Source organism: Prinia subflava (assembly GCF_021018805.1).
Source record: "Prinia subflava isolate CZ2003 ecotype Zambia chromosome W unlocalized genomic scaffold, Cam_Psub_1.2 scaffold_22_NEW, whole genome shotgun sequence".
Lineage (NCBI taxonomy): Eukaryota > Metazoa > Chordata > Aves > Passeriformes > Cisticolidae > Prinia > Prinia subflava.
The window spans coordinates 29106-96240 of NW_026960606.1; the positions used below are offsets into that span (position 1 = coordinate 29106).

Genomic DNA, 67135 nt, shown 5'->3' on the forward strand with positions numbered 1-67135 from the left:
TATCCGCTGTCTAGAGGAACGGCAAGTTCCTCGTGCCCTATTCGCAGCCAGCCGCTCGGCCCGCAGGGAAGGAGTGGGGGAGCGAACCCCGCCGCTCATGGCGGGGGGAAGGGGGAAAAGGAGCGAGGAGACCGCTCCTCGGTTCCTATGACGACTTGCTGTGCAAATTCACGCGGGAAGGAAATGGAGGGGAAACGGAGAGGGGACAACGGAGCGGTGCTCGGCGGAGCTCAGCCTGCCGCCGCCCTGCCGCCGCCTGTCTCAAGCGGAGAGCCGGTGGCCCCCCTCACCGCCCTGGGGGGAAGGGGGGGGGGATGAAGAGGCAAAGCTGCTCCAAGCCGCCCGTCTCAGCGGCACCGCGCGGGGAGGGGACCTGCGCGCCCCCCCCGACCCGCGCGCCTGTGGGGAGGGGGGAAAACCGAGTACGGAAAAACGAGAGAGAGAGAGATTTTGCAGCCGCTGCAGCGCCCTGGAGCAGGGCGGGAGAAAAACCGAGCGAGAGAGAGAGAAGGCAGGGAGATCGCATCCCTGCTGCCATGCCTCTGTCTCACCGCACCCCCACCCCCGCGGAAGGAAAAAAACAAAGTAAAAACACAGAGACACAAAGAAAGACAAGCCCTAAACTCACACAGGCAATCATAAAAACAAGCACAGGTAACGTTAAAAGCATAAAACACTCATAAAGTGAACTTTTCGCCCTGAACACACAGAAGGATACAGAGGGATCAAAGGTTTTCGATCCCGGTCCCGTCAGCAGGCCAGATGCTGGGCCACGCCGAGGAGGAAAGGATCGTTGTGTCACACTCAGGGTCGGAATCTGACCAGATGTATCTTGGACGGGCTAGCATCTTTTAAAGTCACGGTACAGACTAGTCGCAGTGGATGATAGCGCAGGAACCACTGCCAGCCATCCGTGGTATGAAGAAAGGAGAAGGAAAAGCCAAGGAAGCGCCGTCTCTGCCGGCCGGGAGAGGCTTACAGACGCTCGCTTTGATCTCGGCCAGACAGAACCGAAAGAGGTCGGGGGAGCGCTGGGCAAGCTGTCGGCAGTGAAGAATTCCAGCTGCTCTTGTCAGGAAAGGCACAAGCTGTCCTCTCTCAGGAGAGGGGTTCCCCAGGTTTTTCTGGAACCTCTGCCCGGCTGTCTTTTCTAGAAATTAAAGTCCAGCTGTGCTGGGTGCCGTCCGACCTGCTGTCTTTTGGCAGGATTGATCTTTTTCCATGGTCAGCAGGACCAGCATTCTTTAGAAAAAACGTGGAGATATTTCGCTTACCTCTCTGAGGAGGCAGGTAGAATTTTCAAGCTTTGCTGCATGAATCAGTCCTGGCTGTGCTGAACTTCTTCGAAACGTCAGGTCACCAGATGTTGCTATGGTTTTCGGACGGCACAGAAATAACAACATGACTCTCCATGATGGTAAAGATGAGAGCAAACTTTATTCTTCTAAATTCTACTTTTATAGAGTAGTTCGGTACAAAGAACATGATTGGTTATTCAGCGTCTACACCCTTTTGTAAACATTACTTTCCAGTAAACATGTTGGAAAAACACCACCTGCAGATAGTTTCTCACTTCCCAAGGTTTGTTTGAATTCCTCTTTAAGATTTCTCAGGCTAACATGAGAAAGTTGTTCACTTGCCTTTCACACAGACACTAGCAGAGCCTGAAGCCTAAGTTCAGACCAATGTCAGGCCCACAGCGATAACCTTCTCCGGACCTTTTGGGGATCACAAACACGGGGGTGTTCCATGGGCTGGTGGAGGGTTCTATGTGACCCTTTTGCAGCTCACGGTCAACCAGTTCCAGCAAGGCTGTCATTCGAGGCTTTGGCAGGGGCCACTGCTCTACCCATACAGGGTCTGACGATTTCCATGTCAGTTTGATTGGCAGCGCTGGGTGCACGGCAGTGGCCCTCAGGATAAATTTGTAATCCTCACTCCTAACATGGCAAGGACATCCCTTCCTATCAAGGGTGGCGAATTTTGCAAAATGTAGGGGTAGATTGCCACAGTTTGTTCTGGTCCTTCTTCTGTGTGGAGTGTTATAGCTACCAACTGGGTGCTTCTCCACGCCCGGGTCTGCCCTCCCACTCCGTTCAATGGGGGTACTTCTTTAAATTGCCAGTGCCAGGGCCAGTATGCCTGCGGGATTATAGAACAGTCCGACCCCGTGTCCCCCCAAAACTGAAGCCCTATGACATGGGGGTCCCGGCTGCCATAAAGGCGGCACGTTCCCCATATCACCAGGGGCTCCTTCCTGATTTTCATGGCCAGGGCCACCCAGGGGTCCCCCTCTGGGGTGACCCCTGCTGGCCCTGTGCCACAGGTGCGGCTTGCGGCAGTGGTGGACATGAGGGCGCCGCTGGCGGTGTTGTAAAACCTTGCCATTGTGTCGCTGTGGGGGGTGCAAAACCGGCTGTCCCCTGTGGGGGCATGGGGTATGAGGGTTCCCCGCCCCACTGGGGGTTGGCATAGATGGGCCGCCTCGCATTCGCAGCGGGAGGAGGCTGGGTGCGGCCCGCACGCCCCCTCCCTTTCCCGTTTCCCTGAGGCCGGGACCTGCAGTCTTTGGCAAGGTGCCCCTTCTTCCCACAGCTCCAGCAGGGCCCTCTCGCACACACTTGGAGCGGGGGCATCGCGGGGGATGGCTGTGTCAGCTGGGGACAGCTCACTGCAATGTGGCCTGCCTGGCCACATTTGAAACATGCCATCGCACTGGTTAAGGTGCGGACGGCTGCCTGAATGGGTGTCAGTTGCTCCTCTTTTACTACATGTTTAATCATGTCGGCCAGGCTGGCTCCAGCCGGCAAGGAGAGCAGAATGTCTTTGGTAATTGAGTTACATTGCTGCCGCAGGCAATCAGCTACTACGGGGCCTTTCGCCTCTGGGGGCAAGGTAGACGAATCCACAGCTGCCTGAAGGCGATCCACAAACTGAGTGAAGCTTTCGCTTTCACCCTGTTTTATGGTGGACCATGGAGAGGGCCTGGCCACCACTTGGGATGCAGCTCGAATGGCCTCCCGGGCAGCCTGGGTGGTGGTTCTGACCTCCTCAGCCTGCATGTTCGCAGCTTGTTGCTGAGGGGTTATCATATCACCGTGGAGGCCTAGCCAGAAAACAGACTGGGGACACAGATCTGGGTGCATCAGAGCTTGCAGGGCAGGAGACCCGGTTTATTTACAAAAAACCACTTTTATACTTTTACTATGAGGCCTGTGGATTGGAGGAAGGAATTCCCACCTCCACACCACATTGGTCCAGGAGGCTGTCATTCAACCTCCCCTTCTCTTGGAGAAAGAGTTCATAACATTGCCAATATTTACAAAACATGGTCCTGTGTTTACAATTCACCAGCGTGAGAAACTGCACATTTCTCCTTTAATATGAACGCTCAACAAACCAGGAAAATTCATGGCAACATCTCACCCTTTTAAGTATATTAAAAAAGAAAACAAAAAAAGAAAAATGAACAATTCTATGACAGGAAAAAAGAAAGAAAATAAAAAACCCTGTATAAAGTTCACCGATCTTCATTTAGGTAACGGTGTGAGGGCTACATGTTGGTCTGATTCTGCCTTTGCTACCCAGGGTTTCACCCTGAACCCCTTGCAATAACCTGCTCAAAATATCTCGAGCATAGTCTAACATAATTCAACCAACACCCTCATATATTTAAATTTTTATAAGATACAAGGGAATATACGGTGCAAAAGGCAGGAGCATTCCAAGAAAAATTAATCACTCAATTCAAAATTCTGAACCCCAAAAGTTCTGTCCCAAAACCACAACCCCCAAACAACGTGCACTTTCCCCACAGAGGTCACAATGGCTACCGTACATAAAACTGAACCATAGCAAACAATTCCTCTGAGTCCATGACTAACAGTCCGCTGGCTCTCAGCATCACACTGCTTCAATCAGTCCTTGTCCAGCAGCTCCACAGGATCCAAAGTCTCTATGGAGGCCATATAGGAAAAGAGAGGATGCCAGTCCGTGTCCATGTAATCAGATCTCGAAGAGGCTTCTGTGATGGGTGGCACTAGGGTGGCACAGGGTGCACAAGGTTTCAGGATCAAACAGGATCAGTCCAATGCACCTGAGGCAGCTCAGCAGACTTTCCGCAGCCACCTCCATGGCAAAGATCCCAGAACCTGAGGATAGAGAACTTAAAAAACACAAATTGAGCAATTGACTTTTTCTCAAAGAATGCATGCAACATAGGATGTGGACGTAGAAACCCACTGCAAGGTCCAAGGAAAACTGACCATAGCTATGTGGCAACATCAACACTTCCTACACTTGAGATGATGGCTGTACACCAGCCAGAGAATTTTGCTCTTGTTCTAGAGCTTGGGAAACTGTTTCGTCCCCCTGACGTCTTTGTCTTTTTCTTCTCCTCTGACTTTTCGGGCTTGGCAAGGGCTCGGCATGACCCACTGTTTTGCAAGTTTCTGCAGTATGGTCTGGACCCCCACATTGTGTGCAGAAAAACAAGGGAGTCACTTTCTGTGCCTCCTTTTCCTGTTCTCCACTAGGCTGAATATCTGCCTGTGTCTCATGTCCATCATTCCGCCTCTTTTCAGCCGGCTGTGAAGCAGCCGTTGGGGTCATCACCATAGAATCACAGGTGTTTAGAACTGCACAGGTCTGCATCATTTTCAGGACATTAGAAATCTCTGGAATGGTTTCCAGGAGCCTCTGGCAAGCAGAATTAGCATGGCTCCGTGCTAATTGCTCCAGCAGTATCAATCTTAAGGTACTATCTTTGACTCTCATCTCTAAAAATTTCACCAGACGCACTATAAATTTATGAAAAGCTTCCTCTGGCTTCTGTGCTATGTCTAAGAAGTCTTGCTTTGGGGAGAAGGATAACTTGGTTTTTATCAATGCAGATATCCCTATGTATCTGCACGAATCTAAGACAGTGCGAGAAAGGCCAGCTTGCACATCAGGGCAAGCATATTGACTCCTCCCCATAAGTAGGTCAGCTCCGACCCCAAACAAGGGATCGTCTCGAGGCATGTGGCTATTTCTGACAGCCATTTGTCCAGCTAGGGATTTCCAACTTCTCTCAAAGGTAACAACCTGTTGAGGTTCAAGCATCACTGTTGCAAAACCTCTTATCACATAAGGAAAGATCAAATTCTCAAATTCTGCACTGATCCATTGAATCGCCTCAGTGAAGCTTGTATTATTTTTTGCCACATCCCTTAATAAGGGAAACGGGACTGCCCATGATGGGTCATCATGGCTATGATGTTGTGGAACCAAACCCACAGGTCCCTGAACTGGCTCGGGCAAAGCTGCATCTGCAGGCAGCAGCTCCGTTATCTCAGCAGCCTGATTTAGCTGGGATGCAGGACTAAAAACCTCATCCGATTTCATGACAGGAAAAGCGTGCACATCAGACAACGCTTTTGCCCCGTTATCATCTCCCACAGCTGACCCGGCCCCGTAGGGGGGGTGGGCGGGGGACAGTGACTCGCTCAGACTCCTCTCTGAGCGGGGGGGTGATTGTCGCGCTGGGCAGGGGGGCGTGGTAGAGGGGCCACAGCTTTCAGCTCCTGTTCCATCAGCCGATGGGTCAGTGGGCGGGGCCAGAGCAGGCAGCAGCTCTGCGGTGTCAGCGCTCCGCCCCGCCCCCTCTGAGCGGAGGGGGCGAGCGGTGGGTCGGCGCAGCGGTGCAGGGGGGTCCCACGGCAGGGGGGGCCCCGCAGCGGCTGGCAGCGTTGCGCCCAGCCCTCCCCCCGCGGCGCCGGACCGGCACCAGACGCGTGGTGGCCACTGCCGGCGGTGACCCCGCGCACAGCATTTGGCACGGTGGCGGGACGGGGCAGGGAGGGGCCGTCCCCGCCGGGCTCGCCTGCCGAATCCTGCGGGATGGGCCGGAGACGCGGCGGCAGGGGGCGGTGCCGGCAGCGCCGGGGGGGGCACGCAAGGAGGCCCCCCCGGCTCCCCGCAGGGGGCCCGAGGCGGCACGGCTCCGCGCGGCAGCTGCAGGGCGGACCCCGCAGCGGCGACAGGCAGCGGGGGGGTCGCCGCGGCATGCCGGGCCCGTGAGGGGCGGGGAGCAGGGCCGGCGGAGCGGCGGGAGCGGCGTTGAACCTCTCTGGCTCGGCGCGACATGGGCGAACACGGGGCGCACGCGCCAGCAGCACCGCCCGGGCACAGTGGACCAGCAAAAAGGCTCACAAAAGTCCCGCAGCCCTTCCAAGACCCGCGCTGGCCAAGCCCAACCCCCGACATGGGGGTGGGGGTCTCCTGCATCGGCTCTAACCCTGCATCAGAGCAATCCTCGTCATAAGAGACGGAGCTCGCAGGGGAACCATTCCTGGTTCCTGTCAAAAGCCCAGAATCAATTTCAAAGTCCTCCCCAGCCTCTTTTAAAAGCAGGAAAACTGTGGTCCATGCCTGTAAAAGAGTGCCTGCCTTAGAGTTTCCGTCAAGGATGGAAGAGAAAAGGCTTTTTCCCAGGGTTCTCCATGGGGCAATATAAAGTGCCTTTTCAGCAGTATGAAAAATTCCAAGCTTTTTTCCCCAGCTAAACAGTTTCCTGGTCAAGTCAGCGTCACGGGACAACAAAAAGGAGGGGAGCAGTTCCATCATCAATGGTTCCTCTGAGAACCTCCTGGGTTTCTTCTTTTTGCAGCTGTAGAAGGCAGATTTTTTTCTTCTTTTTTCTTTTTCCTTTTTTTTTCTTCTTTTTTCTTTCCTCACTAGCTTGCAACTTGACCACGTGGGAGCCAGTTATCACCGTGGAGGCCTAGCCAGAAAACAGACTGGGGACACAGATCTGGGTGCATCAGAGCTTGCAGGGCAGGAGACCCGGTTTATTTACAAAAAACTACTTTTATACTTTTACTATGAGGCCTGTGGATTGCAGGAAGGAATTCCCACCTCCACACCACATTGGTCCAGGAGGCTGTCATTCAACCTCCCCTCCTCCTGGAGAAAGAGTTCATAACATTGCCAATATTTACAAAACATGGTCCTGTGTTTACAATTCACCAGCATGAGAAACTGCACATTTCTCCTTTAATATGAACGCTCAGCAAACCAGGAAAATTCATGGCAACATTATCATGTCGTCATGTTTTCCCATCAGCCTGGATAGGCTGGAGTTGTGCAGTGGCTGCCCTGCTCCAGAAGACTGAGCCAGTAAATTTGTACAATTGTCCTTCCACTCTTGTTTGAACACAATCATTCCCACCCCATCAAATATCATACGTCCTATCTGTTTAATGTCAAAAGGGAGCAGATCAGAGTTGCCAAAAAGGCCATCCACCAGAGTGGAGACCATGGCTGAATTCAACCCTTTTTCTGAAATTGCTTTTACGATTGTTTGGATATCTTTGGGGTTTACCGGTGTATATGTTTTTTGCTGGTTACCCTCTGGCCCGGTAACCCTTACTGGGAAGGCTTTCACTGCGGCCGCCGGTGCCCATTCGGCACAAGCTATTTTTATTTTCCCCCAGTCAGTGAACTGGGCCAGCTCGTATTTTGAACCCCTTCTGGAGTGGCTTAAGTTTTCATTAGGTTTTGCTCTAGCCCTTGCTAGCCTCTCTGTCTCTAAATCCCAGTCAGTGTCTGACAGTTCTCCCGAACTGCTGCCGCTGGTGGTGTCCGACTGAGAGTCGGAAGCGGATTGCCAACACACTTCCGGGCTCCCGTGCCATTTTGTGAGGCTCCGGCCCCGCCCCTCCCCTGGGGGGTGGTGCCGCTCCCGCCCCCTGGGCTCGTCCTGCCTCCCGCGGGGGGAGGTCTCTCCCTTAAATGGTGGCAGTGTTGAACGCAGCTCCCGACGGGGCGTGATCTCCCTGCCACTGTTCCGCGCATGCGCGTTTGCAAAAGCCCGCGGTTCCGAGCCGAGCGCCTGCTCCCCGCCACTCCCCCGCGGCACACGCGTCTGCGAGAGCCCACAGCTCCCGGCTGAACGCTCGCTCTCCGCCGCTGTCCCGTGCATAGGGCTCTGCGGAAAGCTGCCTCTCTGAACCGCGCATGAGCTCTCCGCCACTGTCCCGCGCGCAGGTGGCCGCGGAAATCCGCGGCGCCACTCCAAACATGCACTCTCTCCCTTCCTGCCGCTCGTACGCGCCAGCAAAAGCCCGCGGCTTCTGTCTGAGCACGTGCTCCTCTCTCTCTTCCCCGTCTTTCCCCCGCGCATGCTCGTCGGCAAACATCCGCTGCTCCAGGCTTTCCCCACCAAGAACATCCAGACCCCGCCCTTCCCCGTGGCTGCCGGCGCGATTTTCAAACACGTATGGCGGCGGTGCAGCCCGCGTGTTCTCCCGTGCCACGTGCTCGGTGTCTCTGGCCTCGCTCGCCAATCCCTCCCAGAAAATCTGCGTGTGTTGCCACGCCTCGGGCACCGAAATGCCGGCTGAAGGCGAAGAGACGCATGGGGGACCCGTGGATTTTCGGGAAGGTTCCGTGGGCGAGGGGGAGGCCGGCGGGTTCGGCGGGGGGGCCGGGGGGTTCCCTGAGGGTACCGGGGGGTTTGGACTCGGGCTCCGGGAGGGGGGAAGCATGCCTGGTTCCCGCGGTTCCCCACTCTCAGACAAATCATTTTCGGATGCCGTTTGCGTTGCAGCTCCCACCCCCAGCTTGGGGGTAACTAGCAAGCACACGCGCGCGGCGCTCCAGGTCTCCTGTTCCTCCATTGCCTTGCATAGAGCCTGCTAGACCCTTCCCCATGCCTTGAGGCTTTTGGCGCTGCCCGTGGATTTAGTATCCTCGGCTAGGGCAACGGTGCACCTCCCCCAAACCTCCGAATGTAATACATCTACCGGTCGTTCGACGACCCCAAGCTCTAATAACCTTGCCATAGCAAGTTCAAAATCCTTGAGCTTGCACTCAATTCCCCACTGTTTATGAATCGAACTTACGACCTTCGCCATGGCTTCCATTGGCTGGTCCGACGGCGTCCCATCCGCCTAGGGTCAGATCCTTTGTCCTGCCCTGGCCGCTGCTCCTGTCCAGGTGAAAATCCCGATTCCCGAGCGTTTTTTTCTCCCAGGTTTTCGGCACCACAATGTTGCCTTTCGATGGAAAGGCAGGCGACCTGGTTTCACAAAGCCAGCACGGCGGCTCGACCTTCTCCCGAGCCACTCAGGCCACTGACACGCTGACACCAATGTGGTGGACGGCAAATGGCGTTTATTGGGTCAGCACATGGGGTTAAATAGTCTAAGGGGTCTTTACTATGTCAGAGGGGGGGCGGAGGGTTCAAGGTGAGAGGCCAATGGGGTTAGGAGGGGTCACCACCGGAGAGACGGGGGGAAGGTCCTTTTCTTTCCGTGACATCGTGAGATCTTCCGTTCGCCTTTCCTTATCTAACACACACAATCCGCATTCATTTGAACAACATTTAACTTTCTCCCCACATCATCCCAAAAAGAATTCAAAAGAACAGAATCACAATTTACATTTGGGAATTGCTTAAAAATCCAGTGAATAAATCTTTTGAGCTCTCCCTTTAAAAACCTAACTTTTCCGGAAGCAAGGTGTCTTGGTTTGGAAAGACAGGTATCTGTCAGGGGAAACTGGAGTTTCTCTTGGAATGGAGAATGTAAAAACCCTCTCCCTCCAAATTAGTACAATTTTGTAATTAGGAGCTTTCAGGCAAAAACATGGGAATAGGAATAACAGTTATTTACTAGGAATATAAAAAAACCCAAACAAATGCAGTCGTACAAAAAACAAACAAGCAAACAAACAAAAGTCCTAGAAAACCCTGACAACAGAGTCAGAGATACGACCGGACATCCTGTTGTCAAGGTGTTGGAAGCAGTCCAAAGAAGTCTTCTCAGAGTAACAGATGTTGTTCTCTGAAGTAGAGATGATCATGTAGAAAAAAGGGGTCCAGTGTCGGCGAGATGGGTCCGGTCTTCCTCCGAGGATTCAGTGGAAAATCAGCTGAATTAGTATTTGGGACTGCTGCTTTTATCCCAGTGGAAAGGCTTTGGCTCCTCCCACTGAGTGGAGCATCTCACAATGGAATGAAGTAATGTTGTCAGTCATGTGAGAGGCCTTACATGGCCCATTCAGAGGTGATGTCCCTCGGAGGACGATGGGTGCAGGAGGAGAGAAGAACAATATCTCCCAACAGGTTTCAACAGATGAAAATAGAATACACATTTTTGGTTACATTTTTCAACCCAAGACACAAGGGCACCCGCAACTTGGATATAAACATTTCTTTGAGGAGGGCTAAACTGTAGACAGCTGAGATTATTTCCTATCCTCACCCTTCAATCCTGCACAAGCAACAAAATGAAAAAACAAAGGAAGAAAGACCCCAATATAGAATTCACAACAACTCACTCCCTGCCTTCATGCAATCGAACCCGCTGGGTCAATGAAAAACCGCTGTGTGGGTGGTCAGCCTGTTCGACCTGTCTCCATCTGATGTTCTTGGAGGTCCTGCTCGATGCCCTTCAGATAGCCCTCACTAGAACGTCAGGGGTTCTCCTTAGGGAAGCGGTCATGTCGAGAGTGTCTTGTGTCCAGCTGCACAGGGCTCCCAGGCAGAGGTCCCACTTGGGTGCCAGTTGTCACAGTGGGCCGTGGTCAGAGTGCTGTGACCTTCCTGGAGAAGCGTCCTTAGAAGGACATCCCAGAGGCACAGGTGCGTCCTCTGCCTGCTGAGTGATTTCAAGCTCTTCAGTGAAATCAGCTCTTTGGGGTGACACTGAAGGAAGAGACACAGACTTCGTATGGAGTTCCTCAGGAGGCTTTATTCAGCTTCTTCAGAGGAGTACAGTGAGAAAATGCCAAAGAGCCAGGTGAAACAGGGGTTTATATAGGGAAGGCAGGAGGCAGGGTAAAACATCTGAGCCAGTCGGCAGGGGGATTCAGTGGAGAACCAATCAACTGAGGGATCAAGGGAAGGACCAATCAACAGAGGGATTAGGGGGGAAGCAAAGGGAAAGGGCCAACGGGGTACAAAAGATTTATATAGCTGTTGCAAAGCCTCTTGGGGGTAACACAGTTCCTCACCATAACAGAGAGAGCTGTCTGCCAGGGTTTCTCCCTTAGGGGGTTGTGTTTATATACTGTCTGGCTTAACTGCTCTCTCTCCAGGAGAGCATGTTTATATTATTTTCTGGCTTTTCTCCAGGGAAGTGTGTTTGTATTAACACTGTCTGGCTTAACAGCCACCACACCAGGGGCAATACGGCACCAACCAAGATTACCTGATTCCAATCCACAAACTGATTTGTTGACTGAAGAGCCAAGGAGTGATTAGCAGGACCCGCTGACACTTTAATAGCTCCATATGGCCAGTGTGAAAGTCTAATGGACAATGGAGACTAACACTACATTATAGTGGCCTGAATGAAGTCATGATGCCACTGAGTGCTGCCATACTGGACATGTTGACACTTCAATATGAGCTGGAGTCAAAGGAAGCCCAGTGGTGCCACAACTGATATCTCTAATGCATTCTTCCAATTCCTTTAGAGGCAGGGTCCAGACCACAGTTTGATTTCACTAGGAGAGATGTCCAGTACACCTGAAATCAACTGCCCCAGGGGTACAAACACAGCCCCATTATTTGCCATGGACTGATCCAGACTGCACTGGAAAAGGGTGGAGCTCTGGAACACCTGCAATATATCAATGACATCATCACATGGGGCAATAGAGCAGAAGAAGGTTTTGAGAAAAGGGAAGAAAATGGCCCAAATCCTTCTGAAAGCAGGTTTTGCCATAAAACAAAGTAAGGTCAAGGGTTCTGCCCTGGATATTCAGTTTTTGGGAATAAAATGAAAAGATGGACATCATGAGATCTAAATTCATATAATTAACAAAGTATCGGCAATTTCTCCACCAACTAGTAAGAAACACAGGCTTTCTTATGCATTGTGGGATTCTGAAGAATGCAAGTTCAGAATTAGAGTCTGACTGTCAGCCTTCTGTCCTAGGGTGACTTTATGATGCTTGTATCCCCAATCGTCTGTTCTGTCTGTGCTGTATATTGAGTTCTGTGCCTTTAAGACTGGCTCTGAGAGCAAAGCAAGGAAGAAGGGCCAAGTTTGTTCTGAAAACAGCTCTCACTTCTGCACATTCCTCTCTGGCATGTGTTCATCTGAAGCACAGACCAGTGGCTGAGACAGAGATCTTTTTGTGCTTTTTAGTCAGTTTAGCTAGCTAGGGCAGAGAGGTTCCCTGGACTGTTTTTTTTTCCTTTTCCTTGGGAATCTTCAAATCTGCTCTGGACTGAAAGCTCCAGAGGAGCACCGAGGGCTCGCACCTGCGGCCCACCCAGCCTGGACCTCCAGAGACTGAGACTGATAAAGAACTGAGTGAGCCAAGCCACCCACAGCAAGGATTATTTTCAAGTTTGCCATCTCTCTTCAGAGCAGCAAGAGGTTTTATTGTTTCATATTATTCATTCTTTATGCTTGTGGGCATTTTGTTTGTGAAATAAATAGTTTTTTCCACTTTTCTCCAAAGAAGTTCTTTTCCCAGACCGGCTGAGAGAAAGGGCCTTTTGGGTTTGCTTTCCAGAGGGACCCTATTCCCAAATTTGCCCCAAACCAAGACACCCTCTTGTCTGGGTTTAGAGAAAAAATTTAGGAGAGAACACCCTGGAATGAGCATTTCCTTTAAAGAGAAGGGGTCCAATAATCCCTTTTTGCCAATGAGAGGAATGAATATCAGTGTGTGAAAGTGAAAGAAAAGTAAAACTGTTAATTAACAAAGCAAAATGCCTGCAAGGCACAGAAAAAATTGAACCTTACACCCCACCCCCACTTCACCATGTGGCCGGGAGGTAAAGATGGCAGCTGGCTCCCTTTGTCTCAGGGAAGGAGGAGAAAAAATGTTCACGCAGCAGCTGGGAACCTGTTGGACTTCTGACATTGGTCTCCACCTTGCAGCAGGTGAAGTTGGTGGATTTTTATGTCCTTTACTGTGTTGGTTCAGCTTCTCTTAGGTCTTAGGTTTGGGGTGGCCCTCACCAGCTGCCTGGATGGACTGGAAAGAAAAAAAAAACAAGCCGAAACAGTTCAAGGAAAAAACAACAAACAAAAAGCCACAGAGGATTCCTGGTACAGCCTCCAAGCTAGGGGAAGGGAATAAAAGGAAAACTTCTTCCTTCAAGCTAGCAAAATCCAAAGAAATAATGTAGTGTCCTGGTCTGTGCTGCAGCCTGAGCACACTGGAGCACACACTGAGGCGAGAGACAGTTTGAACCAAACCGCGCAGGAGTCCAAGGCTCCCAGCCCTACCCCCAGGTCTATCTTAAATATACAGCAGCCATTTCTGGGTGTAAAACAGATGATTAGGGAATAAAGTATCATCATAAAATTACCCCAAGACACCTCTCTATTAAGTGACCTGTAAGTAGAATGATTTCCAATGGGGCCCTGAGCATCAACAAGCCTTTGAATAAATCAAACAAGAGACAGTCCATGGTGTAGCTCTTGGGTCAGTCCAGAGAGTGCAAGATGTAAAAATAGGGTTCTACATCACAGCCAGGGAGTATGGTCCTTCCTGGAGCCTCTAGCAGAAAGCACCAGGGGAAACTTGAGGTTGACCTCTCAGCTTTTAAAGGATCTGAAGCCTGCTATACTCCAACTGAAAAAGATACTGGCAGCTTATGAAGGGGTTTGAGCTGCTTTGGAAAGTATTGGTTCTGAAGTCCAGCTCTTCCTGGAACCCTGGTTACCCATGCTGGGTTGGATGTTGAAGGGAAGGGTCTCCTCTACACATCATGCAACTGATCCTACATGGAGTAAGTGGGATGCACTGATCCCACAACAAACTCAAATAGGAAGTCCCAGTCATCCAGTAATCTTGGAAGTGATCATGGACTGGCCAGAAGGCAAAGAGTTTGGAATGCCACCAGAGGAGAAGGTGAGGCATGCTGAAGAGGCCCCACTACATAATAAATTACCAGAAAGTGAGAAGCAATATGCCCTGTTGACTGATGGGTTCTACTGTACTTTAAGAAAGCACCAGAGATGGGAGGTGGATGTATCGAGTCCACTAAGACAAGTCTCAGAAACTGTTGAAGGAGGTGGTGAGATAAGTCAGTTTGCAGAGGTGAAAGCCATCCAGTTGGCTTTAGACATTGCTTAATGAGAAAAATGGCTGATACTTTACCTCTATACTCACTCATGGATGGTGTTGAATGCCCTGTGGAGGTGGTTGCAGCAATGGAAGCAGAAAAACTGGTAGCGTAGGGGTAAATCCAGCTGAGCTGCTGCATTGTGGCAAGATGTTGTGTCTAGGAGGAGAACCTGGTTGTGAAGGTACATCACATAGATGCTCTAATACACTCTAATGTATTCAGGCCACTGAAGAACATCAGAATAACCATCAGGTGGATTAGGCTGCTGGGACTGAAGTGGCTCAGGTAGCACTAAGCGTCTTGTGGCCCTTGTCTCCGACAGTATGTATTTGTGGATCTGAACTTAAACTGCCCTTTGACCGCCACATTAATTAAGAATGAAATATGATGAAACCAGACAAGTGCAGCAGTGATGGAATTAGAACTGGCTTCAACATGCAACGATGCATCCAGGGAACAGCACATCTAGCTCCTCTCTGGGCATCTTGCTCCAGTGTTTTATTATCCTCATTGTAAAAAATTTCTTCTTAATAGCTAGTCTGAATCTATTCTCTTTCAGTTTAAAACCATTACCCCTTGTCCTATTGCTACAGGCCCTACTGGAAAGTCTGTTGCCACCTTACTTGTAGTCTCCCTTTAAGTACTGGAAGGCCGCAAGAAGGTCTACCCAGAGCCTTCTCTGTTCTGAGCTGAACAACCTCAACTCCCTCAGCCTCTCCTCATAAGAGAGGTGTTTCATCCTTCTAATTATCTTCATGGACCTCCTCTTAAACCCACTCCAACAGGTACATGTCTTTCTTGTGCTGAGGATTCCACAGCTGGATTTAGTACTGCAGGTGAGGTCTCACAAGAGCAGAGTAGAGGGGCAGAATCACTTCCCTCAACCTGTTGGTCATGCTGCTTTGGATGCAGCCCAGGATGCATTTTCCTTCTGGGCTGAGAGCACATATTGCTGGCCCACATCCAGCATTTCATTCAACAGTACCTCCAAGTCCTACTCTGCAGAACTGCTCTCTATCCCTTCATCCTCCACCCTGTATTGATACAAGAGATTGCCCAGACCCAGGTGCAGCACCTTGCACTTAGTCTTGTTGAACCTCATGAGTTTCCCATGGGCAACATCCTGAGCTTGTCCAGGTCACTCTGGATGGCATCCCATCCTTCAGGAGTGTCATGGGTTGGCGCTGGCCAAATGCCAGTGCACCCATGAGTGTTTGTTTTTCCTAATAAACTACTGTGAGATGTGGTCAAGAACAGAGCAGAGCAGGCCTAAAACTTGAAATAGAAAGAAAACTTTATTAACCTACATAACAACAGACAATAGAAAAGAAAATCCAGACACCCAAAAGCAGAAATGAAAACCTCCCAGAACATTTCTTCTCCTCCCCCAGTTTCCACCCCTTACATGCTCAAGCTGTTAACACTTACACGTTACCCTCATCCCACTTGCTTAAACCAAAAACCCTGGGTTCCCAATCAAAGTCATCATCACTCACAAAAACACAATCTTCAATCCATCCAGGGAGAGAGGAGTCTCTCTCGCACCACAGATCCCCCACAGGAAACACAGGTCCACCTTCCCGTGTTCCCACATCACCCATGGCACCACCCGGAGAAGTCTACCAGGATGACACCCTCCTTTCCATGTCCAGCGCTCTCACCACTGTCCATGGACCAAAACCGCATATAGGGCTCTTTAAGGATGCTTGGCCAAGTACCAAAAACCAGCCATCTTCTCATATTGGGACAGCAGTCCCCCCCACATTTACCCCTGGGGCCGAGGGTTCCAAGAATAGGCCACAAAGTCTTTGGTTTTGAGCCAAAATGCATCCACCCAAATACAGTCTTATGTTCAGGAGAGTTCAGGGTCCGTCTATGGCTAACATTATGCAAGAAAAGTCCAGCCCAAAAGCCACTCCTCTTCATCTCTGCCATCGAGGGGGGTCCTTTTCATCGTCCTTTATCATCTCGGTCCCAGGCTGTCTCTCTCACTTCTGAAACCACCAGCCATGAGAATCAATGTCTGGGAATAGTTTTCTTCTGCCTCAGAAAGAGTTAAAAGCTTCTGGCTCCCAGCAAGGCCACAGGCTCAGGCACTCACAGGCTCCGGCAACTCCCACACACAGCTCGCAGCTCGGCACCTTCTCCCTGGGTGGGGGGAGGAGACGGGACGAGGGGGGGGGACGGACAGGGACGGGACGGGGGACGGAAGGCACCTCCAAAAGTTCTCCGCTCCTCCATCCTGGATGGGACTGGCCCAACTTCAGTCCCGTTCTCTCTCTTTCCCCCCCCTCCCGGGCAGTGGCCTACCTAAGCCCGGCTGCATGGTTCCCCGCCTCCCCCACCCAGCCTGGTAAGCTGGGCAGGGGAGAAGATGCTCCTCTGCTGAAAGCGGAACCAGAAAGAGGAAGTCCCTCTGGGAGTCCTTGCTTTTAACCCCTTGTGTCCTCAGAGGCATGTCCAACCCCTCAGTGGCCACTCTAGGTGCCTACATTCAAACCTGACCACTGATTGGTTTGACCTCAGCTTCCTGAAAAACTCACTTCCCCTCAAACCAAGACAAGGAGTGTCAACTGTACTGCTCAGCTTGGTGTCATCTGCAAACTTGCTGCAGGTGCACTCAGACCCATTGTGTCTGTCATTAATGAAGATATTAAACAACACTGGTGCCAATACAGAGCCCTGAAGTATTTGTCACCAATGTCCATTGGAACTCTAAGCCATTGACCACTACACTCTGGATGCAACCATCCAGCCCATTCCTCATCCACCAAACAGTCTGCCCATCAAATCCTTCTCTCTTCAATTTAGAGAGAAGGATGTTGTGGGGGACTGTGTCAAAGGCCTTACAGAAGTCCAGATAGATGACATCTGTAGCCCTTCCCTTGTCCAGTGGTGGAGTGACTCCATTTTAGAAGGCCACTAGGTTGGTCAGACAGAACTTGCCCTTGGTGAAGCTGTGCTGGCTGTCTGGAATCACCTCCTTGTCCTCCATGTGCCTTAGCAGAGCTTCTAGGAGGATCTGTTCCATGATCTTGTCAGGCACAGAGATGATGCTGATGGGTTAGTAGTACCCAAGGTCCTCCTGGCCTGGAATCTAGTCAGAAGATACAAACAATGCAAACTATTTGTGGTGAGCTACAGGTGGCACCAGTGATATTTTGTGGTACTGAATATGCTAAAAAGCCACCCTGGCCTACCATCTTCAAACACACATCTGTCCCTTTGAAGTAAGGTTTGGCAGATAAGCTGTTAAACTGCCCCGAAGGCATATGACAGGCAGTTGATTTCTTTATGCTATAAAAATCCAGCATACTTCCATACAGTTAGATTCTTTCACATACTTCTCAAAGTACAGCTTCCTCTGTGAATTGGAATGCCTCTTCACAGTTACTTCCCAGAGACTGAGAAAAAGAAGATGTATTCCATGAAACAGTGTGGTGAGATGCATTAATGTTTATTTTGCTAGCTTTAGTATATAATTGCTTTAATGTTATTGCTTTAATATAGTGCACTTTGCCATTTTATGTTATAGTCAACTAGTGCTTTTAGCCTTTCTACTGTGTAGTGAGTAATTCTGGTTAAGATCTTCTGACTGCTCATTTGTCTTAATAAATAACATCTTTTATAAATATATCTGATTTGCCATTAATAAACTTGCAGGATGAAGCTGAAAACTTAAAACGTTGACAGTGAGGCTAAGATCCAACCACCCCTAGACTCCTCTCTCTGAGAAAGAGTTTAGAAAGTGAGGGGATCTCAGCAGCTCATGACAGCAGAAGGGCTTCTTTAATAAACTTTGTCTGAAGCTTCCACTGTACCTGCAACAACCTTGTCATAAAAGGAAATTAAGTTTCACAAGCAGGACTTTCCCTTCATAAACCCATGCTGGCTATGGCCAATGACTGCATTGTCTTTCAGTTTGTCAAGCCATTCTCCACGATATTTGAAAAGTCATGGCAGTCAGGTGAAGTTCCAGGTGACTGGAAAAAGGGAAACATTGCACTCATCTCAAGTCCTGCCTGACCAACCTGTTGACTTCTATGACAGAGTGACTAAGTCAGTGGACAAGGGAAGGGCTACACCTGAAGGATGGGATGCCATCTAGAGGGATCTGGAAGAGCTTGAGAAGTATACCCATGGGAAACTCATGTGGTTCAACAAGGCCAAATGCAAGGTTCTGCACCTGGTTTGGGGCAACCCTCAGTACCAATCCAGGCTGGGGGATGAACAGATCAAGGGCAGCCCTGCTGAGAAAGACTTGAGGGAGCTGGTGGGTGAGGGGCTGGACATGAGCCACCCATATGTGCTGGCAGCCCAGAAAGCAAATTGTATCCTGGGCTACATAAAAGCAGAGTGGCCAGTGGGTCCAGCAGGTCAAGGGAGGTGATTCTGCCCCTCTACTCTGCTCTCCTGAGACCATACCTGGAATACTGCATCCAGGTCTGGGGTCTTCTGCACAAGATGGACATAGACTTGTTGGAGTGAGTCCAGAGCCGAACGAAGACAGGGTCCCTATTAATTACATGGAAGTTGGACTGAGCAACACAGAGCACAACCAATATGGTAAAATCATACGTTCTCCCCTTTATTCTCCGAAATGGCCAGTTAAATACAGTTTCAGATAATTTACAGTTACAGGTGTTTTCTAATTGGTATTCAGCATAAAAAGGAATGCAAACAATCTCAATTTAAGGTAGCTACCATAATGTCACTATAACTATCCTATCTAATACATACACACACCTTAATCTAAATTTTAACTGTGCCACAGGTTTACTTCCACACAGGTCCAAACTTGGGACCCATTTTGGGATAGATCAGGTCTCGTTCCAAAATACCTCATGTCCATGTTCTCTAAAAAATTGTTACACAGAGCAGTGCCATGAGGATGATGAGAGGGACAGAGCATCTGTCTTGTGAGGAAAGGCTGACGGAGTTTGGGTTGTTGAGCCTGGAGAAGAATCTGAGGAGACATTATTGCAGCCTTTCAGTAGCTGAAGTGAGCCTACCAAAAAGCTAGAGAGGGACTTTTTACAAGGGCATGTAGTGACAGGACAAGGGGGAATGGCTTTAAACTGAGAGTAGGTTTAGATAGGATATTAGGAAGAAATTCTTTACTATGAGATTGCTGATGGTGCCATTTGGGTTTTGCCTTTTTGCTTTTATATGTTCTCTGTATTCTTCACACATATATTTGTAACTGTCACCTATTGTATTAGTGACTAGTTTTCCCAGTACTTTTCCATGGCTTTTCCTTAAGCAGAAAGACAAAAGAAATTCCAGAGCTCCAAGCCCCAGGAGGTACAAGGCTCTGTGCTATCTTGGTTCTTCCTGGGAACCAAGGCCAAGAACAACACTTTCAGATACATTTTCATGGACAAAGCACAGCCAGTGCCAAGGAGGGGACTCCAGAGAAGGGGCTTGACCTGTGGGGAATTGCATCACCACTTGTCCTCCTAATTGGTGCTTTTTATCAATTATGCTAATTTCCTAAAACCTATAAAAATGTACTCACCCCTGAGGGGAGTGGGCTTTTGTGGACATCTTTCTATAACTGCCTCTCAAGGCCTTCAAATAACGATCCCCTTTTATATTACCTCCTTACTAAAATTATCTCGAGTTTCATTTCCAAGTTAGGAAAAAGGCAACAGTGAGGCACTGACACAGGTCTCCTCCATGGGCTGCAGGTGGATCTCTGCACCCGTGTGGTCCTTCATGGGCTGCAGGGGCACAACTGCCTCCCCATGTTGTCTACCACAGGCTACAGGGAAATCTCAGCTCTGGTGCCTGGACCACCTCCTGCCCCTCCTTCTCCACTGACCTTGGTGTCTGAAGAGTTTTTTCTTTCATAATGTCACGAGCCAAAGGATGGTCGTGATGGTTCATTTTGATTTCAGAGTGCAAAAAGAGGCAATGATAACTTAGTTCAAGTAAAATCAATTGTATCTTTATTGATACACACAATTTATGTGATAGAAAAGAAGGGAAAGAAAGAGAGAGAGAAGAGGAAAAGGGGGTTATAGCTACCGACTGAACAGATGAGAGTCCTCGTGACGCTGGAGCCCAAGACCACCTTTGCAGTCCTAGTGGCGCACGCCAATAGACCATCGTTTGCCGGGGAGATCTCAGAAGCCTGCTCTCTGGGGGTGATTGTTATAGTTCTTTTTCGAGGCGAAGGGCAAGATGCCAGGAAGGGGGGAGGTCTCATGGGCGATGCAGGTGTTTTCTCACAATGGAGGGAGCGGTGCAGCCCAAGCCTTACAGCAGGTACGGTTGGTACAGAAACACAGCCTCCGCAAACACGGCCCAGGAACCATAACAGCCCCCCTGCGTCGGTGTGCTCACAGAGAGCCAACGGGCTCTGTCACCGCTGGCCCAGACACAGCGACACGGTGTTATGGGGTCAGTCTGCAAGCTCGCAAGCAGTGCTGACTCCCGTGGGTTCTTTGCCTGGTAGAGGCTTATGCGAGCGATGGAAATCCGACGGCAGTGGAAGAAAGGAGGAAACAATTTCAGACGAACAGAGGGTTTATTGCAAACACCTCCTCAGCCCGAAACTGCTCGGGGGGCGAGGGGTGCCGGGGGTTTTTGTCCAAAGGATTTGGAGGGGGGACAAAGGGGGTGGCCAGCCGCTGCCAGCCAACCGAGGCAGGTTGCCAGGGGATACAGGTGTAATAGAACATCGCTTGGACTAATCAGGGGAAAAATAGGAGGGATTTACAAAGGCGGGAGAATTGACAGACAGCTAACCGTATGTGTCGCATGGCAGGTGCTGGAGTCATGTGAGTTAACAAAGGAACCATCGAGGGGTGGGATACAGGGGACAAGTACAAAAGTATAGAAAGCCTAACCGATTAAATTAACACACTGCCACATCTCCCCGTTTTCTTTTTACTAAAAGAACAGAAGTGAGGGGGGTCCGGCAGATGCTCGGAGTCCAGATAACATTTGGCGAATCGAGGTGGTTGAGCTGGCCACTAATCGTCTGCGAGGCTTTCGCCGTCACTTTCTTCTTCAAGCTCCTTCAGCTCGTCTTCAGGAGCCGTGACCTTGGCGAGCCGAGCAGCAGCCGGAGAGGGGGTAGATGTGGAACTTAAAACTAACTTAATTAACGATCTCCTGATTAGTCCGAAAGCAAGACAAACAATTAAAATAATAAACAGAATCAACAGACATGTTTTTAAAATGGACCCGGCCCATCCAGATAAACCCCAACCTTTAAAAATGTTGCTCATCCAATCACCTGTCTCTCTTTTGATGTCACTGATCATATTTTGCATCTGTACAATGAGTTTTCGAGTGCTCCCAGCCCGAGTCGACAGATTAAAACAACATAGACCCTCAAACTCCTCATACGTGTGATCGTGGAGAAGTATGATGTAGTCTATGGCTGCCAGATTTTGGAGGGAAGCTTGCCTCATTATTTCCTCGTCCTGCAGGAGGTTGAATAGGGTTTGGAGGTTAAATTTGCTTGTTTCGCCACCCAACATTTTAAATGTCCCAATTCCCCCACGGCCTTAGCAAAGGAGACCCATGGGGCAAAATTTGTGATTGCGACCTCTTTAGTTTTGTTCCAATGAATAATTTCTGAATCGCAATCCGGGTCTAATTTTCTAAGGTCTCTTTTGGAAACTGCCAATCCATGTGCACCACTTTGTTTCTTTTGTTTTTCTTTCCAATCCGTGATTTGCATCTTGTTGGGTGTGAACAGCCCTACCTTTCCTAGGGTGCACGGACCTCCAGAAAGACGAGAGGGGATACCTGCCCAAGCTCGATCTCTGCAGATCAGAAAGACTCCCTCGGGTAACTTTTTGGGGTGGTTGTGAATTTGAGGGGGAAGAACTCCCTTGGCTAACTTTTTGCACCACGAGTGGGCTCTGTCTAGCACTTTAGATTGAAAAGTGTGCTTGGTGCGGTTGTCTAAAGTGTCGGCCGAATTGGTAATACGAATGCAGGCGGGAGCTGTAGTTGCTCCGAGGAGCCGCAGCTCTCGGGGTTCCTCTTTCCTATCTGGCAGGGAAAGCACAAAATTCTTCCAGCCAATAAAAGGATTAAATTGGGGGGTCTTACTGACGCAGTGGGCACAATGGAGAAGTCTTTCAGGCATTTCCCACTGTCTAAAGGGAATCCCCATGAGGCATGTGGACATCGGGTCTGAGGCTGATGCTTGATTGAGACAGATGTGATCCTGTCCCAGAGATTCTGCGAGCAGAGCCCACACGTTGGCTCGCGACTGTGGGACGGTCCAAGCTTGGGTGAATGTTAGCAGCTTGGTCAGAAAGAGCACGGTCGGGAGGCTTAGCATCTTGGGTCCAGGTCTGAAAAACAAAACTGGGGAGCCAAAAATTATTAATTTGGGTCACAGAAATAGGTAAAGGACAGGTCATGGTCCCATTCCCATAGGATGGGAAGAGAGGGTCGGGAGGAGACTCGTCTTCGACGGCGGAATGCCGCCGAAGCCACCTGCGGGACGCTGTCGTCACGCTCCCTCTTCCTTTTAATGAATGGTTTTACCCATTTGGCAGGTATCCATTTGATTCCGGTAGGCGTGAGGACACAGGCGTACCCACGCCCCCACGTCACCAGGTCAAACGGACCCTCCACCTTTCCTGACTCAGGCGATCTCACCAGCACCGGGGGCTTGGGATCGAACTGCCACTCCTTGTTGCACCCAAAGTGTATGGTAATGGGCGGATTGGGATTTTCAAAGGAACAATTTAGAAAATTGATGACATAAAGGGCTCGGGCCAATCTGATTGCCGGCGGTTCCACCTTTAATACCTGTTGCTGCTGTTTAAGGACCCTCTTGACCTCTTGGTGTGTCCTCTCTACAATTGCTTGGCCTGTGGGGGAGTGGGGGATGCCTGTCTTGTGCTCCACTCCCCATTGCTGCAGGAAGCCAGCAAATTCCTTGGATTTGTACGCAGGGCCGTTGTCTGTTTTGATCCCCTTGGGGATGCCCATGAATGAGAAGGCCTGAACAAAGTGTTGGATAGCATGTTGGGCCCTCTCACCTGCGTGCGCAGAGGCATAGACCGCGCCAGAGAAGGTATCGACGGAGACGTGAACGTACTTCAGTCTCCCAAATGATGGAATGTGGGTGACATCCGTCTGCCAGAGTTCACAGCTCTCCAACCCACGAGGGTTGACTCCGGCATGCAGGGTAGGCACAGCGTGGGACTGACAGGAAGGACACGAGCCAACAATCGCCTTAGCTTGTTGACGTGTGAGGTTAAAACGTCTAGCTAAGCTAGGCGCGTTCTGATGGAACAGCTGATGGCTGAGCTTGGCCTGCTCAAAAACGTCAGGCAATGGGGCTATCGCTACAGGGGCAGCAAGAGCGTCAGCCCTCCTGTTACCCTCAGCAATAAACCCAGGCAATTCAGTGTGCGACCTGGTATGCATCACATAAAACGGTTGCTCTCGGTGGGAGACAAGTTTGACCAATTTCGAGAGCTGCTCATACAGAGCTGTGTTGGACACCTCTTGTAAAATTGCCTGATCTGCTCTAGATACCACCCCCGCTACGTATGCGGAGTCGGTTACAATATTGAGAGGTCCAGAGAATCTCTCAAGTGCTCTGACGACAGCGGCCAACTCGGCTATTTGAGGTGAACCCTCAACTACTTTAATATCTGCCTCCCACTGCCGAGTTTCAGGGTCCTCCCAAGTCATTACTGACTTATGAGAACTCCCGGACGCGTCTGTAAAAACTGTCATCGCATCGAGAGGTCTCCTGCTTTGGACACTCTTTAAAGCCAATTTAAATGTTACGTCCGAATTAAATAGTTTGTGGGCCGGCCGATGAATTGAAATTTGGCCCGTAAAGGAATCTAGAGCGAATTGAAGTGCTTCATTTTCCTGAAGCAGGTGTTCCAACATGGGTTTGGTCATTTGGCCTGTTGACAATCCAATTGGCATGTGAATACATTCGAAGTCGCACCCTGCCAAATCTTTCATCCGCGTTCTTGCTTTGCGGACGAGCTCAGCCATAAGCTCTTGTGGCTGTGTCATTCTTTTGGGCCGATGGTGGCTGAGAAAGACCCACTCTATAATAAGAAGAGGGTCCTTTCTGCCTTGGCCCTTGGTGTTGTGTGCTGATGTTTTTGCACCCGTGTCCCATTGAAAAATGATCCCATGTAGATGTGGCAGCTTACCCAGAATGATGAACCGAAAGGGAAGCTTGGGATCGCATCTGTGTGCCTGTCGTGATGTCATTGCCTGCTGGACCTTCTCCAACGCTGCTTTTGCCTCTGCGGTAAGCACCCTAGGAGAACTGAGCTCCCCTCCCCCTTTCAATAAATTGAAAAGAGGGGCTAGATCCTCGGTGGTCAGACCTAGCCAGGGCCTTACCCAATTCAAGGCACCGCAAAGCTGATGGGCGTCCGCAAGGGTACGGACATTTGTCCGAATTTCCAATTTTTGAGGCACAATGGTCCTCTTACCAATCTCCAGGCCCAGGTACTTCCAGGGTGGCATCATTTGGATCTTATCTTTTTGCAGCTCGAACCCTGCAGCAACTAAAGAATTGGTTACAAGGTCAAGCGCTCGCGTAAGTTCATCTTCGGTCGGCGCGCAAACGAGGATGTCATCCATATAGTGGTGGATGACAACCCCCTCCGCGGCTGCGCGCACAGGGGATAGCAAGGAAGAGACGTACTGCTGACACATCACCGGGGAGGCTTTCAACCCTTGCGGTAGCACTCTCCAGTGGTACCTCTTCCTCGGGGCCGCCCGGTTGATGGAAGGAACCGAGAATGCGAAACGCGGGGCATCATCCGGGTGTAGAGGAATTTGGAAAAAGCAATCTTTTATGTCAATTACAGCCAGATTCCAATTTCGTGGCAGCATGGTTGGGGAAGGCATCCCAGGCTGGAGAGACCCCATATCTTCAATTACTTCGTTAATTTGGCGGAGGTCGTGGAGGAGGCGCCATCGTTTTTTGTCACTCTTTCGAATGACAAAAACGGGCGAGTTCCATGGAGAATTGGTCTCCACGATGTGACCTTTAGCTAATTGCTCCTCCACGAGCTCCTCAAGCGCCTGTAATTTCTCTTTTGTTAGCGGCCACTGCTCAACCCAGACTGGTTTATCTGTCGTCCAATTCAGTTTGAGGGTCGTGCGCTTCTCAGCAGCCGCTGCCTGAAAATTTTGCGAGGGGTCGGGAATTTCGATTGTGACCCCCCACTGAGCCATGAGGTCTCTTCCAAGCAGGGGTTCCTTGTAATCTAAAACAAAAGGACGGATGGCAGCCAATTGTCCTTTTGGCCCCGTAATTTTTACCATGTTTTTCGACTGTTTTGCGGATTGGAACCCTCCTACACCTTGGATCTGTCCGTCCACGTCCTCTAGGGGCCAGTGCGACGGCCATTCCGCGGTCGGAATGAGCGTGATATCCGCCCCCGTGTCAAAAAGAAGATCTTTATCTATCGATTCATCTCCCACAGTGAGCGTACATCGCACCAAGGGCTTACGGGTGGAAATGTGATGTACAGCATTTACAGTAAAGGTAAGATGTTCTGGGTCACCATAAGGAATTGCTTGTGCGATGACCTGGCCCTCGGGTAAAAATGTGGGCGGATGAGTGCAGCGCAGCCAGAGAATGAGGGCCCTGGGGTTATTGTGAAGTGTCCCCGGGACTACCTCAATCTCCTGCGGAGTGTATTTGCAATCACCGACGATGATGAACTTACCTTCGCCGGTCATTGGCCACTGATGTAACTTCTTTGGGTCTATGGTCACAAAATGGAAGTCCCTATCCGTCAGGTACAATGGTTTGGTGAGATGCAACCTGTAGGGTTCAAAAAAGGAAGAGGTGGTGAGAATAGGTTTTGCTATATCATGTTCAGGTGTTCTTGAGTCTGGTGTAGAATGTCCATCCAATTGACCCCCTTTGGAGTTCCCTGCCCCGTCCACCCGATTGGTGTCGTCGCGCTGGGTAGACTCGCGCTCCCCTTTCAGTTTTTTTGCTGTGCCTGGGATGGCACCGGTGTTCCTGGAGATGTATTTTGAGTCCGCTGTAGTAAAGGTTTCTTAGGGCAGTTGGCAGTCCAGTGTCCTTCCTCCTTGCAGAAGAAGCAGCGACCAGGGCGATTGCCGAAGGAGGGTCGCCGCCGAGGCGGACGATGTCGAGGCTGTTGGGATGATTCTGCAGCACGCACAGCCTTGGGCGGAAAGGTTGCCTGGGAGGGTGGTGGTGGGTTCCTCCGGGCAAGGAAGGGCACCTTCATCTGGCACACCTGGAGCATGGACTGGAGAGTGCGGGGCAGATCTGGGGGAAGACTCAAAATTGCCTGTTTACACAGGTCGTTAGCATTAACGAAAACAAGCTCCCCTATGATACCTTCCCGTGCACTTTCTGTTTTAACTTGAACTTCCACTGCTCTGGTGAGCCGCTCTACAAAGGCAACAAATGATTCAGAAGGCCCCTGCCTAATGGTGGTATAGGGTGGTAATGGTGTGTCTGGCTGCAAACAAAAGAAAGCCTTGCAGGCTATATTTTTTATGATTGAAAGGACTGCTGAGGGTATTAGGGCTGCCTGGGACTCAGGGGAAACATAGGAACCTTCACCAGCAAGCAGCTCAAGAGAGAGGGGATCGCCCTCTTCATCGATGGCTGGAAAGGGCAACTGAGGCATTGCTTCTCGCAGGGCCTGTTTAAATGCTGCCTCCCAGAGCTTAAACTCTGTGCCATTCATCAGGCAAGAGAAAAGCTGCCGGAGGTCTGCTGGAACAACATGGACACCTGCGAGATCAGCAGTGAGGAGGCCACGGAAGTAGGGACTCTCCCTGCCATATTCCTTGTGCGCCTTGCATAAATCCCGAACGATGCTTTGGGAAAAAGCATGCCAATTAGGTTTTGGTGTGTCACCACCACGTGTCCTGCGGTAGGTGACAGGCGCAGCAGAGAGAGTGACCCCCGGCTCACCCTCGCTCATTTCTTCCGGTTCCCAACCGTGGGAACCAGAAGAGAGGGCGTGGGAAAATTGCCGGCAAGATGGCGTCCTTCCGGGGTGGGGAGAGGGACTCGGCCCTGCCTCAGGGGCGTGTCGAGGGGCAGGGTGAGTGGGCGGGACCTTTGGGGAGGAGGGAGGGGTCTGGGGAGGGGCTATGGGAGGGGCGGAGGGAGGAGCTGAGGGAAGGAAGGGGTTGGAGGGAAGAAAGGGGTTCAGGGGATGGGGGAAGGGTGGCGGCCACGTGGAGGAGTGGGCGCCATTAGGTGGGTCACTGCCGCCATTTTGTGGCCAGTGTGACGCGTTTAAATTAAACTGAACCTTGGGTTTGAAATTCGGGGAAGTAGGGGGAAGGAAAGGTCCTCGGTCAGCTTGGCCAGAGCCTTCCGAGGGGTCCCCAGCAGTCTGTCCCAGGCTACTGGGGCTCGGGGGCCGGGAATTTTTCGGAGAGTCTGGGCTGACAACTCTCTGAGTTGCCGCTTTCCTCAAAATCCCCTTTCTCGGGGCAGAGGGGCTGGGATTGGGTTGAAGGGAAACCGGGGCTAGCTGGGGTTCCTGAGAGCTTTTCTGCACTCCCTTTTTCGTCGCTGCCGTCTTTAATTGCAAAATTAAAAAGGCTAATTTCTGTGTGTTCTTTTCCCCGGCGTTACCTAATTGTAATAGTTTCTTTTCCGCCAGCTCCCAAAACCGGGGGCTGTGTACCATCGGCGGGGACGCCGTCGGGTAGTGCAGGAAAAGCCATCGGACCAGCTTTTTTAAACAATCCTTAGAGAACTTAACTTTATTAACTTCTAACAACGCAACGCAACTGTAAAACACTCCTTTCTGGGAAGCAGACAGAGAAGCACCCATTCTGCCTGCGTGATTTCTGGAGCTAGCAAACGAAAGACGCAACGAAAAAAAACCCGCCGCCGCGCTTTTTAAAACCGCTGTTTCACGCGCCCGTCCGCTCTGCAAAAAGCCGGCGCACGCGGCGAAACCGAAACTGGCTGGCCGGCGAAAACCCGCGCCTGCCGGCAGCCGCGCTGTGCGAGCTCGCGCTTGCGCACAAAAATAAAAGCTTTAAATCAACCGAGGGAACGAAAAACCGCCAAGGGGGGGTGAGCCCGGGACAGGGGCCAAAAAACCCAAATCCCGGGGGCCGCGCGACCTCAGCCAGGGGGGTGCTGTCCCCCACAGGCTGCCAGAAAGGGAAACGCCGTTCCCACTGACCCGCCCCGCGGACTAGGGGGGTCTGCTTACTTACGAACCCCTGGCGTGGTGCTTCAAAGCTGCTCCAGAAGATCCACCGCCGGAGAAGGACCGTCTTCGGGGACGCGGCGGAGACGGCTGCCCTCCTCTTCCCCGGGGAGCGATCCCTCGCGGAGGGCGCTCAAACCCGGGCCGATGTGACGTCCAGGGATTATTTCAGGTGAGCTCAGCTCCTTGCTGAGACGCACCAATCCTGCCCGTGGGCTCCGTAAAGGTGCTGAAAGCCCCTTTCCAGTGCCGAACGGTGGGCGCCACACGTGCGTCGGTGTGCTCACAGAGAGCCAACGGGCTCTGTCACCGCTGGCCCAGACACAGCGACACGGTGTTATGGGGTCAGTCTGCAAGCTCGCAAGCAGTGCTGACTCCCGTGGGTTCTTTGCCTGGTAGAGGCTTATGCGAGCGATGGAAATCCGACGGCAGTGGAAGAAAGGAGGAAACAATTTCAGACGAACAGAGGGTTTATTGCAAACACCTCCTCAGCCCGAAACTGCTCGGGGGGCGAGGGGTGCCGGGGGTTTTTGTCCAAAGGATTTGGAGGGGGGACAAAGGGGGTGGCCAGCCGCTGCCAGCCAACCGAGGCAGGTTGCCAGGGGATACAGGTGTAATAGAACATCGCTTGGACTAATCAGGGGAAAAATAGGAGGGATTTACAAAGGCGGGAGAATTGACAGACAGCTAACCGTATGTGTCGCATGGCAGGTGCTGGAGTCATGTGAGTTAACAAAGGAACCATCGAGGGGTGGGATACAGGGGACAAGTACAAAAGTATAGAAAGCCTAACCGATTAAATTAACACACTGCCACACTCCCCATTGTTCATGTGTGGGTCTCTGAGGAGGGCGTTTCGGTCCAATAACAGCAGCTGCAGGCAGAAGCTTGGATTCAGCCTCAGTCAGGCCAACGGCCCAGGGTTCATGGGGGTCTCAGCTTCTGGCAGTCATGAGGCAGATGAGGAGCCTTTTTGACCGACTCTTACACATACCTTCTCACTCCTCTCTTCTCTGGCTGCAATTGCTTTTGTGCAGTAACTTTTTTTCACCTTCTTGAATATGCTATCACAGAGGCATTACTACCATTTCTGATTGGCTTGGCCTTGGCCAGTGGTGTGTCCATCCTGGAGCCGGCTGGCATTGGCTTCTGGCAGCTTCTCACAGAAGCCACACACCTGTAGCCTCCCCACCAGAACCTTGCCACACAAACCAAATATAATTCTTAAGGTGTGATACAGTCCTTTAGATAGCTATTCTCTATGCAACGTAACAGGATAATGTAAAAATGTTATCATTTCTTTGCTTCAGTAATTTTTACCTCATTAACTTATGCCTCTGTGAACTGATGTCCCATAGTAGTCTACTAGGCATGCCGACCAAGAAGGCGTATTTTTTTTTATTTAGCCTTATCAAATACACCTAGATTACCAGGAACATAATCTGTGCATTGCACCAACTTTTGCAGTTTTACAGCAAACTCTATTCACCCTTAGGTGTATGGAGAGCCCACTTCTTTCCAAAGGACAGTACTGTTTTTAAGAACTTAACTCCTCAACCAAACCTCAGTTTCTACCTCATTCACCATCCCATCAATGATGATCATATAGATTTGTGCTGGTTTTGCACAGAAGTGATTTTTTCTAAGAGCTGTGATTAAACCAACCAGTGACTAGCTTTAAATATTGACAACCTGATCAACCTATTAGAAAGGGCTGGATATGCCTCTGGACTACACAGGTTAAAAATCAGAGGAACCCCAGGAAAACTTCTCTTTCCTTCCAGCCTGAGAAGAGGTAACAAGCGATCCTGGCTCCCTCCTTGGTGTGGGGGCAGGGCCCCTTCCCAGGAAGCCCGCTGGGCCTGGTGACTGCCGGGCAGGAGGAGGGGAGGAGAGAATGCCCCATCCCAGCCAGATCGGGCCTCCAGCAGCTGTTAACAACTTGCCACTAAAGCCGCAACCCCATTGCGGCCCCAGGAGGCTTGGCAGGGCCAGGCCAGGCCCACCCCCCCCAGGCCAGGCCCACCCCCCCCCCCCCCCCCCCAGCAGTCACTGGGCAGAGGAAGGGGTCAAGCTCCAGCCACGGGCATGCTGCTGTGAGATCTTAGCCATCCCTCCCACCAGCGTGCTTCAGCCACCACTACCAAGACCTCTTGCAGAGGGAAGGGCCCAGCCGCAGGAGAGATCCTGACCCAACCCCGGCACAGCCTGAGTTTACCACCTTCAGCCACTGCCTAGAAGAATCATCATGCCCTCTGCAGACCTGGGAGAGATTTAACTCTTTCCTTACACAGATGAAACATGCAAAACATTAAATCCTCTCTGAAGGAGAGAAAAGGATAGAGGGAAGACATAGAGACATTATGAAGATATCAGTCAGTGAAGGAGGAGTTGAATCTTAGATGGAAAAGAGAACGAGAAGATGCCTAGTCTTAGGCTGAAATACTTTGGTAAAGCCATGGTAATGGACTATAATATACTAGAATATCCCTTTAAGTCGTGGAAATATGTATTGGGGAGATGAAAAGAGTGTTCAGATTGCAGATATGAGCAGAGGTATTTGTCGTGTACTAAGCAAATATTGAAGTACCTGTGATCTTATGAGAAGTTTGAAGAGAGAGAAATGAGATGAAGAGCCTCCAAGATCTCTGTTCCTAGAGATAAAAATTATCTCAGAGAGAGATATGAAGAGAACCTATTGTCAGGGCTCTATTAATGGAGGCTGGACTGAGCAACGCAGAGTACAACCAATATGGTCAGATCATACGTTCTCCTCTTTATTCCCGAAATGGCTGGTTATATACAGTGTGAAATAATTTACAATTGCAGATGCATTCCAATCGGCATTCATCATGAATAAAAATGTAAACAATCTCAGCTTAAGGTAGCTACCATACTTCTGCTCTAACTATCCTATCTAGTCCATACACACACCTTAACCTAAATTCTAATTGTGCCACAAGCTTATCTACTTTCACACAGGCCCAAGACTGAGGCCCAACAGGCCCAAACCCCAGGCCCAGTTTGGAATAGCTCAAACTTCATTCCATAATACGTCATCCTGCTACAAGAACCTTTGCTTTTGAACCGCTCATCTTTGAAATGGTACCCCATGAGTTACATGGCCCATTATACAGCTGTGGGAAGACTGTGTGATATGGGAGGGACCTCACAAATGCAGATTCCCAGACAGCTGCTATTTGTGAGAATTAAAAAAGCCACAAGAGAACTGTTCTTGTCTTGTGGGAAGTTCCATGGCAGACCAAAAGAGACTTGTCTCTCTAAATGAACTGATGTGTAACTGGAGTTCTTAGAGATAGTGGGCATGATGCGCTGTGGAATGAAATTTGAGCTGACCTGTTGCTATGATTTTCAGATGGCACAGGAATAACAACATGACTCTCCATGATGGTAAAAATGAGAGCAAACTTTATTCTTCTAAATTCTACTTTTATATAGTAGTTCGGTACAAAGAACATGATTGGTTATTCAGCGTCTACACCCTTTAGTAAACATTTCTTTCCAGTAATCATGGTGGAAAAACACCACCTGTAGATGGTTTCTCACTTCCCAAGGTTTGTTTGAATTCCTCCTTAAGATTTCTCAGGCTAACATGAGAAAGTTGCTCACTTGCCTTTCACACAAACACTAGCAGAGCCTGAAGCCTAAATTCAGACCAATGTCAGGCCCACACTGTCCCAAACTGGGCCTCAGATTTGGGCCTGCTAGGCCTCAGATTTTGGCCCGTGTAGAAGTAGATAATTTTGTGGTGCAGTTAGAAATTAGGTTAAGGTGTGGGCATAGACTGTATAGGACAATTAGAGTGAAGATACGGTAGCTGCCTTAAACTGAGATAGTTTACATACTTGTTCATGCTGAATGCCAATAAGAATGCACCTGCAACTGTAAATTATTCTGCACTGTATAAAACCAGCCATTTCGGGAATAAAGAGGAGAATGTATGTTGTAACCATATTGGTCGTATCGTACGTTGCTCTGTTCCAGCTTCCATATAGGGACCCTGGCTTCACTGATGAAAGAGTATTTTATAGGTGGTAAACTGACCTAGAGTTCCAAGTTTTGTCTCTATACATTGTCCGTGAGAAAGAAAAGAGCCTGTTGTGGGGGAGGGGAAGTATTTTGAAGGTTCTATTCTGATTCTTTTTATTTTTTTCTCTCTTGTGGTTCTGTTAATAAACCTGTCTTTATACCCTTTTAAGTTTTGAGCCTGCTTTGCTTTTCTCCTAATCCTCACTCACAGCAGAAAAAGAGTAAATAATTCTAGTAGGCACTCAAACCACTACACATAATTCGGGAAACAGAGATTGTCAAACCTGAAACCACTATACAAACTGGTGTTTCCGCCTGGCTTCAACCTGAAACTGTCACAAGATTCTATGAAAGCAAGAAGTACATTGAAAACCAAATTAAACAGATCTTACGAAAATTATAACATTTTTGTTCAATAAAACACAGTTCCAGGGGAACAGCTGTCACCAAGTTCTTAGTCTTTAAGTTATCCCTATGACTAATGTTTCTTTGCTCACAAGACAGCACAATTTAATCTTCCCTGATGTATCATTACTGAGCGAAGAAACATTTATTTCAGTTCTTCACCAATCTTCACATTTTTACATGACACTGTGAAGAGAGCAGGGGACAATAACCTTGATTCACAAGATGAGAAATATTGCCTATCAGATTGCTCTTCCTTATGTAGTCACCAAAGCTAGTCAAAGAGGAATCCTACCAATAAGTGAATGGGGATAAATGGGAAATAGGTAGGATATGATGACTCTCCATCAACCCCAAATTGCATGTCTTTCCTTTGAGTCAAGATAATATCTGATTCTGTGACTCCAAATTGCTTAACTAATCACAATTACTTGAACAAGTCTCTTTCTTTCAAGGTTAAAGTTAATCCACTCCCTTAGGAGCTGTGACGGCTACCAGCTGGCCTGAAAGCCTCACAGGAACAAGTAACCCTGACCTCAATCAGCCTATACCTGTGAAAGAAAGGAAACATCTCTGGGAGAGAGGGCACTGAGAGGCAGAGGGACTTGGCTGCAGAGAATGGATGCCAGCCAATCCCTGACAAGCATGTATACAGACAGCTATTGGTCAGTGAACTGGGTGGCACCAAGATTCTAGCCAATCGGAGTCAACCATATAAAAGCAAGTGGTGAACAATAAAGTTTTGCTATTGCCGCATGAACCTCAGAGTGTCGTGTCATGTCCGTCTCAACTGTGACACAGATCAGTCATAGCAAGCATGGGAAAAACAAATTTCCTTCCTCAAGAAGCCCACACTAATCTATGACCAATGATAGAAAACAACTTCTCACCCATTTTATCTATCTAATCTATGGTTACATTTATTGTCAGACCAAAAAGAAACTCCACTCAAGCTAACCAGCCATTTTCTTTGTAATAGCACTGTATCAGGTGCTTTCCTTCTGTTTGGTGTTTGAAATGTGTTTATATCTACTGCTTTCATCTTCACATAACATTTGTTCTTCTATCATAATGAAAACCTCTGGGCTAATGAAAGCAACCACCCACCCACAAGCATGGACCAACTATTAGATGATTAAGTTTTCAAATTTGTAAACTACAACAGTTGCAAGAAACAAATTGTTATGAAAACAGCTGCCGCGGTGCCTCTAAAAGCCTCTGGCTCTCGCCCCGAGCTAGCCCAGGCACCGGGACAAGGCGCTGTCCAGAGTCAGTCTGCGAGCCGCGCAGGCAGAGCAGACTCCGACAGGTTCTACGACCCCGTAGGAGCTTATGAGGGGATGTTGAAGCGGCGAGAAAGAGGAAGGAAAGGAGGATCCAGCAACAGTGCGGCAGAGAGTTTATTAACTTAACTCTAAGCCCGGTTCTGGACCCCGATTTCGGTCTTACACAGGGTTTTAAGGGGAGCAAAAAAGGGGGGGAGAAGGGGGTGGGGTTGGCCGCCTCCAGCCAATGGTTTACAGTCTCTAGGGAGAACAGAGGGGGAAGAAGGTGCTTCGGACCAATTAAAGAGAACTGGGAGGGGAAAACTAAAGGCGGGAAAGATAACTGACAATTAACTGATGAACACAGGTGCAGACTAAAAAATACCCCTCGTGAGGGAGAAGGAGAGGAACAAAGGAATATTAATTAGGGGGGAGGGTAGGAGTACATAGAACTGAACTTTTACAGATAACCAAATCTTACATAAAACAGTAAATTCAAAAACATGCACTGCCACAAACAGCAATTAAAAAATAAGTTGTAGTGCAGTTAAATTTTTGTTAAAAATAACACTATGTCAAAAGACATTTTCATTTATTTCCATGTGTTCAAATTGTTATTGCACATACGCCATTTAATCATTTCTTTATTTGAACATTAATATAATTATACTTGGAGGGTGCATATTTGCAGTGACAGTCATGCAGACATTAAGACTGGCTCAGGTAAAATTATATTTTGTTATTATTAGAGGCAGAAATATAACTGTCAGATGGAAAACTTTTTAAGTACACAAGCTAAGTAAAATCAAATTGCCAAGTTTTCTCAAGTAATCACAAATTAAGCAAGGGTGCTATAAGAGGAACTAATAGTTCTTGATTAACAAATACTAATTTATTTGAACATCTCTACCATCAGTTTCCACAAAAGAACTAACCACTATTATGAAAACTTTTTAACTTACTCCCCCAAAATTAATGAATTTAATTCTCCACCTTCCTGAACACAATTATATTGTACACCTGTCATCCAATGACCTACTTACTACCACAGTAGTCTAAGTGAGGACAATGTTCCCTCTAGTATGATAATCATGCAGTTTAAAGTGGCCATATGAAAGTTTTGAGGCAAAAATGAGTTATATCTGGTTGCAAAATTTCAGACTTAAAGGAAAATAAAAATCATACGTACATACCACAAATAAAAACTACACCTAGAATCTGTGGATAGTGGTCTGAAGCAATTTCTTTTATACACTCATCTGAAAATTTTAGCAGATATTTCATACTTTTTCTATTTTATCCAAATATCCTGACATGCCATTAATTCACTTCAAAAAAGCATGACGTGCCCCAAAAACACAGCTGCTACCACAAAACATCTCTTCATGTTTTTATTCACCCTCAAGCAGTTTTTAAAAACTCCGATTTACTGAGCCATACAAAAACATAGTTTAACTTTATTTGAAATATGTCAGCAATGGATAAGTTAAAAAGTGGATGGAGGTATCTGCCATAATGGTTAAAATTAAATTATATATTATTAAATAATATATATTTGATTTGATGAAGTCATGTTTCCTCCCCCTCCAATATCCATTTGTATTGAATTATAAACTGTAGTATAGGAACAGTCTGTGTATGGCACTTAGGAGAATAGTACTTCCATGCACGTTTGCAACATAAACAATTATATGAAAATATTAAAAAAATAAACAAATAGTAAATCCTGATTATGCACACACTTTAAAAAAATACAATAAATTTAACATCAAATTGGAAAACTACAGCTGAACCAAGAAATTGTTATATTTACTACATAGTCTTGAAATGTCAGTTTTCATTAAGCAGTTTCAAATCCAAATATGCACATTCAAAGGAGGGCTACAAAGATAATCATAGGGATGGAACACCTCTCTAATGAGGAAAGGCTGAGAGAGTTGGGGCTGTTCAGCTTGGAGAATTGAAGACTTCAGGGAGACCTTATTGCAGCCTTTCAGTACTTAAAGGGAACCTATTAGAAAGATGGAGACAATCTTTTCAGTAGGGCCTGTTGTGATAGGACATGGGGCAATGGTTTTAAATTAAAAGAGGGGAGATTATGACTAGCTATAAGGAAGAATTTTCTTAAAATTAGAGTGGTAAGACACTGGAATAGTTTTGCCCAGAAAGGTGGTAGATGCCCCATCCCTGGAAACATTCAAAGTCAGACTGGATTGTGCAAATCTACTTGAAGATGTCCCTGCTCATTGCAGGGGGGCTGGACTAGACGACCTTTAAAGGCCCCTTCTGACCAAAACTATTCTATGATTCTATGATCTTCTTCCTTTGATTAACTGAATTAAGTCAGAAAATAAACTCTTATCTAATCCTGCTAACACATTTCTTCACTGTAGGTATTATTGTCAGCTAACTTTGATCTGTCACCTTTAACGTCTACAGTGTCATGCCCCTTATCACTCCAAATTCTACTCAAACATCATATTCTCCCTTCTTCGTTCCACAGTTTGTGACACCTACCCAGAAGCCCTTCATCTGGGGCAGCATCTACTCTAATAGAACTTCCAGTGGGCAGAAAACTCTTACCAGAATAGTACATTGGTAGACAAGTAAAGTTCACTAGGGTAATGATCCACTATGTACCAGTGTTCCATTGTAAGCACTTCTCATAGACAGGTAGAAAGAATTATAAAAGAAAGGCCTCATGAAATCAGACCTGCTCTATTAAATTAATAGCTAGCCTGTCATCTCTTCTAAGTGCAGTTAAGCATTTTGCAAGTTCTCATGTGAGAACAATCTTGGTATGAGAACTTGTTAACACAACCACCCATTCTTGGGTTGAAAAACAAATGCACCTGCAATAACAATGGATTTGTACCATGAGAATCAGTAAAGAAAATATGTAAACAATCCAAGAATAGAGAAATTTGATGGACAATTAGAATACCTTTTACTAACCAATAAGAGTAACTGGCAGGAAAGTAATTGAAGTTGCACGAGGTCTGTAAAAACTGTATAAAATGAGTTGTGTGAATAAAGAATTGGGCTTTTCCCACATGAAGAAAATGGAGTCTTGGCTGACTTATTACAACAAACACCAAGTACTTTCTGTACAAAATATATAACAGTTGTGCATGTAAGCCACACAAGGCAAGCCAAGTTAAACGATTTGGGCAGGCAGTGTGGACAGGGCAGAAGCATGATAGCCAGCTGTCTTGGCTGAAGCAATCTTAACTTCCTTTGATTGTTTAATCCGTGTTATAGCCTAGTTTAAACATCATTGTTAACACAATACTCTCATTTGGAGCTTTTAAATACTATCTTCCTCTGAGGTATATGTCTATTACTGTAAAAGTTTATGCATCACTGTTATGAATGAGAGGGGAAAGCTTAGACGAGTGGCTTTACAGGTTTCTGGCAGTAGACAGCAGCTTCACTGAGGTGGCCAGCACCTCAAAATCCACTCTTGCTCACAAGTTCTTAATAATGACTGATCAGGCCTATTACAACATGAATTATTTATTGAACAGGCCAAGGAAAACAGACATAAGACTTTAAACAGACTACTTACTACACAGGATGACACAAAAAGAAATTTACAAAAAGAAGTACTAGTAGATAAAATACAGTGTACGATAATAAAGGTACCTATGCTACAGCTAGTGAAGAAATAGTATAGATTAGGAGCCAATGTCACCAACGAATGATGGTAGTGTGCAAAGAATCTCATTTGTCTCAATCCCAGGGAAGTATCTCAGTGTGAATGTCTCCACGTCAAGAACTCTCTACACATTCAGAGAATGTATAAGAGATTTCTGATTTCATGAAAATCATAGTGGTCTTATGTAGTTGTAAAAAGTGCTTGTCTATCAGTCACTTATTTGTGGCTTATCCTTTCACACCATTCAAGGAAGGATGTTTATTGCTGACTAAGGGTGTCTTCAGCCGAGATAATTCATCACAAGACAAACCATTCTGGCCTAGCTTAGCCATGGGGTGTTGGGAAGGATGAAACAGAAAAGCCTTATAAATATGACTGCTTAGATTTTGGGAATATGAAACCTACAAGCAAGATGGAAATGAAGGCAAGCTTTGAGATGTGAGATACTGAGCCATCAGCTACTGAACAATGCTGTGGCTAGCCAAAGGCAATCTCCCTTGGTTAAACAAGACCCTCCTGCTTGCCAAAGGTGGAATGGTAATCCTATAGGTTGTGTGTAAATGCTGTAAGATTTGTATCTTGTACTGGATTGGTTAGTGTAAATCAGAATATTCAACACAGAAGGAGATTTATTGTACTGTAACAAGAACTTTGGGCTCTTTTTCCTGGCCTGCTTTTAGCTGTGCCTAGCAGCTCCAAGCAGTGCCTCTGCACCCACAATAAACCACGTGTTCACAGAGCTGGCTTGTCTCCAGAGATATCCTGTCTACGTCCCAGCCATCTCGTGAATCTCCTACAATGGGGGAAGTAGAGAAATCTTTTGCTGTCTCAGGGGGTGAAAGGTCCTGTCACAATCACATTCAAAATCTAGGGTTTAAGAACAAAATCTAATTGTATTTTTTAAGTCAATCAAGCTATTGAAAAATGGAAAGAAATAGTGTGTGGCTTGTTTTCAAATGTTATTGCTTAGCATAACACTTAATGCAAGTAACGCAAAAAAGTCTATATACTCAGGACTGTGTACATCTGAATAAAGACAGTAAATTAGCAAATACAGTATTTATCTACAAAAATGTGTTTTACCAGGTATTCACTGTTTGTATCAAGTCTTAAAGCTGAAAGCTGCCAGGGCAATACCAAAGAGTATGAAAGAAAAGAAAAAAAAAACATTAAAATGGAGACATTTAAGGAAATCTCCTTCAGAAAAAAAAGAAAACACATTAATGGTCAACTAAACTAAAAGTAAAATTAAAGCTATTAGGCAACCTCACCAGCATCTCCAATCAAAAGGCCATAAACAACTACGCTTTACATATTACTTGATTTTTTTATTTTATACTATGAGATGAAAGCAACACATTTCCTTTTAATAATGTATACACAAATAGCCTCACTCAGAATACACTTTTAATGCATATAAAGTATTCATTTTACAAATAATTTTGCAATCCAAATAAATATATAATAGCTTGGAAAGCAGTATTTTAGAAAAAAAATGCCAATGTAAAAAGACCACTTAAAACAACTGAAACGATAAAAGGTTTCTGTATAGCTCTGTATTTACAGTTTTCTTACTGCATCATCAATATCAGAAATCTGTTCCTTCAGCTGGTTCCACTGTTCTGGATTTAAAGAAATACCTGAAATGCATTAAAAAGAAATGCTTAGGACAAAAAAAAATTGTAGTGCAAAATCTTGCATAATTACTGTCAAGGCTGGTTTCATACAGTGTATGTCATGACTATTAATGCTTAACCTACTCAAGTGTAACAACCACCTTGGTTACCAAGAAATTACTCATTTGGAACATTTCAGGTAAACTTCAGACCTTAGCTTATCTCCTTACAAAGAAAATGAGTGCAGTATAACAAATTCATTCACAAATATTAGTCTAAACACAGAAATACAGTGCTGGCCTTGACAGAAGGCAGTACAAAAGAACCAAGGAAATCAACTGTATTCCTGTTGACTTCTGAAAGCCATACCTCTGTGGACTGAACTTCTACACACTTTTAAAGTACCATAAATCTGGGGTTTTTTCCCCCTCACATTTCTTACAGCACTGTGAATAACAAACTGTAAGTAACATTTTGGAGAGACTATTACCACTCCCTAGCACTCAAAAACCAACATGGAATTCCAATTGTAATAAAAGCAAGAAGTGAAGTTAATTAATGGGAAAATGCATGGCTATATATATAACTCGCATACCAAATCTGTTTGTATTTGATGCCTTGTTTTCCATAAATTATGGGGGAACCATTTAGGAAAACAGACTCAGGCCAGTGAAACCACTTTGCTTTTGTTTACAGTCTACAGATAAAACTAATTATATGTTAAAATGTAAATCATTAATAAGTAGAAATATTACTCTAAAAATACCATGTAGTAACAAAGTATAGAATTCTGATGCACAAAGATCTCCAGCAAACTGCAGACAGTGTTTTAATACAAAATGACATGAAGCAAAACAATACCTTTTCTGCCAGGCTTCATTTCACCTTCCTGATCCATCCAATATTCTCTAATATCAATTAATACTTTTCCTTTAAAGTCACGAACACTGACATACCTCATTTTGCCAATCTGTCAAAATACATATAAGGATATTTTTTAGATATTTTACATATTACAGCATTCACTTTTCCCAGCAGTCTCAGATATGTACATGTGACATTGCACACTGCAGCTTATTTTAGACACAAGTAAAACAACTAGATCAAGAGCTTAATCCAGGCCATCAGTAGGCAAATAAGTAATGTCAGTATAAATAGATGAATGACTTAAAACCAGCTGAGCATTCAGGATTCAATGCTCAATGCAAGAGTAGTTCTCTCCTAGTACAAGAAAATACCTGTCTTCTTAACAAGCTTATCTTACAAAACCCGCTAATTTATTGTTTTCTGAAATAAAGTTTTGTCTCTATTATAACCATCTTTGTTAGTAACAGATGTAAACAAACAGGGAAGACAGAGCTCTACCCTCAAATCTTAATTTTAGTCCATTCCATATGTACAGAAATCAAACTAGATATTCACATGAGATGGGCCCAATTTCTAACTTGTTCCCTCCCCCCCCTTTTTTTTCCTTTTTTGAAACACAGTAAATACAGATGGAAACAGAAGTAAGCCACCAACTGCCCAATGCCTGCTTCTGCCAGTTCATTGGGACACTTTATTGGAACTGTGGTTAAAAGACTGTACCAAATGTTCCGAAAAAACCCTATCCAAATACTTGAGGTTTACCAACACAGCAATGGTATGAAATGACTTTGAAATATCAGATTTTTACACAGTGGCTTAACTGAATTATGAGGGGTTTTTTTTTATTCTCCAAAAAAAGGGCAAAGGGAAGAGATAACAGGCACACTACAAATTACATTATTTAGGCTTTATCTGTTCTGGAAAAAAAATATTAAAAAAAATATTTGTTCACATAAATTCAAAATATAATGTGAATTTGAGAATCAGAAATTTGATAATAAAAGCACAGTTAAACAATTCATGTAAAAAATTATTAGTATTTTGTATGTACCTTCCGGACACACTTTGCGAAGAAAGAACACATAAAGTAAACAATTTTTAAAAGAGAAAATTCCTTCCTGATAAAATATTAGTTTTAGCTTTCACCTCCCTAATTTATACATCTTGCACTTTGACATAATTTAACAGGGGACAAAACACATCTTACTAGCATTAGGTCTAACCAGAAAGCATGAGCAACACTCCAATCAACTAAAACCCTCCACAGATGTTTAAATCTGAAGTACTAAGGCCTGAAAAACAGGGCCTGAGCTAAAGTTGACCTCTAGATGAACCTTCTAACCAAATGTTATATGTATCCACTCATTAATGAAGTATTATTAGCAATGTGATATATGTATCCACTCTTTGGCAAAACATGTATTTACCTTTCTGTATTTAGAAACTGGACAAGGCCACATCTGGCCTTGTCTGGGGTGCAGGATCAAAGACAACTCCCTTGTGTTGGGGAAGATGAAACAGGGAAATCTTACAAATATGATTGCTTGACAAAAGAATCTGAGAATATGAAACCTAGAAGTGAAATAGAAATGAGAGCTAGTTTTGATGTATAAGATGACATGCCAGTCAGTTACTGAACAACTAGAAAGACAATGGTTGATTGAGCTGAAAGGAAGATCCCTGTTGATTGAACAATGTCCTTGGCAAACAGAAGGGATGCTTATGCAAGCTAAAGAGTCCAAGGGTCAGGGAGACCCTGCCAGTTTGGCAGAGAAGAGAAAAAGGGGTCTAGAAAGTTGTTTTTAGGGTTTAAAATGTAACACAATATGGTAATGTAGGACTTCTAACAGGCTGTATGTGGATTCCGTAAGATTTGTGTCTTTTAATGGTTGGATGTTGTAAATTAACATATTCAGTACAGAAAAAGATATAATGTATTGTAACCAGAACTTGTGTCTCTCAAGCATGCTTTTAGTTGTGACTGGCAACTTTAAGCTGGCTCTTCTTACCCACGACCCAAGATTGCTGTAATTTCATCTATGCAATAAACAGCAGTTTTATTAAGAGCCACTTGGGCCACCCGCATCTCTTGTCTAGGCTCTTACACCTTGGTTCCTCCTTGAGCCCTGGGCAGGCTTTGGAAGAAACCCAACATGAGAATAAAACCAGATGTTCCCACATTAAAAGTAATGGTAGCTTTTTTTATTATAAAAGCTGGGCTACTCTCACAGCAAAGTCAGAAGCCTCTTCGCCTGCAAGGTGGATGCACCACAGAATTTCCCAGTTACTGGGAGTGATTCTCCAGTCCTTGGCTGTGACAGCTTCCCCCAGCTGATGATTAAAGGATATCTGGATGAAGGGGTCAAGTATTAGGGTAACTGGTGATGTATCTTTCTTGATCACTATAGGCAATCTTCTGTAGTAATGATTAGGTGCATTGCTTAGCTTATCCTTTTGTAATTCTTTGCAGTTTTGCAATACAGTAAGTGACACTATTCCTTAAGTTGGTGTTGGTGTCTGGTGTTGACCCTACCCACCAGCAAAAGTCATAAAAGTTATTTCACAAAATATGCTCAAACAAATAGGCTTTGTGCTTGCTTAAACTCATTTTTCTTCTTATGTAGATCATGCTATTTTAACTCTAAAATGTATTTTTAAACAATTAGAACCTCTTTAAATAGCATAAACCTGAAGTAGTTGTTTTCCTACTTCAAAGCATCCTTTAAAATAAAAAAGTTTATAAGATAGTATTTTGTGAATGATTTATTAAATACTTTCACAGCACTACTGTCATGGGTTAGCACTGGCTAGATGTTAATGTACCTATGAGTGTATGTTTTTCTTAATGAGCTACTGTGAGATGCGGTCAAGTACAGAGCAGAGCAGGCTCAAAACTTGAAAACAGAGAACAAAACTTTATTACATTACATAAGAACAGAAATAGAAAGGAAAACTCTAAATACACACAAAAACAGAAATGAAACTTTCCTAGAACATTTCTTCTCTTTCCCTAATTTTTACCCCCTACACATGACTCTCTATAGACTAAAACCTTGGGTTTTAAATCAAACAATCACTACTCAAAAAACTAATCTTCAATTCAGCAAGGGAGAGAGAAGCCTCTCTCGCACCACAGACTGCTCTTCAGAAAACACGGGTCTACCCCTTATGGGTTTCTATGTCACCCATGGCACTGCCCGGAGAAGTCTGCCAGGGTGACACTCTTTTTTCTATGTCTAGTGCTCTCACTGTCTATGGGCTAAAGCTGCATATAGGGCTCTTTTAAGGATGCTTGCATGCCGAGCTCTCCTTATCTTTCTCCTGGGGCCGAGGGTTCTAAGAGCACGTCTTCCTTGAGGGCAGAGGGCGCTACTACACTCTCCCCCTCTCTTCTCTGTTCGCTCCACTCTTAAAGTGCTAGTTACTGTAGTAAAAGTAGAGGCAGCTGTATCTACTTAAATGCAGTTTATGTTCAAAAGAGACTTGAGTTCAGTCTAGGGCTAACATTATGCAAGAAAAGTCTAGCTTAAAAGCCACTCTTCTTCAATCTCTGCTTATCTAGGGTTCTTTCCAATCGTGCTTTATCATCTCGGTCCCAGGCTGTTTTCTCTTTTTCTTCTGAAACTAGCTATAAGAATCAATGTCTGGGAAAAAGTTTTCTTCTGCCAAGAAAGGGTTAACAGTTCCTGGCTCCCGGCAGGGTCCCGGACTCAGCACTTCTTTACACAGCCGGGAACTTCTCCTCTCCCCTCCCCCACTCTTTTTTCGCTGCTGGCTGCTGCCAGTGTTCAAAACTCTGAAGCAGCAGTCTCTCTCTTTGGAGGGGGGGACGGGGACGGAAGGCACCTCTAAAGTTCGCCACCCTTCCATCCTGGATGGGGCTGGCTCAGCTCCAGTCCCGTTCTCTCTCTCTTTCCCCCCCCGGGGCCCCAGGCCTACCTCAGCCCGGCCACATGGCCCCCCTCCCCCACCCAGCCTGGGTAGGGGAGGAGGGAAAAGATGTTCCTCTCCTGAAAGCGGAGCCAGAAAAGAGGAAGTCCCTCTGGGAGGCCTCGCTTTTAACCTCTTGTGTCCTCGGAGGCGTGCCCAACCTCTCAGTGGCCACTAAAGGTGCCAACATTCAAACCTGACTACTGATTGGTTTGACTACAGCCTCTTGAAAAGACTCACTTCCCCTCAAACAGGACAACTACAAATTTAACATTCAAAAATAAGGTATTATGTCACGGTAGCCGAGTTCTTTCAGACCAAACTAGGTAGCACGTCCAAGTCCATCAGCACTGCTGGAAAAGGATATCCTAAATAGCCTACATGAACAACACTTACTGGTTTTCCCTGTAATGCTTCAGTGACTTTTAAGGTCACCTATAAACCAGCTTCAAGTGATAGTGCTCTTTAACATTTATTTTATTTTTTCCCTCAGATCTATCAAAGACTATTAGTCCATTGCCAAGTAACTCCAGATTTACTTAAAGGAAAAAATCTGATACGATATAGCAGATTATAGCTGCAAATACAGTAAAATGCTGTAGATTTTGACTTAGATAAGGCTACATGTTTTAATTCAACTACATTAACGTGAGGAGCAATAATACAAAGTACACAACATTTATTCAGTCAGTAAGGCTACCTTAAATGTAAACAGTTCCATATCAAAATACTAAAATTGTTAGATTTTACACCACTGTCTAGATTTCAACTGAATGCTCACATTAAATTGCAAATGTTTAGGTAAACTCAGTGCAAAACTGTTGCCACTGCTGAAAAGCTTTATATAGGCTTTCAAAGTACTGTTAAAAAATTCAAACCTAGATTTTGGCTAAGCAAAGTGATGTTTCCTGAAGTTCAGTTACCTGCAATTCTGGCATTGAGTAATTTCTGACAAATTCTTTTTCCACCCAGCAGCTGATAGATCTAGAATAATTTCACTCCTCTAAGACACCTTTGTATCTCTGCAACAACACATTAATATTCCAAGGGCTGCAATTATTAATAGCAGGGTAGCTGCTGTTCAACCTTCATAAACAAAATCATGCTTTTGTGCTGGTTTTGGCTGGGGTAGAGTTCATTTTCTTCCCAGAAAGTTTGGCTTGCACAGAGCCAAGGCCTTTTCTGGTCCTCTTACAGTCACAATGGCAAGGAGGCTGGGGGTGCATGGGAGGTTGGGAGATGACACAGCCAGGACAGGTTACCCCAACTGACTAAAGGGATATTCCAGAACATATGCCATCATGCTCAGTATATAAAGTGGGGAGGAGGACGAACAGGGGGACGTTTGGAGTGATGCCATTTGTCTTCCCAAGTCACTGCTGCACGTGATGGGGGCCTTGCTCCCCTGGAGATGGCTGAACACCTGGCTGCCCATGGGAAACAGTGAATGAATTCCTTGTTTGGCCGCGCAGTGCTTGGTTGCTGGCTGGGGTTAAAACACGTCAGCTTTCTTGTAGCAATGCATCTGTATAACAGGCCATTTTGATGCACCAGCCAAACTGTTTGTGAGTAATCTTATCAAACCATCTGCAGTTTTGTTATTAGAGCCCTTAGGAATTCATCAAGGTTTCTGAGAAAAACAGGGCTAAAAATAAGAAGAGCGTGAGAAACTGACTACCAAGAATGCTAAACCTAGAAAAAGGAGGCACAACATGATGATGGACACTTGACCAATTAGATGTCTTGAAAGAAATGGGTCTGTCTCATGAAGAAGGGACTTAGTCAACCCAGAGATGTGTGCCCACATGGACTGTAGACCTAGAATCTATAATTGGCATGTAGTGTAAACAATAAACGGCTTCTGGTGAAATCATACTGATTTGGCTATTCAGTTGCCAATTCCCCCTGCACTTCCTATTAAATCTTACAGCTCCTTAGACATATTAATCTATTAAATTAAAGATATTAAAAGTATTATTTGCAAGTTTCCATTTCTTACAGTGAAATACACTGAACTGTGTCTAGGTTTGTTTCACAGCTATGCAACTGACTTCCTGTATGAGTTTCAGCAACCATCTTCTTCACCATTTTTCTTCCTATTTCCCTTGATTAAACTGTATATATATTGTTGAAGAAAAAACAGCAATAAAAATTCTTTCTTTCTTACCATGTGTATAGCATTAGAGGAAGCACAATAAGCTAATATAAATTTCTAGAACAGAGAGTCCTGCAAATGTCAGAGATGTGTAATACAGCAAATCGGTTTAGCAAATTAATTCTGAAACTTAGGTGGTCACTGATGCATTTCACAGTGTCCTGCTTCCAGCCAGGATAGAGTTAATTTCTGAAGTAGCCATGAGGTGGCAAAGACAGGGAGGTTATTCCATGCCACTACTCCTCATTGCTAGAAGCAGGGAAAAGGGACTGTTGTGTGGAAGCACGGCTGAAAAAGCAGGGACATGTGCACAATCCTGCTCTTAGCCTAAGGGATGAGTAGAAGCTGAAGTGTCCTTGAACCATTCCTTAGATGGGATAAGGAGGAAGTAAAGTTTGGAGCAATAGCTGTAACAGGATGCTAGACAGGATGCGCTGACCATAAGTTGGAGAAGGCTCACAGCATCCAGCCGTGTGGACAGAGCTTCTAAGCCAATTATGTATACTGCAAGGATGCATGAACACTATGGTTTAACCAATGATGTTCAGAGTTAGGTGCATGATATGCTTAGCATAGTATAAATGTATGCCAAATAGCTGAATAAACGAGCAAGATTTTTAACTCATATTGAGTGATGTCTTGACTCTGGCTGATTCCTGGCCAACACTGTTGCTTCTGAGGAGAGGGGGTTCCTTCCAGTCAAGAAAACATGGCGGGGGAGCTGTCTGGTATTGTTTCTTGCTGGAGGCTTTCCATGTAAATAATTTCTTTTGCACACTTTCGTTATTAACATCATTGCTGTTACTGTTCATTCTCTTATGTCATTGCTGTTTCCAGTAAATTGTTATGTCAACCCATGATCTTTGCCTTTGGTGCCTCCAATTGGATGGGGGGGGGGGAAGAAGGAGTGTCACATTGGTGGGGTTTTTTTAAATGCAAGGACTAAATTGGAGAATACTATTGCTAAACAATGACACACAACCAATTACATCCCAGAGCATCACAAACATATATTACCTACTTACGTATCTACTTTCAGGAGCCTATGATAGGTAAAGCTATTACACCAGGAAACTGAAGAACTTATTTCTCACAGGTGAAAAAAGCAAATTTGACCCAAACCTAAAGAGGGGGAGCCACACATGTAACAGGCAAACTACTTTTCAAGTAACAATTTCTGTGAAATGCCCAATCATGTAATGTGGTTCTACTCTGGATAATTAGTATTAATAATTTAACTCATCAGCATTAACAAACGTAATCCAAATCAGGCATAGGTAGATGACGGGATTTTCAAACTAACCAAGGTACATAATGAACAACTCACATTGGCTTGAAGCCACAGACAAGAATCTAATGTAACATGAATAATGCTTGTCCTTAGGGCCTCTAGTAATACATCACAAATGGGAGTAAGGTAAAATTTCCACAGCCCAACTGCATTCAAATCCTTTAACAAATTCCAAAGTATACTAGGTTACCTATGAAACCTAAAAAGACCATGACACCATGACGTGAATAAATAAAACATTCTTGGTCTCATACTTAATTCTCTTCTTCTTACAATTATTTTATCTTCATAATTAGTTTCAAGAATACCATTATACCAACATTAGTTTCAAACAGAAATAATCAAGTGCAGATCTTCGTAAAAATTGCTCAATCTTCTAAATACAGCAGTCACAATTGAGTTCAATATTAAAGGAAGCTGTATACTTTAAGAACACAACCCAAAGGTGTAGAACAGCAAACCACTAAGTTTCATGTCAGTTGCTGTCATTCCCACACACAATATGGATGCCACAGAATTTCTGGCTATCATTTGAATGCTTTACAGCCTCATTTCCATCAACTGAAGACACACTTGTAAGTTATGCTGCAATATCATTTGCACACAGATCATTTTTATTACCATGGGGAACCACAAAGGAGAGATTCTAGTATTATTAATATTCCTAGAACAATCAAAATAATACCTACAAAATTAAGATGCAACTAGATCTTCTAGAATGCTCTCTTGGGTAGAAAGGAGAGAGGGGGAGCATCTTCAGACCTACAGTGCTATTTCTACACTGAAACAGGTGCATCTTAGTTAACACACATAAGTTGATGTTGCATGGAAAAAGAATGCACACAGCACAAACAATCTAAAAAAACTAGTTGTTGAGTAACTAAAGGCAGGCAGAAACTTAGGAACACTAATGGTGTAGGTCAGGGTGATACTGAATTTTTTTTCTGCTTTGTAGTCAACACTGGAAGAATCCTGCTCTTAGAGTAATATGTGTCCTGCACTGTCTGGTTTTAGTAACTAATTACCTTGGGTAAAAAAAGGTTGAAAGAAATCAGAGCACACAGATACTTTTGCTTTTATTTGAAAGTTTCTTTGCTTTGGTTGGTTTGGTTATGGCGGTTTGCTATGTTGCTTTGTTTTTTGTTTCTCTTTTTTTCATTGGGAGGGCATTAAAATTAATTTTTCCCCAAGGCTGCAATTTCTGAACCTATTACAGAAAAATCCCGAACATATAGGCTTTATGCCATGTTTGAGTTCTAAATGCAGTTCCCATCATTAGATGCAGAAGATATTATGTGATTTTTCCTACATGGATCAAAGCACGCCCCAGCAGAACTAAAAGTACTAAATTCTTTCTTCAATGGACAAGTCCAAGTAGTTATGCCCAGGGTCTTAAACTGAAGCTTTCCCTCCACCTATATATAGAGGAAAGTGAAAATTGACACGGGCCTTCACTAGTTTCCCCCCATGTATTACTTTGCACAGATACAGCCCAAAACCATTTCTTTTACCTTACTCAGTGTTGGAACCATCTTATTAGGCACCTCTGACATAACTTTTCACAAACTTAAGAATCACTCTCTAAGAATTTCAGTCCCTTTCTCATCCTATGCCCCTTTCAAGCCAGCTAGTCAGACATTTAATAAATCTTGATCCACACCCCTTAAAAAAGGAATTCTGAGCTATGCAAATTCTTGCACAGCTTTCAGCATACATTGCTTCCTCAGCTAACCCCAGGATATGTAATACCCTGAACTCACAAATGTTTCTGGCTACTGAAAAAACGTACATTCATCCTATTTTGACAATGACAAAATTTGCAATATTTTTGTATTTTCAGTGAGAAAAACCTGCATCATAAAGGAACAAGCAAAACTTATTCCAAGATACTGTCTTAGAAGACAATAGCCAAGTTCCCTTGACCTAGCTAAATAAGAATTAAGAGTCCATATTTTGGGTTTCCAAGACTGTCCCAATCTAATATTTACAGACAAAATGACTACCCAGAGAATTACCACATGAAAAGACAGGAGGGTTAGAATCAATTACCACAACTCTGAGTCTTTTACTCTATTGAAACCTAACAGTGCTTTTTCTCAGCATCTCATCTGCATGCTAGCATCGTAATCCCCTTCAACCAAGATTTCAGGAGACCAAGCACTATGCTATCATGATATTCACATAGCCTCATAAAATTTCTACAGATTATTAAGTAAATGGTTACCTTAACTAGGTTTTAAGTCATCAATTTTACCTGAAACATATTCTCATCTCTGTTACTGCTTTGCTTAGAAGAAGCTGCACCTTTTGAACTTTCACCAGTTTTTTGTTTCTTAACGGGCTTTTCTGGAGCTACTTGCTTTTTCCGCTTTGCCTTGGAGCAAGAATAAAAAAAAATCATGAACCACAACTCATTTTATAAGTTATAAAAAGTTTTTGTTAGAGGTTACAAACTACTATTATGCAATACATATTAACACCTTCCTCCTGTGAAGGCAGGAATCCAATACTGTACATTTGGATGGGAACAACAACAAAAAATCTTCAAATGAGCCTATTTCTGTTCTCAGTGAAGCTTACCATAATAATTTGGCTTTAAAGAGAAATTAATTAGATCAAAATACATTTCCAAAAACCTACTTTCTTTGTGCAGTAATAATCAGTTTTAATTCAAAATTTAAAGTCTGATAAAAGTTTCACTTTCCAGAGAGTGCAATGAAAAAGGGGGAACAGCTAACAACTCTGGTAAAATAAAAAAAGTAGATAAGATAATGAAGAAAAGGATCTAAAAAATCAAATCCAAGAGAACTTCTTTTCATTGAAGTCTAATCTCTGTTCGTAGCATGATAAATTAAACATGTTTTTAAAACATTCAGGTGATATCACCTGCAAATCAGATTACTTTGTTAGCAGATGCTACAGAGCACACTACATTTCCACTAATGGTTATATAGTAATCATGCTCACCATAAAGAAAGAATAATACAAAAATACCAAAAATTATTCTCACCTGCTGGAATCATATTGTAGATAACCTCTTAAAGACAAACAGCTCAAAAAAATATGAGAAGTTGTCATAGAAAAAAAAACCAAAACTAACCACCTTACTGCCCACTGAAGTTGATTGTTAGACTATGTCTTATCAGGAATATATTTCTTAAACAACAACAACAAAAAAATCACCTAACCATTTTCTCTTATTTTAAGATTTCACAACATACCTAATTTGCTAGTGTAACCAAGTCACATTTGAACCAATTCAGTAAATCACAGTCTCTTTGCAAATCACACTAAAAGACCTAGTGTCTGCATTATCACCTAGCATTTCTTAGAAAGATAAATTGACTGTTGTATTCAATTTGTTTGCAATGACTGACACATCTATACAAATTTATAAATTAAATAACTATTTAAATAAATAAAAACATTACATTTATGCATTTAAAACAGTTAATGTTAAAATTATCAACTCAAAAACATTCCAGTTGGTCCTGCTTTTAAGTGAGAAACTAGCAGATAGTATTACAGTAAACATAAGACTCTGAAACATAAAAAAGAACGTGAGCAAGAAAAGCAAGTGGAGGGTTTTGTTTTGGACTTGCAAGTAATCCAGATATGAAAATGAAGGTGGGGGGGTGTCCTCAAAATTAGTTCAAATTCTTGCCACCAGAGGCAGCTTATACAGAAGCTTTCTATCACTTGCCACAAATCAGCAAAGAATTCCAGGAAGCTTGTGGCTAGATATATCATACAGGGAAACATGAAGCAAAATGCATTTTAAGAAAAAAGTGTACTGTAAAGCAAAAAGCATCCACCCAAACCATGATCTTGGGGGGTGGGTTTTGCTGGAGTTTGGTTTGGGGTTGGGAGGGGGTGTTTGGGGTTTAAGTGTCAGATAAATCATATGGAATGACATGTATTTTGTGACATAACACTCAACTAATACCTTAACCCCAGCCTGAAGCATAACAGTTAATACAGTAGTTATAAACTGCATATAATGTTCACCTTTTTGTCAACTTCACTATCTGAACCACTGGCAGATGAGCTTGAAGACACAAGTTCCTTTGACTTAGGCATTCTAGAAAGAGAAAGATAACATGAGAACACTATACAAGGAATACGTCCCATTATGGCTAGAAAGCCATCTGCAAACCTGTTTGTAAAGGCTCATCTTATTCAAAACCCTTTTGAAGACTATCCTGCCTTTTCATATAACCTTTAATACACATTGTAGATGTAATCACAAACAGCCTTCCCTCTTATAGCTCTTCCCCTTTTTGCTGTGACTGCCTTATATGCAGTATTTTAGATTTTTAACTACTTACTGAAGGACAATTTTTCACCTGTTTCATATTTTCCCAGGTAGGGTAGATACTATAATGAAGAAATAAACAATACAAAACTTGTGTCCAGATGAATTCTCAACATAACATTCATAAATATAAACAATTAAGGCCCCAACACTACATATATTCATTCTTACATGAGCATTTTGCCTAATTGAAATTGCAAGTAACGGCTGCATAGTTGTCACAGATGAAGCTAAAGTTCCCATCAGTAATACAAAAGTCTGAAAATATCCGAGTTACAGAGAACTACAGTACTGCAGTTAATATTTCCATTGCCACTTTACCACATCAGTCAGTAGAATATACTCATTTACTAGACAAGTGGACACTTTCCACTTGAACGTAACTTTCCTTGAATGCATGCTGCCAGGTGTACTTCTACGTCTCTCTAGTACACAAACATGATTAGATACAGCAGTTGAACATCTTGCCTGCTACTGAAAACTAACAAATAAAGAGCTCGTTTGTGATTTCAGAATAAAAAGAAGCATCACAGGGAGAAATTGTATAAAATAAACTATCTAAGAAAGGCTAATAAAGTATTAAAGAAGCACACCTCAGGAAAGGAAAAGCAGTAGCCGTGTTTTTAAACCGGCAATGAAATAAACTATGTGCAAAGGAAAAAACAGAGTCTGAATAAAAATAAGAGATCAAATGTGGTTCTAAAGTAAATTCTGTCGTAATAGTTTGGAGCACAACGATAGAAGCTGCATCACTGAAAATGAAACAGGGTATGGAAAGCACACATAAACCACACTACAGAACGGAGGCAGGCAGAGGAGAGCTGGAACGGGACAATGCAAAAATAAGCACAGCAATGACATGAAATAAGGAAGCCGAACAAGAAAAGTCTGATACGCGGAGGGCAGGACACCTGCAGAGGACAACTCCAGAGTCTGCATCAGGAAAGGAGAGTAACAATATGGAGGAAGATGGGGGCGGAAACTAGAGGGAAAAGAAATGGGGTGGGATGGGTGTCCCTTCGTGAGAAACTAGCAAGCAGAACGTGAGGACACCAAAGCACCGGGGAGAGCAAGGGTGGAATGAGACGGGACTAGCGAAGACAAGGGAAAGTAACATGAGAAAGACAAGCTAGTACTAATTAGGAAAACCAGATAGGCGAATGCCTGCCGCCATTTTCTTCCCCTCTTCCTCTTTTCTAGGGCTCGTGTTGCCCTCCCAAGGGAAAGGAGCGAGGGCCCGGCAGAGGGGCGCGAGCAAGAACACCCAGGTCCTCCCAGGGCAGAGTGGTAGCAAGAAGGATGCAGGTTATAGGCGGTGAAGGAAAGACAACACAACATACACACACCAAAAAAAAAAAAAAAAAAAGGTCGGGGGTCGTCAGCGGGCAGGGCCTGATCCCGGTGCGTAGTGAACGGAGCTGGGCGGCTCCCCACCACCATTTTCTCCCTCACTCAAATCTTTGCCCCCCCCAACATGGCATCGACTCCTACTCCCGCTCCACGGCAGGGCATTCCTCTTCAGAGCATAGCGGGCACTCGAGAAAAAGGGAAAGCCTCACCACACGGTTACCCAGCGCGCTTCTTCCACACCAGGCTAGAAGATGCCGAGCGCCCTACAGTTGGGGGTGGAGGAAAGAGAACACGGCAACGGCCCTAACTAAACACAAAAGAATCCGAATATTCACTCTCACCTCGCACACAGCTCCTCCACACGACGACAGAAACAGAAGAGATTCATCGCAGAATCCCCGCCCCAACACTGCACCATGTGGGAGGAAGGAGGGGGAGGTGTTTAAAGGGGACGCGTACCTTTCTAACTTGTTCCAACCTTCCCCGCCCCTGCTAGGACAGCCACCAAAAAAACACAAAAACAATCGGCTTCCACAGGGCTACACAGCCGCACCATTCCAATCGAGGGAGCCCTATGGGACCGACGGCAGGGCCCTACCTGGAGCCAGGCCCCATCGGGACTGCAGACCCGCTGAGGGAAGGCCTGCACTCCACTTGGGGCTGTGAGACGGGACCGAGAGAAGGGCCCTTAATATCAAAAAGGAACCCTTTAAAATAAATCTGTAAGTAGTTGTTTGCTTTTGCACGCCGCAGCGGTTCCTCGATCTCATTTAGAACCTCCCCGCCTGCACCCGTGCCCAAGGGAAGGACAGGAGACACTCTGAAGTGATGTAGCTGCGTTGACTTTGCATACTGAAACCGCAGCACGTTGAGGCGCTGTTGAGAAAAGTACCGGTTCCCTTTTCTGTCAACGTGTGACTTGCGTTTTTTCTTGCTGATGGGCTTTGTGTTTGAGGAACAGGTGAGCCTTATGGCTCCTACCTTGGCAGTCACCTTGGGTCAAGTGCACGTCTGAAGTGCTGGGGCAAAAACGTTAAGAAATACCTGTCAGCTTCTGTTCTAAACAGTTATTTTTTAAATCCCTTCAGGCAAAAACCCTTGAAAATATAATCTGACAATCTTGCTGCCAGGAAAATCCACAAACGCCAGTGGTTTATGTGCAAAAAGGAGAAAGAGGAGTTGTCCTAGGGTGACTTTATGATGCTTGTATCCCAAATCGTCTGTTCTGTTTGTGCTGTATATTGAGTTCTGTGCCTTTAAGACTGGCTCTGAGAGCAAAGCAGAGAAAGAAGAAGCGCTAAGTTTGTTTTGAAAACAGCTCTCACTCCTGCACATTTCTCTCTCCGGACTGTGTTTGTCTAAAGCACAGACAGGCGCCCGTGACAGAGATTTTTTTTTTGCTTTTTAGTTAGTTTCAGCTAGCTAAGACAGAGAAGTTCTCTAAAATGTGGTTTTGTTTTTTGTTTTTCTTTTTTCTTAGGACTCTTCAAATCTGCTCCAGACTGAAAACCCCAGAGAAGCACCGAAGGCTTTCACCTGCAGCCCACCAGGCCTAGACCTCCAGAAAGATTGGGACTGATAAAAAACTGAGTGAGCTGAGCCACCCACAACAAAGATTTTTCTCAAGTTTGCCATCTCTCTTCAGAGCAGCGAGAGGTTTTATTGTTTCATATTATTCATTCTTTATGCTTGTGAGCATTTTGTTGTTAAATAAATAGGTTTTTTCCACTTTTCTCCAAAGAAGTTCTTTTCCCGGACCGGCTGGGGGAAGGGGCCTTTTAGGTTTGCTTTCCAGAGAGACCCTATTCCGAAGTTTCCTCCCAAATTTGCCCTAAACCAAGACAGGAGTCCTGCAACTTCATTTGAATAAAGGGAGCGGGTCCACTGGGGCTCATGCCCACTGAGTTTTCTTTCGAGGTTTCGGGGGGGAGGGGGGGGCAGAGTGTCACAGCCTCCCTTTTATCCTAAACTCCCGGCCGCATGTTGCCCTCTTCCTTTCCCCCTTGGCTGAGGTACTAGGAAGGTACAGCCTTCCCGAACCGCCTACCACACATCCCCCCTTGAACCTGTCATTTTCCCTCAAAGTCCAGAAGTTCAAGCTTGTGCAGACCCTTGTCTATTTCAGGAGCCAAGCTGTCTGGGCCCGGTAACAAACCTGCTGCCCAAAGTCAGTAGAAATATTGAGACCTGTCACAGTGGACACGGGAAGAACCACACGAGGACACGCTGGTGAGCGAAGCAGGAAAAGAGAGCGAGTTTATTTACAAAACCCAGTTTTATACATTTCCCATGGTGCCCGTGGATTGGAGGATGGAATTCCACCTCTCAATCCACGTTGGTCGAGCTAACTGTCAATCACATTTCTCCTCCTACCTAGAAATATGTAAACAATAAAAGACAGTTAGCAAAACATGGCCAGTGTAGAAAGTGTGATAAGGTGAAACTTCTGACTCCAATATGAAGAACATAACAGAAGGCTTAAAAAAGTCTTCAAAACCAGGGTGACAGAGACCCATTTCAAAGACATTAACATCCATCAAATTGTTTGTAAAGGCACTAGCACGCATCTTCCCTCTCAATCCCTCCTTCTCTTATTTATCAATTTGTATTTACAAACCCTAGTTATTATTAACCCTTTTTAACAATCTGGAACATTTGAAACACCCCTTCCTGACTTTTCTACATGTAGTCCTTGTACCAGGTGTGGCAAGTAAATACAGAGAATAAAGTAGATCATGACAGTTCTTATTCGTTCATTAATCACTAGAGGTCTTCGTCTATGGCTACTGATAGCTGAGGTCTCCCATCCTTTTTTTCCAGTTCAGAAGTCCAAACCTCTGGGGCCTTAGAGACCTTGACCCGAGTGTGATGTGTCCGCCTGTGTTCAGCTGTACTGACTGCTGTTCCTGTGGTCCTGGCTGGATGTTATGAACAGCAAAGTACAAAGGCAGCGTCCGTGCTAACTGGGCTTCCTGTTTTGAAAAACGAGCTTCACTTTTGTGAAATACAAAGTTGTGTTTCGTGTCAGGGAAATAAAAAGAATCTGTGTAATTGTAATTGTAGAACACGGCCATGGGACAGTTATAAAGATGAGTTCTAATAAACAACCGAGGAAAGCATGGAAGAAGGTTTTTGAACAAACTTTGCTTGCAATTACCTATTATAAATCTTAAGGTATTCTGTAATAAGAGTCTTTGAATTATAACTTTAGAAGCTTGTTTGGTATTAAAGAATTTTAAACTGTAGTTTTAGAATGTAAAAAGGCTTTCTCACAAAATGGTGAAAAACATCCTGGATACAGAAGAAAGATTTCAGCTCGCTGATTTATGGTTCTTGAAAAAAGGAAACTGGACATCACTATCAAAGACTGATAGACCTGGAAAATAGAAGCTGGACCCCACATCTGGAAGCTGGACCCCACCACCTGGGATACATATCCTGGATGTACATCCTGGAATATTGAAATCTGAAATAGATCAAAATAGAATATAGAAATTGAACAGGAACCAAACATTACCATCATAGATTTATGACTGTTAGGTATTGAACAGTGATGTTAAAAATTAGAAATAGAAACTGCTGAGAAAAGCTTATGAATATGTATGAATATAGCCAATAATGTTCTGGGAATTCTTTAGCTTGGTTTCACTCTTGACTCGTCGTGCAATACTGTAGATTTGATTTTTGGGAGTTGTGTATGCCATTTTCTCACAACAACTGGGGAGTTATTGATAGTTGAAGGGTCAGTGGCAGAAGTCCTCTTCACATTCTTTCTTTTGCTGTTATCTGTGTGCTTCTTTCAATGCTCTTTAATTATACAGACATTTTTTATTATTTACACAAATTAAGATGAGTTATTTTCACAATTGTTGGTTACAAAAAAAAAGGCTTTAGCGACTTCTGCAAAAGTTAACATTATAATGCACAACACATAGTTTCTTTTTTAACATTTTGCGAAAGCTGAAATTATATGTTTATTGCACTAATATATATGTCTTGGGTTGAAAAATCTAACCAAAAATGTGTATTCCATTTTCATCTGTTGAAACCGGTTGGAAGATATTGTTCTTTATCTCTTGTAACTCTAGAGGGAGAAGAGGGCAGATGCCTTCCGTTAATGGGACAACTGATAACACCAGATAAGGCAGTGCCGCCTTATCTCTTCCTCCACCCATCCTTCTCTGAGGGATATCACCTGTGAATGGGCCATTTAAGGCCTCTCACATGACTGATAACATGACCTCATTCCATTGTGAGATGCTCCACCCAGTGGGAGGATCCAAAGCCTTTCCACTGGGATAAAACCAGCAATCCCGAACACCAAAGGAGCCTGTTTCTACTGGATTCCCAGAGGATGACTGGACTCTTTCTTGAGGATCATCTCTTCTTCAACAGAGCCACATCTGTCACTCCAGGAGGACTTATTTTGGGCTGCTTTCAACACCTTGACCAATGGGATGTCACGTTTGCATTCTGACTCTTTCAGTGGTCCTTTGTACTATTGCATGTATCTTATTTTATTTTTACCCTTTTTGTTGTTTCTTTCTTCTCTCTCCATTAAATTGTATTTCTGACTTGGAGTCTCACTGGTTTGCTTTCAAACCAGTACAACATAATAGCAAAAGCCAACAACTACATAGTTATTTATAACAAGGCTTTAACACTTGCAAAAATATAACTTCAGTGGTACAGTGTTAAAGAGTGTGTGTATATAAGTGCTTAACTTTTAATGAAATGTGTATTAAATATGTATATTTATCAATATATTTGAAGGCTTATAACTAAGAAGTTGAAAGACACTAGAACAAAGAAAACTTCTATTTCCTTTTTGTCCAAATGCTATGGTCTGGTGGTCCAGTTGTGAACAATTTTTCATAAAAACAAGGTGAGGACAGTATAGAGATCTCATTTATGTATCCCAAATTGACTGTGGTTCTTGTGGCAGAGTAAGTTCTTCTGTAGGAGACTTGTGTAGAGCCCTCTCCTGAAGTACTCTTGAATATTGTGAAAGGAATGAGGGACTTGTCTACAAACTATGGGTCTGCTGGTAGATAAAACTAGCACTGAGATAAAAGAAACAATGGGAAGTATTCTACTGATTGATTAATGGAATGAGAGAGATTTGTCTTTACAAACAAACTGTAGGTCTGCTGATAAATAAAATTGGATACTGAGAGATGAAAGAAACAATGGGAAGAACCATTAATTCCATAGGAATTCCACTGATAGACACAAGGAGAAGAAAAAAGAGGGGGGTATACATTAGAGGGGGTTCTTAGGTATTAGGCATTTTGGGAAGTCTGTACCTCTCAAGTACCTCAGCCAATGGGGAAAGAGAAAGGAAAATGTGGCTGGGAAATTAGGATAAAAAAGGAGGCTGCATCTTCCAAAAATGTGGGAGACCCCAAGGGGAATTGCCCCATGGCCTCTTCCTTTATTAGAATAAACTTACAGGACTCCTCTGTCTCCTTTGTGGTCATAAACCTCTGGTGTTTGTGGATTAATTTTCCTGACAATAGCTTCAGGGCTTGGATTTTTGTTTTTCTAAGCATTTTCTTCACACAATTGCTGCTTTCTTCACAGAAAAGCACTTTGACAGAGAGTGAACCACAGAAGTTGGAAACTTATTCCTTTTCCCATGCAGAATCATTTTTCTATTGTACTTGATTAGGATAGGTGTCTCGGTTTGAGGGGGAGGTGAATTTTTTCGGGGAGTTGTGGGTAAACTAATCAATAGTCAGGTTTGAATGTTGGCATTTTTTAGTAGCCACTGAGGGGTTGGACACGCCTCTGAGGACACAAAGAGTTAAAAGCAAAGACTCTCAGAGGGTCTGCCTCTTTTTAGATTCCGGCTTCAGCAGGGCAACACCTCCCCTGCCCGGCTTTCAAGGCTGGGTGGGGGAGGGGAACCACGTGGCCGAGCTAGAGGAGAACCATGCAGCCGAGCTGAGGTGAGCTGGAGCCCCAGGGGGAAGAGAGTGAACAAGCTTTGAGTTGAGCTGGCCCCATCCAGGATGGAGGGGTGGAAAACTGTGGAGGTGCCTTCCTTCCTCCCCCCTCCCCCCTCTGCCCCCCCCCCCCCCCCCCCGGAGAAGTTGCCCAGCTGCGAGTGGGAGCTGCCGAGGCAGGGAGTGCCTGAGCCTGCAGCCCCCTGCTGGGAGCCAAGAACTGTTAACCCTTTCCAAGGCAGAAAAAAAACCACTTTTCCCAGACATTAACTCTCATGGCTAGTAGTTTCAGAAGAGAAAGAGAAACAGCCTGAGACCGAGATGATAAAGTCAGAAGATGAAAAGAACCCTAGATGGGCAAAGAATGAGAGGAGTAGCTTTCTGAGCTAGACTTTTCTTGCATAATGTTAGCCATAGACTGAACCTGAGTCTCTTTTGAACATAAACTGCATTTTGGGGTGGATGTAGCCAGCTCGACTTGCTGCAGTGGAGCAAACAGAGAAGAGAAGAAGAGGGTGTAGTAGTGCCCTCTGTCCTCAGAGAAGAAACCCTCAGCCCCAGGGGAAAAATGGAGAGAGCCTGGCATGCAAGAATCCTTAAAAAGAGCCCTATATGCAGCTTTAGCCCATAGACAGTGGTGAGAGCACTAGACATGGAGAAGAGAGTGTCACCATAGTAGCCAAGTAGTAGCCACGAGTGACACAAACACACATAAAGGGTAGACCTGTATTTTTCTGAAGAGCAGTCTGTAGTGTGAGAAAGACTCCTCTCTCCCTTGCTGAATTGAAGATTAGTTTTTTTTGAGTAGTGATTGTTTGATTTAAAACCCAAGGTTTTAGTCTATAGAGGGTAATGTGTAGGGGGTAGAAATTGAGAGAAGAAATGTTCTGGGAAAGTTTCATTTCTGTTTTGTGTGTGTGTGTGTTTAGAGTTTTCCGATCTATTTCTGTTCCTATGTAATGTAATACAGTTTTGTTCTCTGTTTTCAAGTTTTAAGCCTGCTCTGCTATGTTCTTGACATCTCACAGTAGCTCATTAAGAAAAACATACACTCATGGGTGCATTAACATCTAGCCAGTGCTAACCCATGACAATAAGAAAGAACAAGACGTACAGTACTATTTAGTTCCTATGCAAAGCTAATATTAATGACCAGTGAATTGGCAAGGATGTTTGGCATCTTAAGTTGCTGTGCTTACCAAAGCTGCTCTATCACTTCCCTCCTCAGTTGGACAGGGGAGAGAAAATATAATGAAAGACTCATGAGTCTTTGTCATGGGTTAACACTGGCCAGATGTTAATGCACCCATGAATATGTTTTTTCTCTAACAACTACTTTGGGATGTGATCAGGGACAGAGCAGAGCAGGCTTAAATCTTGAAAACAACAAAAAACAAAACTTTATTACATTACATAAGAACAGAGACAGAAAACTCTTAAACACACACAGAGACAGAAATAAAAACTTCTCAGAACATTTCTTCTCTTCCCCCAGTTTCCACGCCCCCACACATTACTCTCCATAGACCAAACCTTTGGGTTTTAAATCAAACAATCACCACTCAAAAAAAAAAAAAATCTTCAATTCAGCAAGGGAGAGAGGAGTCTCTCTCGCACCACAGACTGTTCCTCAGAAAACACGGGTCCACCCCTTATGTGTTTCCATGTCACCCGTGGCACCGCCCGGAGAAGTCTGCCAGGGGACACTTCCCTTTTCCTATGTCCAGCACTCTCACCGCTGTCCATAGGCTGAAGCTGCATATAGGGCTCTTTTAAGGATACTTGCATGCCGAGCTCTCCCCCTTTTTCCCCAGGGGCCGAGGGTTCCAAGAGCAGGTCTCCCCTGAGGGCAGAGGGCGCCACCACACCCTCCCCCTCTCTTCTCTGCTCGCTCCACTCTTAAAGTGCCAGCCACTGTAGCAAAAGCAGGGGCAGCTGTATCCACCCAAATGCAGTTTATGTTCAAAGGAGGCTTGAGTTCAGTCTATGGCTAACATTATGCAAGAAAAGTCCAGCTCAGAAGCCACTCTTCTTCAATTCCCTGCCCATCGGGTTCTTTCTAATCGTGCTTTATCATCTCGGTCCCAGGCTGTTTCTCTCTCTCTTCTGAAACTACCAGTCATGAGAATCAATGTCTAAGAAAAGTTTCTTTCTGCCAAGAAAGGGTTAACAGTTTCTGGCTCCAGGCAGGGCTGCAGGCTCAGGCCCTCCCAGGCTGGGCAACTCCCACGTGGCTGGGCATCTTCTCCCGGAGGGGGAGGGGGAAGGGTGAGCACACACGGAAGGCACTTCTAGTTTTCCACCCCTCCATCCTGGATGGGGCAGCTCAGTTCCAGTCCTGTCCACTCTCTTCTCCCCCCGGGGCCCCAGCTTACTTTAGTTCCACTGCGTGGTTTTCCTGAGCCCGACCACGTGGCTCCCCTCCCCCACTCAGCCCAAAGCTGAGCAGGGGAGAGGAGATGTTTCCACTGCTGAAACCGGAACCCAAAAGAGGCCGAATCACCCTGGAGTCCTGCTTTTAACCCCTTGTGTCCTCAGAGGCGTGTCCAAACTTCCAAGTGACCAATCCAAGTGCCAGCAGAAAAGCTGATTGCTGATTGGCTTGCCCACATCCCCCTGGAAAAATTCACCTCCCCCCGCAACCATGACAGTCTTTCATTATATTTTTGGACAAGGAGAGATCACTCAATAATTACCTGTAGTAGTGCATTTTTACACACAAACAAGTGTTTCTATATAAGGGAAAGAGTTTCAGCTTATCTTGAAACATATAAGGAAGTTAAACTAGAATTTTCTATAGCCTTCTCACTGTAATTGGTTCAGTGCCAGTACAGAGGCACTGATTCGGCTTTGGAAGTGTACCTCAAAACCTGTTGTCAATCTCATTGGGCAAAGTGCCAAATAGCCCACCTAGGTAATTCAGTATTTAAGAAAGAGCACAAAAGAACTGAGAAGCCTTTTTGGAATGCCTTAGCCAGTGTAAGAGTGTCTTCTACACTGTGTTCGCATTGTATTTCTCTGTTTTATAATGTTTATTATTTTTGTTGTTATTAAAACCTTTATTTTACAAAGCATGTCCAGAGAAGCCGTCTCGCTATTTATTAAGCCATTTCTCCGCAAGGCTGGACCCTCGGAAAGTATTGAGATCTTTCAATAATTACCATCATGGGCTCAACAGACTCAACTTCAGGAAAATAAATTAATTTATTACCAATGGCTATTACCAATTAACAACAGAGTAGGATAATGAGAAATAAGAATAAATCTTAAAACACCTTACCTCCCACCCCTCCCTTTTTCCCAGGCTAAATTTCACTCCTGATACCTGCCCCCTGGCCCCTCCCCCAGGAGGGCCAGGGGGGAATGGGAGGTGCAGTCAGTTACTATCACACCTTGTCTCTGCTGCTTCTTCCTTCTCATGTTCTTTCCCTGCTTCAGTGTGGGGTCCCACCCACAGGAGACAGTTCTCCAGAAACCTCTCTGCTGTGGGTCCTTTCCACAGGCTGCAATTCTTCATTAACTCCTCCAGCATGGACTCTCCATGAGGTCACGGGTCCTTTGGGTGCATCCACTTGTTACCAAATTAGTTATATTTCTTTAAAAAGGAGCCTAGGCAGTGGGGGGGGGGGGGGGGGGGGGATTGTTGAATGGAGATTTAATCCATGAAATAGGTAACAGATTACAGGCAAGCTCTGGGTGATGTCTGAAATGATCAGGGCTAATGACTTTATTAATATTCAGCTGTGATAAACGCCAATAACTCACTTCTTGAAATTTATGAAAATTTAATAAAGAATAAAAATTGGTTACAAAAAAAATTAATACAATAATAAAAGTTTAAAAAGTTTTCAGAGACAGGACAAATAATGAGGCAAATAAGAGCAAAGTAGGTAGCCCGGGTCTACCGTCCCCCCTCCCTCCCAGACAAAGGCTGAGAAGGAGAAGGGCACTCTTTGGGAGGAATGTCCCCTTTTTGAAGACCAAAATTTCACGATTGTGCAATCTTTATCTTAAGACAGACCCGTTTGCCCAGAGTCCCTCTTCTAATCTTTGGCGTCCAGGTGTCTGGCTCGATCAGGTGGCCCTTGTGGATTCAGTCTGGTTTGACCAGGTGGCTTCTGTGGATGCAGGGAGATATGCCTCTTGTCTTCTGAAAGTCCTAAGGGGGGGTTCTCTTCTTCTGGTTGTAACTGTTATCTCTGTTGAGAAACACCTCTGGGCCTCTCCCTTTTTTTTTTTCCTTCTTGAGCTAAAGAAAATATCTTACACACAATTCTTTTATTACTAAAACTTAATGCTAAAAATTACATTTACTATATTATTCAAATGTCAATACAGCATAACTTTTCTACCTAGCATTATTGTATATAGTAAATATCTGCATAGAGCCACACACACAAGCAGCCTTTTTCACAATCCCCCCTCTTACTTTTTATAATAATTTTGGCTCGAGCAGTATTTACTGCTTTTCTGCATCCATTCTACATTCATTTTCTTCATAAATCAGTCTAGCTTCCTGGAGGGGATCTTCTACTCTATCTTGTTTCTTTAATACCATAATCCTTTGCACCGTTTTTGTTGTATCCATCCTTTGATCCATGGTCACTAATTGCATTCCTTGAACTACACGAATGAAACAAGGGATCAAACAAGGGAGGAATATTAAACCAGCTGTGGCACATAAGAGGAAAAAACCTAGTTTCTTCCACCATTCTATTTCTAGTACATTATCTTACCAGCTGGTACTTAACATGGATTCTTACTTCTGAACTGGTACATGGGCGATTTTTCTAATATCATTGACTATATCCAGGACAGCTTCTCCATTATCATCTATTTTTAAACAACAATCTGATGTATTGAATTTTCTACAAACGCCCCCTTCTTTAGCTAACAGGTAATCTAGTGCTAACTTATTTTGGTACACAGTGGCTCTGATTTGAGTTTGTTGCCTGGATATTAATTTTATTGCCTTACCAGTTTTGTTTGTTATTATCTCTACGACTGCCTGAAGCCTTATGATACGATTTAACATATAAATGGGAGTTTGATATCCCCAACTCCCATCTTGTGCCCAGGTGGCTGGTCCGTATGTTTCCAGTATGCGTGCAGGGGGCTACTCATCATCTCCCCATTTTTGGAATCCTCCAATTACATCTCTCTTGCTTCTTTTTAGATCCTCATAAACTGGTATCCCTAAGTGATCCCCTTCAGGTCCGGGCAAAAGAAAAAATCCTGGTTGTATGACACCCAGAGTACAGCTCCCTTTCCACTTGGGAGGGAGTTTTGGATACGCCCTCTTCTTACATATCCAGAACAAACCGTCTGGAGCTTTCCAATAGTCTAATTTTTGCTCATTCATATTCTCCCAAAATTTAGAAATTTCTGGGATGCCAACATAAGGATTTTTTTCCTGTACCATTACATTGAAAAAGCCTGATTTTATTATTATATTCACAATTTCCTTTTTTTTTTTTTTTTCTTTTTTTTTTTTTTTTCTGGGTCCAGTACATGGTAGGTTCTTCTGGGATCCACCATACAGAGGTTCTATTACTAACCTTGTATCTTTTACAGGGGGTTTTTCCTACTTCATGGAGGAACTTTTTTCCTTCACACCAAAGACATTCCTCCCCTATGACCACTGAACTTAAAATCCATCCCCCTGGCCGATTTTCTCCCCTTATACTTGTTTGGTTCCACTTAAGGAGCTCGATTGGGCCTAAGCTGCTGCCTTTCCATGGCCATTCTTCTGACATCAAAGCCCCTCCACAGACCCAACAACTGGTTACGTTAAGTTCCTTACTTATTCTTTCTCCCAATTCCACAAACAGATTTTTACCCATCCGTGAAATATCTATTTCTTTCTCTAATTGTTGTTCCAATTTCTTATACAAACCGTCAAGTGAAATTGGTACAGGTTTAGGTGGTGGTGTTGGCCTAATTTTTTTATCTATCAATTGTTCTTTTACCAAATTCTTTGCTTTACTCCCAGTAATGTGGGTGAAACACATCCATTTGCCCCCTTTTGCACATTCACTTCCCCTTAAATTTTCTGCAATCCAATACTTTTCCAATTGTACATGCAGTTTCCTAATCTGGAAGGGTTATAACAGTGACTGTTGATATGAGTGTGAGAAATAAAGAAGGAGCCTCGGTGTCTTTTCCATATGCAGTTTTTGGTAACACCTGTAGCATGGCCTGGTTGGCATCCCAAAAGGGAAGAGCCAGAAAATGAGTGACAGAACCAGGAGAGGTCCAGTATGGCTTATACTCCCACCTCCCATGCCTATGGGGTTGCAAACCCACAGCAGGTGTATGTGATCTTCTCGGTGGCGATTATAGAGGCCAATCTGGTCTTGCCCTCTCCTCTATTGTCACTTTCTCTTAGGTAATTTCCAGGCAAATCGTTCTTGACACTCCTTAACCGTGGTCTCCCACTTTTCCTCAGCCACCTCTCGTTCAACAGGCACTAATAATTCCCATCCACACATCAAAGTTATTATTTTAGTTGTTTCAAATTCTTCTTGGATAGGGGGCTCAGGTGACACTCTACACTTCATGCAACGAGAGCGTCGTTTGTGTGAACTACAGTACCAATTTTTCCCACAGCTCAAACACTTACATTTACACCAACCAGCATGTCCAGTATTTGGGTGAATCAAACAGGGTATTTGGCTTGGCAATGTATGAGGTTGTAATTCACCCCCCTCTTTATATAAATCACAGGCTAAGGCAAAAACACAGGGGTTTTCTGTCCGAAACAATCCCGATCCTCCTGTCTGTGGTGGAAGTATTCCTCCCCAGGGAGGGTACCGGAGGTGTCTCAAAGTTTTCCCAGGTGGTATTTGAAACCACTGGTGCAAACTCGGTCTAGCTTCCCAGTCTGGTGTGATCCTGTGTATGTTTCCTGGATCATGTGGATCTCCCCAGTTCATCACCTCTCATTCCCGTTTTAGGGTTAATTTCGTATCACCCGGTTCCGATGATATTGTCCACTCCTTAGGCTTTTCCACAGGTCCTTTGATTCTGCTGGCATGGATCCACCCTCGTTCCCTGGTCCAGATCGCAGCCTCAGTGCCAGCAATACCTGAAAAGGACCTTCTCATTTTGGAGTTAGAGATATTAATCACAACAGTTTTGATATGGTGCAATTTATAATTCCTTTGAATAATATTTTGGCACAACATAATCTATCTGTGTGTGCACCATATAGCCGACAGAAATGGCAGCATATTAAATTGATCATAGGTTTTAACAAAATCTTGGAATACAAGCTGCACAATGTTAAAATGCGGTTATAAGTATATTATAACTAAGTTCTAAATGATAACAAAAAAATGGTCCTGTCTTTGTCTGAAAGACAGGTGTCTGCCAGGGAAGGCTGGAGCCACCCTTGGAATGAAGAATTCCAACTCTCTCCCTCTGAATTATTGTAATTTTGAAAATTAGGGAGCTCTCAGGTGAAGATATGGGACTATAATAACAGTTCCTTTCTGGTGTGTATACACAGGTTAACAAACAACACCAACCTTAGCATTAATAATAAACAGAAGCAGAACTCAGGAACACTTCCCCAAGGACACCCTGGGGCTTCTGGGATTTCCCTCTTGGGGACAAAGACATTCATTCGCTTCTGCTAGGGTTTTCTTACAGAGCCAGAGCTGCTGGGCCTGGGGTCCCCAAAGCTTTGAATTAATTGTTGTAACACTTTTTGGCATAAAATGTGTTCCTCTGCCCAAGTCTTTCTTATTAACCATTCTATATCTTGGACTAATTTTTTTTTTTTTCAAAAGGGTTTTACTTACCACATTAGCAGTAGCCTTGGCAGTGGGAACTGCCTCCACTCAATGAGTTAAATGGTCTGTTATTACTAATATATATTTCCATCGTTGAACTTGAGGAAGTTCTGTAAAATCTACTTGGATACTTTGAAATGGTCTAAGGGCTAATTCCTTACCTTCCAGTGTAGTTCTCTTCATTATCTTTTTATTTTATCTTTTGACAAGTTAT

General features: G+C 45.0%; 1 protein-coding gene and 1 long non-coding RNA gene across 4 annotated transcripts; one reads left to right on the plus strand and one right to left on the minus strand.

Moving 5' to 3' along the window:
* Window positions 1-38960: 38960 nt before the first annotated feature.
* On the minus strand, window positions 38961-53872 carry LOC134564875 (activated RNA polymerase II transcriptional coactivator p15). 3 transcript variants are annotated; one of them, XM_063424150.1, is made up of 5 exons: window positions 53519-53605; window positions 51521-51593; window positions 49767-49886; window positions 40131-40239; window positions 38961-39293 (listed from the first exon to the last, which is right to left on the minus strand). In XM_063424150.1, exons 1-5 carry the CDS (start codon window positions 53593-53595, stop codon window positions 39214-39216), a joined length of 459 nt encoding a protein of 152 aa, XP_063280220.1. In that variant the 5' UTR covers window positions 53596-53605; the 3' UTR covers window positions 38961-39213. The 3 variants fall into 3 exon arrangements, with proteins under 3 accessions (XP_063280220.1, XP_063280222.1, XP_063280221.1); XM_063424152.1 differs by having other exon boundaries at window positions 53387-53525; XM_063424151.1 differs by lacking the exon at window positions 38961-39293 and adding an exon at window positions 41564-41708 and having other exon boundaries at window positions 53519-53872.
* LOC134564876 (uncharacterized) lies at window positions 53761-57828 on the plus strand. Its single transcript, XR_010083682.1, has 3 exons — window positions 53761-53899; window positions 54658-55406; window positions 55998-57828. It is a non-coding gene; the product is annotated as an uncharacterized LOC134564876 (long non-coding RNA).
* The last annotated feature ends 9307 nt before the right edge of the window (window positions 57829-67135 follow it).

What these genes read in the sequence shown, in the direction of transcription:
- LOC134564875 (XM_063424150.1), bottom strand. Translation starts at nt 53,595, where the DNA reads ATGGTGCAGTGTTGGGGCGGGGATTCTGCGATGAATCTCTTCTGTTTC. An exon ending in GTGGAGGAGCTGTGTGCGAG is followed by an intron (nt 51,594 to 53,518) that starts GTGAGAGTGAAT and finishes TTCTCTTTCTAG; the next exon opens with AATGCCTAAGTCAAAGGAAC. An exon ending in GAGATGAGAATATGTTTCAG is followed by an intron (nt 40,240 to 49,766) that starts GTAAAATTGATG and finishes GTATTTTGACAG; the next exon opens with ATTGGCAAAATGAGGTATGT.